Source organism: Coregonus clupeaformis, chromosome 9, assembly GCF_020615455.1.
Source record: "Coregonus clupeaformis isolate EN_2021a chromosome 9, ASM2061545v1, whole genome shotgun sequence".
In the NCBI taxonomy this organism is placed as follows: Eukaryota; Metazoa; Chordata; class Actinopteri; order Salmoniformes; family Salmonidae; genus Coregonus; species Coregonus clupeaformis.
In genome coordinates, this window is record NC_059200.1 from 5593345 (window position 1) to 5654292 (window position 60948).

Consider the following 60948-nt stretch of genomic DNA (forward strand, 5'->3'; position numbering starts at 1 on the left):
GGTTCTTCAGTTCTCAATCTGTAGATGAACCTGGTGTCGATATCTCACCTACCTTCGTGAGTCTAGGACTAAGCATGTTCTGCTCCCTTCTATAATTTTATAGTCCTCAACCTCTCTTTTTTTCTGTCAGGGGAGCCACTGTCTGCACCTCAGATGATGTTGCTATGAGGCATCAACAAAAGTGCCATGGGACATTCTAACAGTGCTAGAAGTTTTTTTTTCTTCTCTGAAGCTAGCTGCTTATGATTGATTGAACAACACCCAGAATCATTGTGAACTAATGGACCCATAATAAAGGCGCTTACACAAGAAGTGAATTTGTCAATAAAAAGACTCTGATGCTCTGCCCAGCAAAACAGGGGACGTCCTAAGGACATTCGGCGACGTACCCATTAGGTCACTTTAAGGGTTTCGGTGAGACGTTATCCCACTGACGTTCTGAGAACGTTCTAGAAACATTAAAACATGAAGTTAACCTCCGGACAATCCCTGCAAATACAAACTAGTCTTTGGACGTCCATGGAACATCACAGAATGGTCGCCTAAAGTGTCCAGGGCCTTGTGTTATGGTCGCCTGGAGGTTTTGTCTATTTCCCGGTTTGTCCCGAGGACGTTTTTAGGACGTTCTTGGGACATTGTGTCATGGTCCCTAGAGAACGTTTCTTTGGGACCATCATGAAACGTCCTGAAGACTAGTAAAATGAAAGTCTTGAGAATGTCTTAAAAAGATCATGACATGGTCCTCAGTGACGTCCTGGTAACTTACAGGGAACTAGAAAAAGGTCCCCCAGAGAATATTCCTTTGGGACCATCATGGGATGTCCTAATGACTAGTAAAATTAAAGTCTTGAGAATGTCTTGAAAAGATCCTTACATGGTCCTCAGTGACGTCTTGGTAACTTAAAGGGAACTAGACAAAGGTCCCCCAGAGAACGTTCACTTGGAAACATCATGCAACGACCCCTTGACCATCATGAAACGTCCCCTTTTGTTCATTGAATGTCCCATGGATAATGTCCTATCAGAACATAAAATGAACCTTTTCATAATGTTCCCTAATGGACATCAAAATACCTTATTATAACGTTATGCTGCAACCAAATCAGGCCGTTCACAAACCTGGAATGACATGAACGAAGCTGTATCACAGAGCGATATATTTTAGCGTGAATGCTGCAGCTGATGCGAACTCTGCAGGGCCCTCTTACCCACCACCTCGTGCAAATACATTGGCTGGGAAACGGCTACACATTGGCTGGTAAACAGCTGTTGGCTCGCAAGGGAAACTCGCTATATGAAGGTTGATATAAAGGCTGAAGGCTGTATTTTTGTTTTATATCAAACCAAAAATAGCCTATACACTACTCTCAGTTTATTAGGTACACCCATCTAGTACTGGGTCAGACCCTTTGCCTCCAGAACAGCCAGAATTATTTCAGGGTATGTAGTTCAATCGTTGCTCAATTGTTATCAAGGGACGTAACGTGTGTCAGGAAAACATTCCCCACACCAGTACACCACCGTCACCAGTCTGTACCGTTGACACCAGGCAGGATGGGTTCATTGACCCAAATCCTGACTCTGCCATCAGTATGACACAACAGGATTCGATGGACCATGCAACGTTTTCTACTCCTCAATTGTCCAATGTTGTCTGTTAGCTTGCACAATTGTTTTTTTTTTGGGGGGTAGAAGGATTACTTTATCCTATCCCAGGTATTCCTTAAAGAGGTGGGGTTTCAAATGTCTCCGGAAGGTGGTGAGTGACTCCGCTGTCCTGGCGTCGTGAGGGAGCTTGTTCCACCATTGGGGTGCCAGAGCAGCGAACAGTTTTGACTGGGCTAAGCGGGAACTATGCTTCCGCAGAGGAAGGGGAGCCAGCAGGCCAGAGGTGGATGAACGCAATGCCCTCGTTTGGGTGTAGGGACTGATCAGAGCCCGAAGGTACAGAGGTGCCGTTCCCCTCACTGCTCCATAGGCAAGCACCATGGTCTTGTAGCGGATGCGAGCTTCAACTGGAAGCCAGTGGAGTGTGCGGAGGAGGGGGTGACGTGAGAGAACTTGGGAAGGTTGAACACCAGACGGGCTGCGGCATTCTGGATGAGTTGTAGGGGTTTAATGGCACAGGCAGGGAGGCCAGCCAACAGCGAGTTGCAGTAGTCCAGACGGGAGATGACAAGTGCCTGGATTAGGACCTGTGCCGCTTCCTGTGTAAGGCAGGGTCGTACTCTCCGAATGTTGTAGAGCATGAACCTGCAGGAGCGGGTCACCGCCTTGATGTTGGCGGAGAACGACAGGGTGTTGTCCAGGGTCACGCCTAGGCTCTTCGCACTCTGGGAGGAGGACACAGTGGAGTTGTCAACCGTGATGGCGAGATCATGGAACGGGCAGTCCTTCCCCGGGAGGAAGAGCAGCTCCGTCTTGCCAGGGTTCAGCTTGAGGTGGTGATCCGTCATCCATACTGATATGTCTGCCAGACATGCAGAGATGCGATTCGCCACCTGGTTATCAGAAGGGGGAAAGGAGAAGATTAGTTGTGTATCGTCAGCGTAGCAATGATAGGAGAGGCCATGTGAGGATATGACAGAGCCAAGTGACTTGGTGTATAGGGAGAAAAGGAGAGGGCCTAGAACTGAGCCCTGGGGGACACCAGTGGTGAGAGCACGTGGTGCGGAGACAGCTTCTCGCCACGCCACTTGGTAGGAGCGACCGGTCAGGTAGGACGCAATCCAGGAGTGAGCCGCGCCGGAGATGCCCAGCTCGGAGAGGGTGGAGAGGATGATCTGATGGTTCACAGTATCAAAGGCAGCAGACAGGTCTAGAAGGACAAGAGCAGAGGAGAGAGAGTTAGCTTTAGCAGTGCGGAGAGTCTCCTTGACACAGAGAAGAGCAGTCTCAGTTGAATGACCAGTCCTGAAACCTGACTGGTTTGGATCAAGAAGGTCATTCTGAGAGAGATAGCAAGAGAGTTGGCTAAAGACGGCACGCTCAATAGTTTTGGAAAGAAAAGAAAGAAGGGATACTGGTCTGTAGTTGTTGACATCAGTGGGATCGAGTGTTGGTTTCTTGAGAAGGGGAGCAACTCTCGCTCTCTTGAAGACGGAAGGGACATGGCCAGCGGTCAAGGATGAGTTGATCAGCGAGGTGAGGTAGGGGAGAAGGTCACCGGAGATGGTCTGGAGAAGAGAGGAGGGGATGGGGTCAAGCGGGCAGGTTGTTGGGCGGCCTGCAGTCACAAGTCGCAGGATTTTATCTGGAGAGAGAGGGGAGAAAGAAGTCAAAGCATAGGGTAGGGCAGTGTGAGTAGGACCAGCAGTGTCATTAGACTTAACAAACGAGGATCGAATGTCGTCAACCTTCTTTTCAAAGTGGCATATGGCATCCCAAAGCCGTTGTTGCCCCATTTTGAGAGTGGCAGAGAGAGTGACTTCGCCCTCCTCCAAATGGTCCTGGACGACATGATAAGCAATCACAGACACGTGAAAGAGCGGTACAAGTATCAAGTGCTCCTTGGACACCTAAAACTACCAAGTGCACTCCAGCTCACTAAGGCCTACATGCATGACCCGAGACCTTGCACTGCGGCCTTGCAGGATAAGTACGCAAGACTTTGATGATTTTGCACGGTCTACCTATGCCTTGATAGGCATCCTTAGATCCCTTGAAGGCCAGAATGGCTGCGAGCTCAGATGCGGATGCCATGTCGACCGGCTCTTAAGTAAGATGCCACAGAACTACAGGAATGCCATCGTAGAGTATTGCTATACTCACAGCATTCTCTAGACAGGCACGGACCAAACATACTCCTTACCTGACCTGGCAGCCTGGTTGCAGAGGAAGTCCCAGGCTAAGTGTATTGCAAGCAGAGCTGCGGAACTCTACAAATGCGACATGCCCAAGGCAGCAAAGAAAAACCAACGTGCCTCTTCTAGACCAAAGGAGAGATACGCTTCGATCTACTTCAACTCTAGTGAAGACCCCAGCTCTTACGAGTCTGCATCATTCAATCCCCCTTCCAAGCCCAAGCCATACTGTCCTCACTGTGACAACGAGGAACACTACCTCACCGCCTGTCCCAAGTTCAAGAAGCTGAACACAGGACAGATCATTGAGTGGATAAAGGATGGACAACAGTTTTGGAAGTGTGGACTATCCCACAAACCAGATGCTTGCCACCTCAAATGACCCTGCAAGAAATGCAACGAGCTACACCTAACGGTGCTTCAAGATTCCATCCAGCAAGACCAGAAGAGTGTTCTCATGGTGAGCGTCCTTACTACAAAGGTGTACCTGGACGGACCAATGTTACGAATATAAAATCAAATGAAATGCCATTAGCCATGAAAAATATTTTTGGTGGTGACAGCTGTTCTTCTCCTTCATCTGAAGAAAATTCAAAATTGCAACGGCTGCTCTGTCAGTTGAAAGTGGGGTTGGGGGCGGGGCTCTTTTCGAAATAAAAATAGCTAATCCTACTATGTTTCGTAAGTGGCAGGTAGGCTATACCTCAATAGCTGCATCATTTATTTTAAACTACAACTCAATTATTTAACTTTTGCATTCAAACCCCACTTTGGGAACCTAATGCTAAGGTACCAGAGGTAAAAAAACATCATAAAAGTATATTCAATTAATATATATATTGACATGTTCTATAATGTGCTCAAGTTATATATTTAATAAATATATTCTGGACATTGTAAGGGATCGGGGGTTGGCTGGGTCTAGACAGAGTCTGACACTTCCCCGATCTACAGAGAGGGGGAGTCATCAGACTCGATCTGGTTCACCTGAGTTCTGAGCACACCTGTCCATAATTAGGGTAGGATATAAGGTGTGCTCAGAAGTTCAGTCGGTGCGAGGTATTGTTCCATTGTGACTTGCTAAGTGTTTTGTTCCGAGAGAGAGAGAGAGAGAGAGAGAGAGAGAGAGATTGTTGTTTTTGATTACCCGTGTATCCGACCTGTGCCTTGTTGTTTGACTCCCCGTATTGCTTAACCCTCTGCTTGTCTATCCCAGTGATTACCGTACTCTGACCCTGTGCCTGTGCCCTCGACTACGACTACGCCCGCTCCCTTGGTACCTCTGCCTGTCTATGCCTGGCCCGGTTTTGACCACAGCCCGCCCGACCACGATTAAGCTATTCCCTTGTCTGTACTCTAATAAAGCATCGCTATTCTGCGATTGGATCTTACCACTCTGTCCGAGTATTCATTACAGAATACCTCGCCCTTACCATGGATCCAGCGGAATTCCAGAGGCGATGGGAGATACAGGAGAAACGGATGGATGAACTCCTGCAGCTACTCAACGCTGGTGCGGCTGAAGGCACCACCCCGAGCACGGTCAGTCCTCGTCATGCACCTCCGATTTCTCTACCAACAAGGTACGACGGGGAACCTGGCAAATGTCAGGGGTTTCTACTCCAGACGTCCCTGTATATGTCGTATAATCGTACTATGTTTCCCGATGACCGTAGCAGGGTGGATTTCATGATTTCTCTGCTAACGGGAAGAGCACTGGATTGGGCTACTGCGCTTTGGGCAGCTGAGGTTCCCGAGTTGAATGCGGAAGTTCAGTTCAAGAGACTGTTCCAAGAGGTGTTCGACCACCCAGTATCTGGGCGTAGTGTGGGAGACCAACTATGCGAACTTCAGCAGGGCCGTCGCACAGTAGCCGACTACGCTTTAGAGTTCCGTACTATAGCAGCCGGTAGCGGATGGAGCGAGACTGCGTTGCTCACCATTTTCCGAAGAGGGCTGCGCAAGGACGTACAGACTGAGTTGGCTTGTCGAGGAGATATCACTGCGCTACATGAGTTTATCAAAATAGCCATCTCTATTGATAATCTGATAGTGCAACACAAGGTATCCACAGTCCGGGAGCCCTCGATCACTGGTCCTAAGCAATCGACAGAGCGGAGGAGAGAATCTGAGGAGGAACCTATGCAACTGGGACGGTCACCTCTACAAGGTTCGGTGAGACAACAACGTCGGCAAGACGGACTATGCCTGTATTGTGGTCAGTCGGGTCATTTCATTCGTCTATGTCCGGTACGACCAAACCGTACCCCAGGATATCGCCTCGGAACTGCCAAACCGGTGAGTGAGTCTCAAGCTTTGAACATTACATCGAAACAAATGTATGTGCCAGTTACCTTATCTGTCGGAGAGAAAGTGCGCAGGTTGGAAGGACTTATTGATTCCGGAGCGGCTGCCAGGTTTCTGGATATGGGTCTTGCTGAGGAGTTGGGAGTTCAACTTATCCCAATTCAACCTCCCCTGCGAGTCAACGCGCTAGACGGTGAGCCCATGGGCACTGGGTTCATTACGCACCGTACAGAGGTAATCAAGTTACAAGTGGGCTCCATACACCATGAGGACATCATTTTTTTTGTTACCCATGATCCGGTCATCTCCTGGAAATCTGGCATTATCACAGCGTGGAGTGAGGTATGTAGGGCAGAGTGTCTCAAGTTACCTTGCAAAGCGTCTACTGTTGTGGATGCGCAGGGTGCGGTGTCTACTGTTGTTCCACCAGAATACCAGGATTACGCGCAGGTGTTCTCCAAGGAGAGGGCTACCGTGTTACCACCTCATCGGGCCTGGGACTGCGTGATTGATCTGCTATCCGGGGCTACACCTCCTCGTGGAAGAATCTACCCGTTGTCACAGCCGGAACGAGAATCGATGAGCAAGTATATTGATGAGGCGCTACAGCAAGGGGCCATTCGCCCATCTACGTCTCCCGCCGCATCCAGTTTTTTCTTCATGAAGAAGAAGGATGGCGGACTGCGTCCTTGTATAGACTATCGAGGGTTGAACGATATTACCATAAAAAATCGTTACCCTCTTCCTTTGATCCCAGCTGCCCTCGAGCAGGTGGGGCAGGCCTCTATCTACAGTAAACTGGACCACAGGAGTGCGTACAATCTGGTGCGCATTAGAGAAGGGGATGAATGGAAGACCGCCTTCATCACACATCGAGGACACTATGAATATTGTGTCATGCCCTATGGACTTACCAACGCGCCCTCAGTATTCCAGGCGTTCATGAATGACATTTTCAGGGACATGATTGATCGCTTTGTTATAGTTTACATTGATGAAATCCTAATCTATTCTAACTCTCTGAGTGAACATGTGTCCCATGTACGACAGGTTCTGGATCGGCTCCTACACCATTCTCTGTTCGTGAAGGCAGAAAAGAGTGAATTCCATGTCACTACGATTTCCTTCCTTGGGGCCATACTCACCCCCGACGGGGTTAAACTGGATGAATCCAAGGTACAAGCGGTACAAGACTGGCCTCAACCCCAGACGGTGAAAGAGCTCCAGAGATTCTTAGGGTTTGCCAATTATTATAGACGGTTCGTGCGTAATTTCAGCACAACCGCAGCGCCCCTGTCGGCGATGACCAGCTACAAGGGTCGCGGTCTGAACTGGACGGAGGGGGCAGTGCGTGCGTTTGAGACGTTGAAGCAACGCTTTACCACCGCTCCTATTTTATGTCAGCCGGACCCTACCTTACCGTTTATCGTGGAAGTGGACGCCTCAGAGGTTGGAGTTGGAGCCGTGTTATCCCAACGCCAAGGTGAGCCACCTAAATCACGACCCTGTGCTTTCTTCTCTAGGAAACTGAATTCGGCCGAGCAGAACTATGACGTGGGTAATCGGGAATTACTGGCGGTAAAGTTAGCACTGGAGGAGTGGAGACATTGGTCGGAGGGAGCAGAGCATCCGTTCCAAGTGCTCACGGACCACCGCAACCTGGAGTATCTTCACAGTGCCAAACGACTGAACTCCCGACAGGCAAGGTGGTCTTTATTCTTCAACCGTTTCCGATTCACTGTCTCTTATATCCCCGGGTCCAAGAATGGTAAGGCGGACGCGCTTTCCCGACGGTTCGAGCGCGCGGAAAGACCTGTGGAGCCAGAACCTATTCTCCCCATGAGTTGCCGTGCTGGTCCGGTGAGGTGGGCTATTGATGACACTATTCAGGAGAGCTTACAAGCGGAACCAGCCCCTCCAGAAACCCCGGTGTCTAAGGTGTTTGTACCAGCTCCACTTCGACCTCAACTGATGGAATGGTGCCACACGTCGCTGGGATCTGGTCATCCCGGAATCACTCGAACTACACGACTCATCAGCCGTAAATACTGGTGGGATTCCCTCACAGATGATGTCAGAGACTATGTCTTATCCTGTCCAGTATGTGCTCAGTCCAAGGTACCTCGTGCACTGCCGGAGGGTAAGCTGATGCCATTGCCAACTCCTCAACGACCCTGGTCGCACATTGCAATGGACTTTGTTACCGACCTACCAGAATCAGAGGGCCATACTGTAATTCTCGTGGTCATCGATCGTTTCTCCAAGATGTGCCGGTTGGTACCCATGACCCGTTTGCCTAACGCCACTCAGATGACTGAGACTATGTTTACCCAGGTGTTCCGGCAGTTTGGTGTCCCGGAGGATATTGTTTCCGACCGGGGACCCCAGTTTGTATCCCGGGTAAACCAAACGCTTGGGCATCTCGGTTAGCCTAACCTCCGGATATCATCCCCAGGCCAATGGGCAGACAGAACGACTCAACCAGGAAATTGGGAAATATCTACGGCAACAATGTTCGCGGCAGCCGCAAGAGTGGAGCCGATTCCTTCCTTGGGTAGAGTATGCTCAGAACTCACTCATTCACACCTCCCTACGCCTAACGCCCTTCCAGTGTGTTCTAGGGTATCAACCACCCCTGTTCCCGTGGGATACCGAATCAGGGATGGTACCGGCGGTGGACGAGTGGTTCCGTCGGAGTGCGCAGGTCTGGGAGACGGCCCATCAACATCTCAGTCAAGCCTCACAACAGCAAAAGACCTACGCCGACCGACGCCGGAGACCTACTCCCACTTATCAACCCGGGCAGCGAGTGTGGCTGTCTACCCGAGACCTGCGGTTCCGACGGAGCTGCAAGAAGCTCCAACCCAGGTACATTGGTCCCTTCAAGATACAGAGACGTATTAACCCTGTCACCTACCGTCTGTTACTCCCTCGACACTACAGGATAAACCCTACGTTCCACGTCTCCCTGTTGAAACCTGTCCATTATAGCCCGATGTACCCACCAATCGCTCAACAACCTACTACACCACCTTTGGAGGATGAACAGGACACCACCTATACAGTCCACGAGATACTGGAGTCAAGACGGAGACGAGGGGGCAACGAATATCTCGTGGACTGGGAGGGATATGGACCTGAGGAACGGTCCTGGGTCCCTGCTAAGGACATACTAGACCCCGCTCTCAAGGCCACTTTCCACGCTGAACACCCAGATCATCCCGGACCCCGACCCAGAGGAAGACCACCCGGTAGCGGTAGAAGGCCGTCAGGAGCCGGCCCTGGGGAGGGGGATACTGTAAGGGATCGGGGTTGGCTGGGTCTAGACAGAGTCTGACACTTCCCCGATCTACAGAGAGGGGGAGTCATCAGACTCGATCTGGTTCACCTGAGTTCTGAGCACACCTGTCCGTAATTAGGGTAGGATAAAAGGTGTGCTCAGAAGTTCAGTCGGTGCGAGGTATTGTTCCATTGTGACTTGCTAAGCGTTTTGTTCCGAGAGAGAGAGAGAGAGTTTGTTGTTTTTGATTACCCGTGTATCCGACCTGTGCCTTGTTGTTTGACTCCCCCGTATTGCTTAACCCTCTGCTTGTCTATCCCAGTGATTACCGTACTCTGACCCTGTGCCTGTGCCCTCGACTACGACTACGCCCGCTCCCTTGGTACCTCTGCCTGTCTATGCCTGGCCCGGTTTTGACCACAGCCCGCCCGACCACGATTAAGCTATTCCCTTGTCTGTACTCTAATAAAGCATCGCTATTCTGCGATTGGATCTTACCACTCTGTCCGAGTATTCATTACAGACATATATGTCAATATATTTTGAATTTCCCCGCAAATACTGTATGTACATACAGTATATTATAATGCTTGAGTTTTCCTAATGGATCTAATAGGAGTTCAATATCCATATCTCTACCTACTCAAACCAGTGTAATAATCTGAGGCTTCAACCTCTTCAACACAGGGAAACTCGAAATATCAAATCAAATCACATTTTCAAATCAAAATGTAAGCAACAGGTATAGACTAAGAGTAAAATACTTACGGGCCTTTCCCAACAATGCAGAGAGAAAAAAAGAGAAATAATAGAAAAATAATAACACGAGGAATAAATATGCAATGAGTAACGATAACTTGGCTATATACACAGAGTACCAGTACCAAGTCGCTCTGCAGGGGTATGAGGTAATTGAGGTAGATATGTACATATAGGTAGAAACCGCGTACTTTGAGTGCACCAGGCGTCTGTGTGTAGTGTAGTACCTTCGCTGACAAGTAGGTACTAAGTGACATCAAGGAGGGATTACACACTGACATCTTATATCTGAGGATTTTTCAGGTATCATACAATATATGCAATGGGAAGAAAAGCACTGGAATTCCCAGTGAATGAGACAGAATCAATCAATTATAATATTTGTACTTCCTGGTGTATTTTATGACATGTAGTGTCTGTCTAAATCCCTCTGTATCTCATTATTGGCACTTGCTGTAGATGTTGTTGATGGGCCATGCAACACAATGTCATCCAGGTTGATTAACACCCTAAGAATGTCTGCGAGAAGAAGCATCATAATCGTCTGGAGACAGCTGGGGGCTGAGTCCAAATGGCACGTGTCCAAATTGAATCTGTACAGCACGCAGAGGTAGAGCATGCGCCCAAAGTTTATTAGCAACATTTTGACCTGTAAGGGTCTTTGTCAGATTTACATCATATCATACAGCATCCCCGACATGAGATCAAAGCCATGGTCTGATGTTACAGTCACTGGACAATGAGTGAGTTTCTGCACAGTGCTGAGTCACCAGTGGCTGTATGGAGGGGGTGAGGAGGCTGTGTCCCTAGAGGCCTCATTAACCCCCTGGTGTTACATGGTGTGATTAGTGGCTCTATAACAGTGACTGGGGTACTCATTAGTCAGACATGGCCTCTCTACTGCATCAACAAGATGCAACCCTGATAAACAAACGTGTTTTGAAACAGCAGAGTCATCTTGATTCCCATCCTTTCCTTTATTTCTTCCTTCCTTCTTTCCTTCCTCATTTCCTTCCTTCTCTCAGATGATCACTGATATGACAAGATCTGGGCCCGAACTCATAAACCATCTCAGAGTAGGAGTGCTGATATAGGATCAGATCCCCTCTGTCCATGTAATCTTATTCATTTTGATCTGAAACTCAAACCTAATCCTAGATCAGCAATCATACTCTGAGATGCTTTGTGAATATGGTCCGTAATAAGTGAAATATTTTTTATTATTGAGTCAAGTTCTCCTCTGTGTTGTGGAGAGACTTACTGTATTTTAAAGAGAGATGGTACATACAGTGCATTCGGAAAGTATTCAGACCCCTTCCTTTTTTCCACATTCTGTTACGTTACAGCCTTATTCTACATTTTTGTCCTCATCTACACACAATACCCCATAATGACAAAGCAAAAGCAGTTTTTTTTTGTGCTAATTTATAAAAAATAAAAATAAAATAAAAACGTATTTACATAAATATTCAGACCCTTTGCTATGAGACTCGAAATTGAGCTCAGGTGCATCCTGTTTTTGCTTTGTCATTATGGGGTATTGTGTGTAGATTGATGATGAAAAAAGACTATCTTAATCAATTTTAGAATAAGGCTGTAACTTAACAAAATGTGGAAAAAGTCAAGGGGTCTGAATACTTTCCGAATGCACTGTGAGTGCCTTGCTCAAGGACACATCGACAAATGTTTCACCTAGTCGGCTTGGGAATTCAAACCAGCTACCTTTCGGCTACTGGCCCAACGCTCTTAACCACTAGGCTACCTGCCACCCTTCATAGTCCCGTCATGCCTTATTTCATGTTTTAATGATGATCCAAGTGATGGTACAAATCAAGAAAATTGGGTCCCAATCAAGGGTATTATATATGTTTACTTAATATTCACATCGAACATTCTGTCATTTGTATTACAATACAAATGTAACAGCTACACAAATTCACAATGGCACAACAAAGTCACGTATCATATTCTAACCACCTTGAAAATTAAACAGCATGAGCTAGAAACACACATCATATCATGCTTGTATTATCTGCTATCTCTTTCTGGGAGCAGAAATGGAATGTAACTTTTAAGTATAATTTTTTCAAACAAATACTGTATCCCTACTACAAGCCCAATACACATTCAATGCTCACTAAGCCATACTGTACATCACTTTGGGGACCCGCTGGAGGCCACTACAGTAAATGCACTTAATTCAGGTTTCTTTTACAGTGCCCAAATAATTGTTTACTGCATCCTTTTAGATGCCCTCTGTTATTATTATTAGCATGTTCTCAATCTGGAATAATAGGTACAGTGGGGATCCTGCCACAGTAAACTGTCAAATATTTTACGGTTTGGGTGCGACCCGTGTTTTCAACAGCTTTATAATGCTTGTGCGTAACTCTTTAGTGACAAATCCATAGATAATAGGGTTAATTAGAGGGGGAACAATGAAGATCAGGATAGTGCAGAGCTTCTTGACGTTCATTGGGACCTGGGGGAAGCGGTTACCGAGGATGATGATGAGGCTGACAATTTCGTAGAGCAAGTAGATGACCAGGTGAGAGGCGCAGGTCTGTAAGGCCTTACTACGACTGCCCTTATCACTCTTCCGCATCAGACAGACTGACAGGATCTTGGCGTAGCAGAAAAAGATGATGAAGAAGGAACTGCTGCTGAGAGTCCAAGTAAGGCACAAACCTGGAATGCGATGAAGAAGTCATAATACAAGTCATGGGAAAGAAAATGTGAATGACAAAACAAGATAAAAAACAACAATGCTACATAACTGCAGTGATATAACGTAAGGGGGGGTCAATCCTCATTTACACTAACTTGCCGTAGATATCGTTAATGGGGGTGGGAACACAGGCCAGGTTCAGGATGGAGCGGTTGCTGCAGTAGACATGCCTGATGTTGGTGCCACATAGTGGAGTACCCACATTCAAAGCAAAGAGCACAGCTATAAGGATGATTGCTACAGCCCAGGCCAGCAAGATCACAAACACCATATGGGCCATGGTCATGATAGTATGGTACCTCAATGGTTCACACACTGCCACATACCTGTAATTAGAGTATAATACATTATTTGACTAGTATTAGTATTATTCCTTCTTAACAATAACATATTCGAATTTTGCACTTGTGGAAACCACTTAATAAATGTGTCCCTGAGAGAACAGTTCACACTCCCACAGACGAGTACAGCTAGGCAGAAGTTTACTTTACTGTGAGACATTTTCATCTACCATGATCTTATTTCAAGCTCCAGTAGATCACAACTGCTGCATACCTGTCATAGGCCATGGCTGACAATATGGTCTGTACAGCTGCACCGTAGGTGTGAACACAGATGGCCTGAGCATAGGCACTGTTGTATGGAATCCTCTTCTCCCCCGTCAGGAAGACTACCATGAGCTGAGTCATCACAGCCGTTCCTCCCAGCAGGTCACAGGCAGCCAGGTTACACACCATCACATACATGGGCCTGTGTAGCGTCTTATCTACTGCAATGACACTCATCACAACCCCGTTCCCCAGCAGTATCAGAAGGTAGGTGGCCAGGACCAGGGCGAACAGGGCATGGCTCCGAGGCAATTCAAAGCCCTCCAGCTCAAACACGATGGGCTGCCTCAGGGCCACGTAGGAAACGTTCTCCATTCGCAAACATCAGAGTCCTGTAAAAAGCACAGCACAGGAGGAGAATCCTCAGAAAACACATACTTTAGAGAGAGAGAGAGCTGTGTACAGTTGCCTAATAAATATTAGAGCTATTCACAATCATTGATCATCTACACAGTATAGTCAATTTAATCTTGTATTATTTGGCAATTTTATTTTGCATTGCCTATAGTAACAATATTAATTGTAAACTACTATCTACCTATCTGAGCAGACGGTTATGAAGTCCTGACTGGGGGAGAGGTGACTGTCCTTTATACTGTTAATGCCCCTGCCCCCAGTAGGAGTTGCTCCATCTTTCTATCCATCCATCATACGACACCCTGAGAACACACTAACAAGTACTGAAGTGACGTGATTCTTAGGTGGGATCTCTGGAGACAGATGACAGCTTAGAACACTTCAAGAAAGTTCCTCTAACCTTTTCACGCGAGTTCCAAATATCTCTAACGATCACCCCAGCGTGAGTTTTTTTATGTGCGTGATATGTCAGAATGCACTCACTGTTCCAATATGTTATTGTTACGCAACAGGACAGTTAACCCACGCTGCCCTCAAACTAAGGCATGCTGCCTTCTTATTATCCATAGGCTATGTTACAACTTGTCAATTTCTAATTATTTTCTTACAAGTTAGATTTTCGAACAACAGTTTGAATTGAGGTGTATTCCGGCTCCTCATTAATTCACATAAGAAGTAGCCCATTTCACTGTTGTGGACAATTTAGTTTTGAGGCTTTACTGAGCCGGACAAACTTCTCTCTTCGATGAGAGCCCAAGCACTTCCCCAGTGTTTCCCAAGATCAAGTATGCAGACATTTGCGCATCTCTAGTCAGAACTGGCCCTGAACAAACTCTTTCCCCTTGGCACATTTTCTGGCTGGCGCCCGCATTGCCTTCATTGTTGTTTTCCTTACAAATAATAACTTTGGACATGTGTGCGTTCCTATCAAAGTAAGTGCCTTATTTTCTGTATATCGTGTTGTCGTTTCTACTGTAGCATACCTTATGTATGTATGGAGCATAATGAATTTACAGTTTTATTCACATTTTCAAGTACTGGTGACAAATCATGCATTCCGATTCTTGCATAGATTGTAATGGATGTGTGTAAAATGCTTTTTTGAAGTTGTACTGATTATGATGAGCTAATGCTAAGCTATTTGCCATCTATGGTTGTCACGTAAGCGTCTGTCAGACCAAATATGTTATAAAAATGAGGTGAAGGGATAGGTCATTCGACTGACTTATGGTGCTTTCAAGACAACTGGGAACTCGGAAACATACAAGGTCAAATCATGACATCAGTGATCTTCAGGTCGGAAAGTCAGAGCTCTAGAAAGAGGCCCGAGTTCCCGAGTTGGAATTCCGAGTTGGATGACTGTTTTTCCCAGTCGGAGCTCGTTTTTTCAGAGTTCCCAGTTGTCTTGAATGTACTGAAGTCGGAAGTCGGAGATTTCCGAGTTCCCAGTTCCCAGTTGTTTTGAATGCAGCATCAGATTGTAACTATCAGGGTTGCCAGCTCAGACCCCCTTTTCAGGGGTTTTATTTTTATTTTGCGTATAAACTTCTCCTGTGTTTGCCCTCCATTTATTGATAAATCCCCCATCATAGTAATATTTTCTGCATCATACCTTCCCCCATTTCTACCCCTCATGGACTTCAAAACCCCCCACAAATGAAATGAACCCCCCACAAACCCCCCTAAAATGGTTTCATCCCTGTTTAGCTTTCATGCTACGGTTAGGCTAGGCAGTAGGTTTGTATTTGGGGTGATGATCTGTGAGGTGATGCCATTTTATTTGCTTTGTGATTTGTCTAAACGGTAAATGACTTGTCAAGTCATGTGCTCCGGTTCTTGTATACACTGTAACAAGTATATCGATGATTTGTAATATAATGAAAAGTGGCCAAACTAAGTTAATATTTTTCAGGCAATGGGCGCAGCCATCTTTCACTTTAACTTTGTTTATTTGCGTTTTATAGTGAATGGCATTCTGGGATTAGGGAGTTTTCATTTGTCAAACATAAACAAACATAGGTGCCATCATAAAGAATTTTGCTGCTGTTAGCTTAGCTGACACGCATCTCTTTTCTAAACAATATTACATTTCTCTCTTGTGCTCACCAGAGATGTGGTACATTGTAAACAAGTCTAGCTGTTAGGTCGCTAACTTATGTTTTCTTTTTTGTCAACTCAACCTGTTATTTAGACTGGTATATGGAATGAGTTTGGCTGTGGATGTGTTCCATGTGATGTTTGGATGATAAAGTTCGCATTTATCTTTTACAATAAAAGGGGAAATTGAGGAATAAAGTTGTGAAGACCTTTATTTCCCATCTGTACAAAACATTGTTTAGATGATTTTCAGACATCAATGCTGTTTAGACGCGTTTGTTGCATCATACGTTCTGTTGCTACTGTTCCAATCACATATTTGTGATGGTACGCTGCAGGGACCACTCAACAATGATCACAAATATGTGATCGTACTCATTAAAGGGTTAATGAGGCCTGTTCTAGCTTTATCCCCTCAAACATTCCCCTTAAAAAGTTATTATTGCCCACCAAACGAAATCAAGGAAGTTCTGTTCGGTAATATGATGGTTACATGTTCTGTTCAGCATTGGATGCTTAGAATGCTAACGTGAGTGTCCATAGGAATCCATTGACCTGATGCTAACGTCCTAAACTGGTCTGAAAACAAATCACTGTGGCTATACTCCAGTAACATGCTAGAAGCTCTACAGCAGGGGTTCCCAAACCTTTTTGGCCCGTGACCCCATTTTTATATATATTTTTAAATCCTGAAACCACCATGTTAAAAAGAAAAATGTAATCAACAGCGAACGTTTACTTTTTATTTGGCTCTATGACAGTCTATTACAAATCAGTCAATCTGAAGGAAGTATGGTTTGAAGTTACTGAAATATAAGGTATTGGGAAGTTTAGAAGATCATCAGGCAATAATTGTGTATGCATGTTGCTTTCAATAGTACTGTTTTTTCTCCCCAGTCTGATTTGGTGCCTGGTCCTGTCCACTTTGGTCAAGTCCACTCTGTATGAGCCCTGCACGGCTTGTAAGCATTGAAGAAACCGAAAAAACGAATCTGTTCCTTAGAGTCTTTGCTTTCAGGAATGGGGTCATAATAGCTTATAGCTCCAACTGTTAAAAGTTAGAGCCACATTTTGTAGGAAGAAAATCAAATCATATTTTATTTGTCACATGCTTCGTAAACAACAGGTGTAGACTAACAGTGAAACGCTTACTTCCCAACAATGCAGAGAGAATAAAAAGAGAAATAATAGAAAAATAATAACACAAGGAATAAATACACAATAAGTAACGATAACTTGGCTTTATACACGGGTTACCAGTACCGAGTCGATGTGCAGGGGTACGAGGTAATTGAGGTAGATATGTACGTATAGGTAGGGGTAAAGTGACTAGGCAACAGGATGGATAGAAACCGCTCTATACCAATCGCATTTAGCGGATATCGGAGGTGACTAACGTAACCGCAGTTCTATGAACCCAAGCTGCAACTTTTTTTCTTCTTCATAGTTTCTCTCGGGACCCGTAGTTTGGAAAACGCTGCTCTACAGATTCAAACCCATGCCATTTGGAATCAGATTTGACCCCAGATTTTTCCAGAAGATGATGATTCTTCTCCTGACAGGGATTCCCAGGGTGTCAATATTTAGATGACATTATTTTACATGGCCTATCACGGACAGAGCATGATTCACACCTGTAGCAGGTTTTCAGATTCCCATCCCTACATTGAACCAAGGACAACACAGACAAGTATTTGCTTGTGTGGTGGCAGAGAATTGCACACTCACAAAACCTACTGGTTATTAATAATGACCTGCATTCATAATAAGAAGAAGCCATGCCACTGCCTTGCACAACTTTGCAGGAGATTCTTTGAAGAAACTGTTTTGCCAGTAAGGTTTTACAGACACCATAAAACAGATATTGGCCTACAGTTGACCTCCATAGAATACACTGTCTACCTATGGACAGAGATCCATCAAGCACAGTCATCTGTGTACCACCCCTAAACATATGAAAAGGTTAAGTGCCTGAAGAGAACCCTGGAGGAAGAAATATGGGCTTGCCTGTCCTACCTACAAGTCTTTTCATGTCGCTTTGTGCCACTCCTCAAAATACCAAAAGACCTCAGCTTACCACTCTTGTGGCTTAAATCTCTTTTCCACTAGAGGCCAAAATCAGAATGGTGTACATCCAGAATGTTTAAAAAAAAGTGATGTATGATACCTTCTGGTACTGCTGGGGAACGGGGTTGTGATGAGTGTCATTGCAGTAGATAAGACGCTACACAGGCCCATGTATGTGATGGTGTGTAACCTGGCTGCCTGTGACCTGCTGGGAGGAACAGCTGTGATGACTCAGCTCATGGTCGACTTCCTGGCTGGGGAGAAGAGAAAAGTGTACACCTGCGCCATTGCTCAGGCCATCTGTGTTCACACCTACGGTGCAGCTGTACAGACCATACTGTCAGCCATGGCCTTTGACAGATATGAGAGGAAAAGTTTTCATAATGTGCTGGTAGTGAGTGGTGTTCACATATCTTCCCCAAAATACAGAGAACAGTGCATACCCACATGAAAAAAATACTACAGTTTACTATACAATACTACAATACTTAGAATTCTGTATGCTGAAGAATATTATACAACACACTGTAGTATCCCTCGATCATGTGTAGTACTTGCTATAGAATACTATACTGCACACTGTAGTATCCCTCGATCATGAGTAGTACTTAACTTTCAGTCATGAATAGTACTTACTATAGAATGTTGTACTACATTGCAATAGAACAGGGGTATTCAACTCTTACCCTATGAGGTCCGGAGCCTGCTGGTTTTCTTTTCTACCCGATGATTAATTGCACACACCTGGTGTGCCAGGTCTAAATAAGTCCCTGATTAGAGGGAAACAATGAAAAAAAGCAGTGGTACTGGCTTCGAGGTCCAGAGATGAGTTTGAGGGCAATAGACTGTCCCATAAGACATTTTACCATAGTGTACTAAAGTATGTACTATAGTTTACCATAGTATACCGTGGTGCATACTATGGTACAAATAAATGTACATTAATATATGGCATTTATTTATCATGTACACCAGTGATGGGCAACTCTAGTCCTCGGGGCCTGATTGTTGTCACACTTTTGCCCCAGCCCAAGCTAACACACCTGACACCAATAATCAACAAACTAATCATGATCTTCAGTTTAGAATGCAATTAGTTTAATCAGCAGTTGTTTGCTAAGGATGGGGAAAGTGTGACACCACTCCGGTCCCCGAGGACTGGAGTTGCCCATCGCTGATGCACATAAATAATGTGTTGTACTGTAAATATTTAGCCATTAGTTTGAAAAACATTATTGTCATTGCACAGTAGAGTTAACATGAATCAGGTGGAAAGATGGAAATAATTCCATGAATAAGAACATTTTATTTATGGGAATAAATAATGGTTCACCCTCATAGACACAATGTCTCTGATAACTAGTCCATCTCAAAGAGAGAAATGTCAGTTGAGAAAAGCAAGTCAAGTGTGAATACTACTAGACGACTACAAGAGGTATCTAATTCCTATTTAAAGGTAAGCGGGTCACCAATAGCCATCAGTGAGAGAGGAACATTTTTGGAGTCTGTAGATATCGTAGCGACAGCCACCTATTAGAAAATTTGGAGGTGTGACTTGATGGAGGCGTGGCTTTTAGTTAGCTAATTTTGGCCACCCGTGAGAGTGTATGTCATGCCAAATTAATGTGTTATGTTGTATGCTAATATTAAAAGCTAAGCTCCATTGCTGCCAGTTCAGTGCCTTCAGAAAGTATTCACACCCCTTGACTTTTTCCACATTTTGTTGTCTTCCAGATGGAATTGAAAATAGATTAAATAGAGATTTTTTTGTCACTGGCCTACACACAATACCGCATAATGTCAAAGTGGAATTATGTTTTTTGAAATGTCTACAAATTAATTAAAATTGAAAAGCTGAAATGTCTTGAGGCAATAAGTATTCCACTCCTTTGTTATGGCAAGCCTAAATAAGTTCAGGAGTAAAGATTTAAAAAATAATATATATATATATATAAAAGGAAAAATAAATACAAAAACTAAAAAACAATATCAATATAAAACAAATGAAAATTTAAAATATACTCTAAAAACAAAAAATAACAAAATTAGAAAAATATAAAATAAATATAAAAGAAAAAAGATTTTAAGAGAAAATAAAATGTAAAGAGATTGTCCCACTAGCTATCATAAGGTGAATGCACCAATTTGTAAGTCACTCTGGATAAGAGCATCTGCTAAATCATGTAAATGTAAGATGTGCTTAACAAGTCACATAATAAGTTGCATGGACTCACTCTGTGTGCAATAATAGTGTTTAACATCCTTTTTCAGTAACTACCTCATCTCTGTACTCCACACATACAATTATCTGTAAGGTCCCTCAGTTGAAAAGTGAATTTCAAACACAGATTCAACCACAAAGACCAGGGAGGTTTTCCAGTGTCTTGCAAAGAAGGGCACCTATTGGTTAGATGGTAAAAAAAAGAAAAAAGAAGCAGACATTGAATATCCCTTTGAGCATGTTGAAGTTATTAATGACACTGGATGGTGTATCAATACACCCAGTCACTACAAAGATACAGGTGTTCTTCCTTCTTAACGAAACCACTAAGGGATTTCAACATGAGGAAAATGGCGACTTTAAAACAGTTACAGAGCTGTGTAATTGGTATGCTGACTGCAGGAATGTCCACCAGACCAGTTGCCAGAGAATTTAATGGTAACTCTACCATAAGCCGCCTCCTATGTCGTTTTAGAGAATTTGGCAGTACGTCCAACCGGCCTCACAACCGCAGATCACGTGTATGCGTCATGTGGGCAAGGTGGTGGTGGGGTTATGGTATGGGCAGGCATAAGCTACGGTCAATGAACACAATTGCATTTTATCGATGGCAATTTGAATGCACAGAGATACCGTGACGAGATCCTGAGGGTCCATTGTCGTGCCATTCATCTGCCGCCATCACCACGTTTCAGCATGATAATGCACTGCCCCATGTTGCAAGGATCTGTACACAATTCCTGGAAGCTGAAAATGTTCTTCCCTGGCATGCATACTCACCAGACATGTCACCCATTGAGCATGTTTGGGATGCTCTGGATATACGTGTACAACAGCATGTTCAAGATCCCTTCACTATCCAATAACTTCGCACAGCCATTGAAGCGGAGTGGGACAACATTCCACAGGCCACAATCAACAGCCTGATCAACTCTATGCGAAGGAGTGTCGCGCTGCATGAGGCAAATGGTGGTCACACCAGATACTGACTGGTTTTCTGATCCACACCCCTACTTTTTTTTTAAAGGTATCTGTGACCAACAGATGCATATATGTATTCCCAGTGGGGAAATCTATAGATTAGGGCCTAATGAATTTATTTTCAATTTCCTGATTTCCTTATATGAACTGTAACTCAGTAATATCTTTATATTTTTGTTCAGTGGTTACTCCACAATACTAACCTAATCTTATATTTCTCAAAACATGTTTTCACTTTGTCATTATGGGGTATTGTTTGTAGATGGGTGAGAAAAACATATAAATGTAATCCATTTTGAATTCAAGCTGTAACACAACAAAATGTGGAATAAATCAAGGGGTATGAATATTTTCTGAAGGCACTGTAAGTGCACGTGTTACTAAAGGGCTTTATAGTTATCCATTGTGAGGTTCACCATTTCACATTATTATTATGTTGTAGTGAAATACTATAGTAAATCTGTAAGATACTTCGGTCTGCACAAACACTATAGAAAGAACTATTGTACATTACACTACAGTAATATCCGGAAAAATATAGTAAATACTAAAGTATACTACAGTAATATCTTCAAAAACACTACAGTAAATCCTACAGTATACTACGGTAATAACCGCAAAAACACTACAGTAAACACTATAGTATATACTATAGTATTTCAACTATAGTAATACTATAGTATTGATACTATAGTAAACAATAGTATTTTTTTATGTGGGTAGCCGTTAGCTAACTATTTTATGCTATTCTAACTGCAGGTACAGTATGTGGCGGTTGACCACTGTGGCGGTGAACCACTGAGGTACCATGCTATCATGACCACGGCCCACATTGTGTTTGTAATCGTGCTGGCCTGGGCCATCAGCCTTATAGCTGTGCACTTCACTTTGAATATGGGTACTTCCCTATGTGGCACGAACATCAGGCATGTCTACTGCAGCAACCGCTCCATCCTGAACCTGGCCTGCTTACCAACCTCCATCAACAACATTTACGGCAAGTAAGTGTATTCTTCATGTCATTCCAGGTTTGTGCATGACTTGTCTTGGACTCTCAGCAGCAGCTCCTTCTTTATTGTCAGTTTCTGCTGCACCAAGATCCTGTCAGCCTGTCTGATGAGGAAGAGTGACAAAGGCAGTCAAAATAAGACCTTACAGACCTGCACCTCCCACCTGGTCATCTATGTGATCTATGAGATTGTCAGTCTTATGATCATCATCAGCTACCACTAAATTAGAAAGGGATTTTTTTTTTTAAAGCATTTTTATTAGTGCCTTCCATCAAGTCCCAAAACACTTTACATTGTACAACTTGTAGGCTAAGCATTGGGTGTGTCGCTGGCTAGCAGGGATATTGGTCAGAAAAAAAACTGTTTCAAATAAAAAATTTAAGGGGCAATCCGGAGTTGAAACAATAACAAAAAGCTGAGAGATTGGCCTGAAGAAATGTAACCACTCTTAAATTCATAGACATAGCTATTGATGCAAGGACTGACCATCCAAGTTATCCAATTTAGTGTTTTAAGCATATTTTGAGTGTTTGTTTACATTTACAATGTTTACAAACATTGGAGTAAAACAATCTTATATTTTGAGTTCTGATGGGGTACCAGTTGAACTAAGCTCATTGAGCTTTTATAAGTTATATTTTAAAGGAATCAATGAGGATATATAATTGATATCATATATCATTATTTATAAGTCAAAAGAAATGATGTAGCAATTGATTTGCAAATACATAACAGAAATGTGTTGGTGTGTGCATCTGCATGTATGTGTTTCTTATTGTGCTTTTTGTTTGAAGCAGGGTTAGGGTCAATTCAAATTAAATTAACTCAATTCAGGAAGTGATTTTAATTTTAAAAGACATAACTTGAAATAAATAGCTTCTCCTTTTCAGTCTATTGAGAAGTAATTGAAAAATAGATTATGGAATCATAATAGTGGTCCTCTGTAGCTCAATTGGTAGAGCACGGCGCTTGTAACGCCAGGGTAGTGGGTTCAATCCCCGGGACCACCCATACGTTGAAATGTATGCACGCATGATTGTAAGTCCCTTTGGATAAAAGTGTCTGCTAAATGGCATATTATATTAGTATTAGTGCCAACAGAAATTTGAATTTCAGTTTACTTCCTGAATTGACTGATTATATCCGAATTGACCCCAACCCTGGTGTGTAGGAATATCTGTGTGTAAGATTAACTCTGCTGTTTCATCACACATGTTTGTTTGTCAGTGTTGCAACTTGTTGTGCAGTATAGAAGCCATGTCTGACTAATGAGTTCCCCAGTCACTGTCATAGAGCCACTAATCACACCATGTAACACCAGGGGGTTAATGAGGCCTCTATAGGGACAGCCTCCTCACCCCCTCCATACAGCCACTGGTGAGACAGCACTTTGAAGACTCACTCAATGTCCAGTCAACTATCTAAAGTTTTACGTCAGAAGATCAGAGTTGACTCCACTGTACTCATTTAGGGACTATGGTTGATGTGGTCAGTGTGAGTGTGTGTGCTTCTGTATGTATGTGTGTGAAAGAGGTGGTGTGTGTGGTCTTGCAGGAAGTGAGCGGTCCCTCTGGCCTCAGAGGTGTTGCTGATGACCCAGAGATAATTGAATTAGAGGAGGAGAAGTGATGCACCCTGAGATGGCCCTCCAGGGCAGAAGACAGGGAATAGTTTGGCCACTTAGGATGGCCTGATCAGTTTGGTCTGTCCCTCTCCTCATCTCTCATTCTTCCCCCCCTTTCTCTCCCTTTCTCAGCTGGGTTATCCACTGGACACAGCAGGGTTATAGAGCATACTTTAGTGAGGAGTGAGGACACAGACAATAGTGTCACACAGACACCTACAGACAAAAAACGGAAAGCAGGAAATTCAGGTCAGCTTACATAATGTAACTTCACGTAGGCCTATTATTGTCGGAAATAGGAGTGGGATTCATTATGAACACATACTGTATTATATTATAAAAATTCAAAGTTTGAACTTTTGTCTAAACTATATCAGCCTAGTAGACAATACAGAAAAACCCAAAGCCCAAAAGCCAAACATCAATCAGTCTTGAGACTATGAGGTGGAGATGTTGGGCCTCAAATACCAGGAGACAACATTATGGCCTTATCTCATTAGTATTAATGTAGCTGTCTGATAAACACAATCTCTGGCTCCCAAAGCACTAATTACTATCAGACACTGTTAATAGGTGTTTGTTGATGTCATCCCACAATGGAGCTTGTTAATGACAGTGCAACAGTTCCACTCATCCCTATGGATATTAGGCAGAGCCATTAGGTTAGCGTTCATTATGGATCCTCCAGTCGCTCGGAGGTCTATGCTATTCTAATGAGGGGCGTGGTGACTGGGGGCAGGGGTGATGAAACAGCAGGCATTAGGGGAGCCAACTTTTCCCTTGAACGCCTTGTTAATAACAGAGTGTTCCATGGTGCTTGGAGGGGAAAGATACAAACAGAACTTTAGTTGTCATAGAAACTCAAGGACATGAGAATAAGAACTTGCCCTAACTCAAGAATTTAACCATCTGAAAAGAAGTCCATAATGTTGTCAATTCAGCTGGGAATCTGTGCTGTCCTGTTACTCTCTCACCAAATATGTTCCCTTTCACTAGTAGGCTACCCTTGGTCCTTGACACGTTTAATTGCAATTAATCGATCATTGAACAGGCGTCCACTAAGACAGCAGAGATGATGATGATGATGATGACTTTATTGTATCCATTAGGCATTTCTTTGAACAGGTGTTTCACTTCTGAAACAAGAGTTGGAAACACATCCAAGGCCTTTTATGGTATAAGAAAATGACTGCCAAGGTCAGACTCAGAAACCTATTACTCTGCTCTGGAAAGATTCACAGTATTTGAGAGACTGTAGTTATTCTTGCACAATAAAAAATCAGTCTAAGCAACATTAAATGAAAAGTAATATAATAGATATGGACCCTGTACTGTTGTGTCCACTGCAGGGACGACAGCAAACGTGTGGCGAGCAGGCATTTGCCCCTGCACTTTTCAATTAGGTGGGGCAGCACCCCACCACTTTTGATTTGGTATGTTAAATTGATGCAAAAGCGTTGAAAACAGCGACTAAGTAGGCCTACTGTTTTTTAGACTCTTGCCTCATAAATCGTCAACTCACACACTATGTCCTTCTTATCAGAGTGCTGCTGTGTGTGTGTGTGTGTGTGTGTGTGTGTGTGTGTGTGTGTGTGTGTGTGTGTGTGTGTGTGTGTGTGTGTGTGTGTGTGTGTGTGTGTGTGTGTGTGTGTGTGTGTGTGTGTGTGTGTGTGTGTGTGTGTGTGTGTGTGTGTGTGTGTGTGTGGACGTGTTTAACTGTACTTGTGAGGACCAGAATTCCCCACAAGAATAGTAAACCAAGAAAAATTTGACCAACTGGGGACATTTTGTTGGTCCCCACAAGGTCAAATGCTATTTCTAGGGGGTTTAGGGTTAAGGGTAGAATTAGTGTTAGGGTTAGAATTAGGTTTAGGGTTAGGGTCAGGAGATAGGCTTAGGGTTAGGAGCTAGGGTTAGGTTTAGGGTTAGGGTTAAGGTTAGGTTTTTGGGTTAGGGTTAAGGTTAGGGTTAGGGTTATGTTTGGGGTTAGGGGTTAGGGAAGATAGGATTTTGAATGGGACTGAATTGTATGTCCCCACAAGGTTAGCTGCGCAAGACTGTGTGTGTGTGTTTGTGTCTTGACCAATCAGATTCACTGAAATCACAGGTTGCGTGGGTCAAGCATGGCCCACATCTGTAGAAAGCAGTGCACACTCCACTTTCCTCCGGTATTATTTAGCAAACTGAAAAGAACTCACTCCCAATAGACACAAGCAAAAACTCTTTACAGAAATGTTGTAGCAGCCTACACATTTGCGATCTGACATGCTGTATCAGGCTGATCAACTGTCAGCCTCTATGTGCCATGTCCTATCTGCCCATGGGAAACAAAGCAGTAAACAAGGAGCACTGCTCAAACCCAAAACCTTCTCCATATCTACGCTTATAAACCAGGGTCGCTACCGTATTTATAGCCTAAGCCAATTTATTTATGTTAAGAGAAAATGTGAACGTGATCAAATTTTGTTTGTATTCAAACCTTGGTTGGCTACGCTACCTAGGCCTTTTTAAATCCAAAATGTATTAAATCAACAAATAGTGATGACATAGGCTAGACTGTGTTAATGCACCTGTAACGGAAACCCCCCCATTAGTCTAGTTTTAAAATATAATTAATATGAACAGGTACAAGGTTGCTGCAGTTTGACAGGGTTTTCATCCTCCCTATAGGGCCAGGTGTTTTTCCAGTTTAAAACTATGTGACCTAATTAGAAAAACTCTGTTCTCATCATAGCCCATATATAACCGTTTTGCAACGGATTAATCACTATGTCAAGCGTTACACAGAGATTAATTTTAAGGTCTGAAAGCACTTTGCCATCGACCAAGTCAGCAGTATTTCTGGATTGCCCGAAGAATATGGTCACTTGCCGGAAAATGGGAAAATAGTTGTTTACACACAGAAATACCATAACTTGTCGGTCTCTTAATTAAACAAAACAATCTGTTTTACTGGCCCGCTATATCGGACGCGTTGGCCTAACTTTTGCAGATCGTTAGATGCTCCTTTTAATTTCAATGAAACCTGGGCGTGAGCCGCCGGCTACACGAAAGGTTTGCATTGCTTGAGCGTACAATTACTGTTGCAAACTAGGACAACATTTTGCCGGGAAGCCCAATTCCCCAATCACTGGCGAATCCTCTCACAATGATCTCAAACTGTGTTTTTAATACACAATGAAATTAAACACAGAATAGCAAAAATAATTTTGAAAATGTATTTCCTTTTGTTCTGTAAAGTTCATTGAGAACCAAATTATGTAGTATTATAAAGTAAACATTTCATCTCATCTGTCTTCTGCCTTCAGGCAGGCGGAGGCATAGGGAAATCATTTTGGCATGCAAAAATGTGCACTTTACAATGGATTCAAGGAGTAAAATAATTTTGAATAATTTTAAAAATGGCATGTGTAAATAATATGAAATTTATAGTGTAAATTTACTTTTATATAATGACATTACCTATGAAGTGTAATCAAGAAAACTATAAGCCTCTAAGCACTATAGAGTTGTTCTAGCTGATAGTGATATTTCACAATTTTGTGTCTGTGTGTCTGGGCTAAACTGCTGACTGTTTAGGTGCGTGTCTGCCGTTTCTCTCTGTAGTCTGTCTCTGTTTCAGCACAAGTGAAAATCACTTATTTACATGAAAATACATTTGACTATTTAATAAAGAAAAAGAAGAACCAACAGGACAGGACATTATACAATCAAAATAGGGAGGAACTCCACAACCATACAACACAGAATTTAAAATATTGTTAAAAGACATTTCCATTCATACAGATCTACATGCATACACTCTCTCTGCCAAATGCCACTAGGCCCCAATGTCTGATAACAAAATCCCACAGTATGGAGGAGTCCACCAGGGAGTTTCTCTGTCTGTACTGCCCAAGGACACCAAGATGATGCATAATCATTCAGGTTCTGTCTAACTACTGATACTTGAAAAGCAGAATGTTGTACATCAGGAGGGGGCTGAACGAGAAATTAAACAATGTTGACAAGTTTGGATTTTGCAGTAAGGACTTTCTGAAAGGAGTTAGCTTGGATAGTCCATCTGTAGATGCTCTACAGACTATCAGTAACATTTCAACTAACTATCTACTAACCCTAACCCTAGCATTAACCCTTATCCTAAACCTACATGTAACCCTTACCCTAACCCTAACCTTAACCCTTACACTAACCCTTATTTTAAACCTAACCCTAACCGTAACCTTAGGAAGCAGTTGCTTATCAACATATAGTTTGTTGATAGTATGACCATCTGTAGAGCATCTGCCGATGGACAATCTGGACTATCCAAATAAAGTGTGAGCAGGAGATAAGTATACTAAGGTTATGTAAAGTAACTCAAGTACTAAATAGATGGCAGTGCAGTCTGGCGAGGGTGTCATTAGAGCAGTAGGCCTGTGATTCAGACCAAGAGTATCCTTTTTGCTTCTCAAAATCTGAAATGGCACATTTGAAGACTGCTGACAAATAAGTTTTGTCTTGCAGTTGGTTGTATAGTACAGGTTCTCTGTGATTTTCTGTAGTTTGAGCTTTCCGGAAATATTCAATGCAAAACACTGTATCACCACCTCCTGGTGATACGATGCCATTGCAGTTTAATCAGAGTCCTGAGGACATCCAATAAAACCACCAGAGGCAAATATCAGAATAGTGTTATTACACTGAACAAAAATATGAAGGCAACATGTAATGTGTTGGTCCCGTGTTTCATGAGCTGAAATAAAAGATCCCAGAAATGCTCCATACGCACAAAAAGCTTATTTCTCTCAAATGTTGTGCTCAAATTTGTTTACATCCCTGTTAGTGAGCATTTCTCATTTGTCAAGATAATCCATCCACCTGACAGGTGTGGCATATCAAGAAGCTAATTAAACAGTATGATCATTACATTGGGGTACCTTGTGCTGGGGACAATAAAAGGCCACTCTAAAATGTGAGGTTTGTCACAGAACACAATGCCACAGATGTCTCACGTTTTGAGGGAGCGTGCAATTGGCATGCTGACAGCAGGAATGTCCACCAGAGCTGTTGCCAGAGAATGTAATGGTCATTTTTCTACCATAAGCCGCCTCCAACATAGTTTTAGAAAATTTGGCACTACGTCCAACCGGCCTCAAAAGGGCAAACCACATGTATGGCGTTTTGTGGGTGAGCAGTTTGTTGATGTCAACGTTGTGAACAGAGAGCTCCATGATATGGCGGTGGGGTTATGGTATGGGCAGCCATAAGCTACGGTCAACGAACACAATTGCATTTTATCGATGGCAATTTGAATGCACAGAGATACCTTCACGAAATCCTGAGGCCCATTGTCGTGCCATTAATACGCCGCCATCACCTCATGTTACAGCGTGATAATGCACTGCCCCATGTCGCAAGGATGTGCACACTATTCCTGAAAGCTGAAAATGTCCCAGTTCTTCCATGGCCTGCATATTCACCAGACATGTCACCCATTGAGCACATTTGGGATGCTCTGGATCAACGTGTACAACAGCGTGTTCCAGTTCCTACCAATATCCAGCAACTTCGCACAGCCATTGAAGAGGAGTGGGACAACATTCCACAGGCCACAATCAACAGCCTGATCAACTATTTTAATTTTTTAATTGTACCTTTATTTAGTAAGTCAGTTAAGAACAAATTCTTATTTACAATGACGGCCTACACCGGCCGACGCTGGGCCAGTTGTGCGCCACCCTATGGGACTCACAAAAACGGCCGGTTGTGATACAGCCTGGAATTGAACCAGGGGGTCTGTAGTGACGCCTCAAGCACTGAGATGCAGTGCCTTAGACCACTGCGCCACTTGGGAGCCCAACTCTGTGCGAAGGAGATGTAGGGCTGCATGAGGAAAATTGTGGTCACACCAGATACTGACTGGTTTTCTGATCCATGCCCCTACCTTTTTATACAGACGCGTATCTGTATTCCCAGTCATGTAAAATCCCTAGATTAGGCCCTAATACATTTGTTTCAATCAACTGATTTCCTTATATGAACTGTAACTCAGTAAAATCTTTGAAATTGTTGCATGTTGCGTTCATATTTTTGTTCAGTATAATTAAAAGGACTATTAGCGCTTAACAAGGTAACATATCACACCAAATTAACCATCTAATTTAGATCTATTGTGCTCAGTCTTTACTGTAAGCCAGATAAACAATGTGCATAGCTGTCTAACAACCAGTACAGTATGTTATGTTCAGACATTCTACCCACATGATACTTGAATTTCTCTCCTTTCTCTTATCCTGTATTCTCTTATACTGTTAACCTACCTCCTTTTTCCTCATTCACATCCACACCCCCACTCCCACTCCCACCTCCACTCTCCTCCCCCTCTCTGTTCAGTCACTTGCTGTGACTACCGCCCAGCTCATGGAATTCCTCAAAGTTGAGCACGCCTATTTCATTGAGTGAGAGCTACCTCCTGGGGTTCCAACTAAGCTCACTTTTCTGTGTGAGTGGACATCTGAGGAGTGAATACAGAACACACTACTACACCTCAGCTTCATCTACAGAGTAAGTGGCCAACTGTACTGTTCTGTACTTCTGCTTTTAACTGTGATCCACTAACTCTAGTAGCTATAATTCAGTAATGTAGTGTGTAGTGAGTAGAGAGTATGTGTGAGAGGACAGGTTGCTGTGTGCAGCATGTATGTGGTTGAAACTGGCCTTTTGGCATTTAGTTCATGCACCTAACAATGAACACCAAGGTGTTAGCACTAAAATTAAAAAGGTATTGGTTTTGTGTGTATGAATTTGAGGAGTCTGAATTAGACGTTGTTATTTCTATGACCGCCGTAATGCCAGTCCCACTGGTGTGGTATTTCATGGTGCAGTGTTTGTTTTTGTTGACATTCCACAACTGATTGGTGGTTGTCTCCTGCCTATCTTATATCTGTTGACTGCAGCTGCACCAAATCCCATGTTAAACAAACATGTTTGGGGGGGAAAACGTGGAAAAACACCACACAAAAACACTACAGTGCCTTCAGAAAGTATTCATATCCCTTGACTTATTCCACATTTTGTTGTGTTACAGCCTGAATTCAAAATTGATTCAATATATTTTTTCTCTCTCACCCATCTACACACAATACCCCATAATGACAAAGTGAAAACAAGTTTTTAGAAGTTTTTGCAAATGTATTGAAAATGAAATAGAGAAATATCTCATTTACATACGTATTCACACCCCTGAGTCAATACTTTGTCGAAGCACCTTTGACATCATGGGGTATTGTGTGTAGGCCAATGAAAAAAAAAATCTAAATGTAATACATTTTCCATTCAGGCTTTAACACAACAAAATGTGGAAAAAGTCAAGGGGTGTGAATACTTTCTGAAGACACTGTATATGGCAGCATAAGTGCATTGGCCCTTTTTTACTGCTTTACAGTAAGAACACACAGTAAGTATATACTGCATGTGAAAATGCTTTGTAGTATCTAAACCAGGGGTGTCAAACTCATTTTAGCTCAGGGGCCACATGGAGGAAAATCTATTCCCAAGTGGGCCGGACCGGAAAAATCATGGTATATATAACTTAAAAACAACAACTTCAGATTATTTTCTTTGTTTTAATACGATCAACATACAACATAAAGCTGGAGCCTGAGGACAGTGTGTCCAAAATAGTACAAGCACAACATCACTATTAATCATAAAACACGTCAAGTTTATTTGAAAATTCTAAAGAAAAAGAACACACAAACACACAATGCCTCAGTGATTAACAGAACTGTTTCGCAGATCACAGAACTATATCAGGGTGTCATTTCTCAGGCAGAAATGTAGATAAAAATAATGAAATCCTGTTCCCCAAACAAGTGCAAGAACCACAGAGTCAAGAATAGGTTAAATATACAAATAAAATAAAATCAATTAAAAACAATAGCACATCAACATAAAAACATATAAACATAAAGCTGGAGCCTGAGGACAGTGTGTCCAAAAGCACAACATCACTATTAATCATAAAACACCTCAAGTTATGTGAAAGTTCTGAGGACAAAGAACACACAAACACACAATGCCTCACTGATTCACAGAAGTATATCACAGATCACAGAACTATATCAGGGTGTCTCATGCAGCACTTTAAGTGGGGTTGCATAGTTTATTTGACTCCTGATACCTGGCATCTTTTAGCTTTCACCAGCGCATCAATATCAGGCATCACATCCTGAGTGGCAGCCAACTTCAGGATGTGATTCAAGTGCTTGTGCGTGAGCCTTGAGCGCAGCTTTGTTTTATTTATGCTCATTACAGAGAAAACTTGCTCACAAAGATATGTGGTTCCAAACATGCACAACAGTTTTGCAGCGAGGGCTGTCAAGTTGGGGTAACCTGGCAAGAGATTCTGATAAAATGTGTCCAAGCCAGCTGCGGCAAATTTGCCCTTCAAATCCGAGTCACACTGCAAGTCTATTATTTCAAGTTGGATGCTGACGGGCAGATCAGAGGGATTCACGGTGAATGGCGAGCAAAAAACGTTCAAGTCTTTCTCCAGTTCACCAAAAATCTGAAAGCGTTGCTCAAACTCCCGTAACAGTCCCGTTATTTTATCTTTGAACCGCTTCATGTCTGCCACATGTTGGGTCGCGCACACATTTTTCAGACAGGGGAAGTGAGCTGCATCACCACCGGCAAGTTGCGTCTCCCACAATGACAGCTTCAACTTGAAAGAACGTATGCTGTCATAATACTGCGTGACAACTTTGTTGCGCCCTTGCAGTTGTTTGTTCAAGTTATTCAGGTGCTCTGTAACATCCACCATAAATGCAAGGTCCTGCATCCATTCTGCGGAATGAAATTCTAACACTGGTTTGCCCTTTTCTTCCATGAACTGTTCAATTTCTTCTCGTAAATCAAAGAAACGCCTCAGCACAGCACCTCGGCTTAACCATCTTACCTCAGTGTGGTATGGCAGGCCATAGATGTGGTCTTTCTCTCTGAGAAGGCTGTCAAACTGACGGTGATTTAGGCTTCTGGATCGGATGAAATTAACAGTTTGGATGACCACCTTCATGACGTTATCCATCTTTAATGACTTGCAACACAAAGCCTCCTGGTGCAAAATACAGTGAAAAGTCAAAAATCATGTCCTCCATTTGCAGATTGCACTTTCTCTCTGAACTTTGTCACAACGCCTGCTTTTTTCCCGATCATTGAGGGCGCACCATCTGTAGCCAGGCTGACAGCGCGGGACCAGTCCACTCCGACCCTGTCCAGCGCGCCGACGAGTGCGGTAAAAATATCAGGTGCTGTCGTTGTATCTGTCATCGGCACCAACTCCACGAACTCCTCGGTGACGGTCAATGTGTCATCAACTCCGCGGATGAAAATGACCAGTTGTGCAACATCTGTAATGTCCGTGCTTTCATCAATTGCAACCGAAAACGCAATAAATGACTTTACTTTTTGCTTCAACTGGCTGTCCAAATCCACTGAAAGATCGGAAATCCTGTCTGCAACTGTGTTTCTTGTCAGGCTGATATTTACAAAAGCCTGACGCTTTCAGGGCACACAATCTCCGCTGCCTTCATCATGCATGTTTTTACAAATTCACCCTCACTAAATGGTTTTGAAGCCACTGCGATTTCATTAGCAATGAGGTAGCTAGCTTTCACTGCAGCATCACTGATGTCTCGGCTGTGAGTAAACACAGACTGCTGTTTCTTCAGACCCGCCAACAGTTCATTCACCTTCTCTCTTCTCCGCTGTCCTTGAAAGTTGTCATATTTGTCGGCATGAAGACTCACATAGTGGCGACGAAGTTTATATTCTTTCAGCACTGCAACATGCTGTGAACACACCAAACATACAGCTTTCCCATTCAATTCCGTGAATAAATAGGAGGATGACAATTTTTCTTGGAACACTCTGCACTCTGCGTCCACTTTTCTCTTTTGACAGAGACATATTGGGGCAATGAGGGTGCCAAAGCACATAATGTTAAAAGTAAAAGCCGTAATAAATATCGCGGGCAAAACAAAGTAGCTCATTGGCTGCACGTGCTTGACCTACTTGCTCTGCCCCGGTATAAACAGTTTACTTGCTTAACACAATTGCTATTGCGCCATCCAGTGGACGCAATTGGAACAGCAGTTTATTTTATTGAAAAATTGCAGCGCATTTTTATACTTTACAAAATCATCTCGCGGGCCGGATTAAACCCGTTTGCGGGCCTGATCCGGCCCGCGGGCCGGACGTTTGACACCCCTGATCTAAACAGTTTATGATTTTGCTGACGTTTGCAAATGGTGTGTTAGAGGAACTTGGCTCTGCTTGTGGAAACATCTGGAAAGCATTACTACATAGGTTTCTTGGAATAGAGGAGAGTCTTTATTGGGAGTCTTTATTGGGAGTAATGGAGCAATGCTCACTGACATTCACATTCACTTTGTAATGAGAAATGGTGGACAACTTGAACCCAGGCATATTCCCCAAAATTTTTCTCCCTACCTCTGTATCTTTCTCTCTTAATCGCTCTCTCTCTCTCTCTCTCTCTCTCTCTCTCTCTCTCTCTCTCTCTCTCTCTCTCTCTCTCTCTCTCTCTCTCTCTCTCTCTCTCTTTCTCTCTCTTTCTCTCTCTCTCTCTCACCATTCTGATGTAAATGCTGATAATTTCTCTTCAAACTGAATATAAACTCAGAGCACCACGTCTCAATATGATTTAAATGAATAGCACATCTCCTCTATCTGATTTAAACTAGGGCAGTAGATACAGAACACCAGTAGAGATTGAAGTAAGCAGAAGTGTAATTGGAGTCCAAAGTATAGAGACACAAAGTGAGAATAAAGATTGAAGATACACAGTATCCAGAGTACAAGGAAAAGAGCTTGACTGGAAATCTTGTGTCATTTACAGATTTTCTACTTCCTGGGTTGGATCACTGAGTCGGACAGGTGTGACAGGTATGACGGCCAACGACCTCCAGCTGAACTCTGAACCCTTGAGGTCGGAGCCTCCCGCCAGATGCAGGAGCCCTTTCAACAGCATCAAGGTAGGCTGCGTCACCTCAAAGCTACATGTAACATTTCCACCTGCAACTAGCGCCAAATGTCAATTACAAACCAGTAGTAGCAAAGGAATAGAAATCCATGACAGTAGCATACTTTTTAGAACGCCACACAACAGTGCTGATTACCATAATAGCATTTTACTATCCGGCTGTTGCTGTTGTGTGCACAATTTCCAAAATTATTGGTTCTCGTTTATTACATGTTACTCCCAGTGGTGTAAAATACTTAAGTAAAAATATTTTGAAGTACTACTTAAGTAGTTTTTGGGGGTATCTGTACTTTGCTATATATATTTTTGACTACTTTTACTTTTACTACACTACATTCCTAAAGACAATAATGTACTTTTTACTCCATACATTTTCCCTGACACCCAAAAGTACTCATTACATTTCAAATGCTCAGGCATGACAGCAATATGGTCCAATTGAAGCACCAATCAATATAACGCATTGTCATCCCTACTGCCTCTGATCTGGCGGACTCACTAAACACAGATACTGCATTTGTAAATTATTGGTGTGTGGGAGAGTGTCCCTGTCTGTCCGTAAATGTAAAAAAACAAGAAATTGCGGTGTCTGGTTTGCTTAATATAAGGAATTTGATGTATATAATTTACTTTGTACTTTTACTCAAGTATGACAACTGAATACTTTTTCTACCACTGCACTTAAGTACATTTGAAACCAGATACTTTTAGACTTCTACACAAGTAGTATTTTACTGGGTGACTTTCACTTTTACTTGAGTCATTTTCTATTAAGGTATCTTTACTTTTACTGAAGTATGACAATTTCATATTTTTTCCACCACTGGTTACTCCTGTCTCTTACCTCTCACATCATTACTCTCAACTTTCTCAGTGAATGTCAATGTTCGAGAGGGTAAATTGACTGATTTACTAATAATAATTAGTAGTTATTTATGATGCAAGCTGATTTGTAGATAATCTGCAATGTCGAAAAAGCACAATTCATGTATTGGTCTGCTTTGTGTGTTGTGTTGTCACAGAACTGAGACAATACCAGGAAGTGAGGTCAAAGGTCAAATCTATGTCTACAGACTGCTGTTCAGGAGTCCAGAAGATTTAGACTAGGATTCTGTGATGTTAGGGTCACAGAGACAGCCAGCGTGCTAACATTAAGGAGTTTAACCTACATGCATTGACAGGATATCCTCATGTTGTGGGATTGGAGCGAAAAAATCTCAAGTCCATCGTCAGAGAGGAAAGGGAGTGAATCTTCCTTGTTTTGCGTTCTGAAATGTAGTTTATTTCTTATTGTAGTGAAAACATTGATGTGCGTCCTGTAGCCTACTGTGATTTTCCTCTGTAGCCCCAGGAGGGGTTGTGTTTCCTGGTGTTTTCAGCACATCCTTGTAGTGTTCCCATGAGTTAGAAACACATAAACTTGGCTTCTGTGTGTCTCTTTTTAACTACAATGTTTTATGAGCCTACGTTCTCGTGAATTCACTTGTAAAACGTTATCTACAGTAGAGTTAAGATAAGAAACTCTGCAAATAAAGAATTACTTTAAAAAGATCAGGGTTAGGCCAGGGTTCTTCAATTCCGGTCCTGGAGGGCCGAAACACCTCTGTTTTTCATCCTCTCCTTCTAATCAGGGGCTAATTCAGACCTGGGACACCAGGTGAGTGCAATTAACTACCAGGTAGAAATAAAAAACAGAAGTGTTTCAGCCCTCCAGGACCGGAATTGAAGAACCCTGGGTTAGGCAGTTTGTATTATATGTAACACATTTTGCTCTGGGAGTGAAAATCCTCATAAAGTTTCTCATAGGCCTATAGAGTGGCCATTCTAAAGAGAGAAAACCAGACCCTCTTTAGCCCTCCAGGTAACTACAGTAGCGGTATGTTTTGTTACATTACATAATTTATTTACATAAAGGTGAAACATGACGTGATTCCACATAAAGTTCTCCTGAATACTTGAATCAGACTTTTGAGCTTTCTGTAGACCATTGATCAGATCTGTCATATTAATTATTACTATAGTAAGCTGGAAACAGTACTTATTTTTCCTACTACACGTATCTATAGTCTGTCAGCCTCTCTCTCCTCTAGTTCTTTGTGCTATGCCATGGTATGCTCCAGCTGGCCCAGCTGTTGGTGTCTGGTTATCTGAAGAGCTCCATCTCCACTATAGAGAGACGCTACGGCTTCTCCAGCCAGAAGTCTGGCATCCTGGCCTCATTCAATGAGGTGAGCGTGTCATGCACCCCGCCACTCTACTGGGCTGGTTCAGATAACAGGGCGATTTGTTCCAAATTCATGCAGGTTCAGATGATTCTTTTCAGAAGGTGTACTTTTAATTTTCACATGTGAGAGGGTGCACATGAGTGTGTTAAGGTGTGTGTGTATGTGTGTGCATGTGTGTGTGTGTGTGTGTGTGTGTGTGTGTGTGTGTGTGTGTGTAGGTGGGGAACACGGTCCTGATAGTGTTTGTAAGTTTCTTTGGTAGCCGTGTTCACAGGCCGCGGTTCATCGGTGGAGGGGCACTGGTGGCCAGTCTGGCTGCTTTGATGATGGCCCTGCCTCATTTCATCAGTGGCCCCTATGAGTACACAGTCCACATCAGCCGTAGGTCACACACACACAAATGCACACACGTACACACATTTGTTTGAATCTCAAAACAGAAATAGTAGTTATCACCTAACTTCTAACTCCTTCCTACCTCTACCTTTTTTCCATAGAATCCAAGGATGACATATCTGGCCTCTGCCAATTAGAGAGCTCCTTCCAAACACCCTTGTCCAATCACAGCTGCATGCAGCAGGAGAGTCATGCTCAGCAGGGCGTATTCCCCCTCCTGCTCCTAGGACAGCTACTCCTGGGAATCGGCGGCGTTCCCATCCAACCCTTCGGAATCTCCTACATTGATGACTATGCCAGCAAGAGGAACTCTCCCCTCTACCTCGGTACAATCACTGGGAATGACTGGGAAACACAGGGAATTCTTGGAATACTGGGAATACACATTCTGTTCCAGGTCTTTGGGGCCAAAACGTCAATGTTTTTAACTACAAATCTTTAAGAAGGAGAGTTCCACCATTCTTCTGTAACGTTCCTGCAGCTTTTGGCTGCACTCAATCACCTCCAATACTGGGAATACTTGCAGGAACATTAGAGGGAGTGTTAGATTAAACATTTCACACATAACACTGGTGCAGGATGTGACAAAAATAGCAATGAAACAAAAGTGAATGTATTGTATCCACTCATTGTTTGCTGCTCTCAAGGCTGTGTCATGTTTAGTCTTTATGATAAAAATTACAAACGATGAGCACTTTCATTTTCTTTTTATCAACTTTGAAGTATGATCTGGGGAGAAGCAAATCATGAGCAATCTCACTTTATTTTCTGTTCAACTGTATTGACCGCACAACAGGAGTGTCTGACTGTGGTTCTCCCCCGCAGGTATTCTCCTGGCTGTCACGTCTATCGGTCCTGCATTTGGTTTCATGATGGGCTCCTTCATGCTGCGCTTTTATGTCGACATCAACAAGATGTCCAAAGGTTAGCACACACACTCACACACACACACACACACACACACATACACACACACACATACACACACACAGTCCAGGCGCTCCGCAGATGTTCACAGCATGTCTCATCTGGAGTTGATATTGGGAAGGAACATCCTTACCACACTACTGAAAATGAGTTTCACCAAAACATTATTAGGATTAGGGTTAACGGTTAGGGTTGAACCAGAATGTGGACATAAAGCTAGGGTTAGGGCTGAACCGGGATGTGGACATAAAGCTAGGGTTAGGGTTGAACTGGGATGTGGACATAAAGCTAGGGTTAGGGTTGAACCAGGAGGTGTCTCTGAGGGGTCTTTGGCTTGGTTTGGCTTGGTTTGCTAACGACCTCTCTCAAAGAGTGCAGTGAATAAAGTCAGAACATCTGCTGTCTCAGCCACTGCCTGTCATCAAGGGAGTACCCCAAGGCTCGATCCTAGGACCCACGCTCTTCTCAATTTACATCAACAACATAGCTCAGGCAGTAGGAAGCTCTCTCATCCATGTATATGCAGATGATACAGTCTTATACTCAACTGGCCCCTCCCCGGATTTTGTGTTAAACGCTCTACAACAAAGCTTTCTTAGTGTCCAACAAGCTTTCTCTGCCCTAAACCTTGTTCTGAACACCTCCAAAACAAAGGTCATGTTGTTTGGTAAGAAGAATGCCCCTCTCCCCACCAGTGTGATTACTACCTCTGAGGGTTTAGAGCTTGAGGTAGTCACCTCATACAAGTACTTGGGAGTATGGCTAGACAGTACACTGTCCTTCTCTCAGCACATATCAAAACTGCAGACTAAGGTTCAATCTAGACTTGGTTTCCTCTATCGTAATCGCTCCTCTTTCACTCAAGCTGACAAACTAACCTTGATTCAGATGACTATCCTACCCATGCTAGATTACGGAGATGTAATGTATATATCGGCAGGTAAGGGTGCTCTCGAGCGGCTAGATGTTCTTTACCATTCGGCCATCAGATTTGCCACCAATGCTCCTTATAGGACACATCACTGCACTCTATACTCCTCTGTAAACTGTCATCTCTGTATACCCGTCGCAAGACCCACTGGTTGATGCTCATTTATAAAACCTCGTAGGCCTCACTCCCCCCTATCTGAGATACCTTCTGCAGCCCTCATCCTCCACATACAACACCCATTCTGCCAGTCACAGTCTGTTAAATGTCCCCAAAACACACACATCCCTGGGTCGCTCCTCTTTTCAGTTCGCTGCATTCAAAGACTCAATCATGGACACTCTTACTGACAGTTGTGGCTGCTTCGCGTGATGTATTGTTGTCTCTACCTTCTTGCCTTTTGTGCTGATGTCTGTGCCCAGTCATGTTTGTACCATGTTATGCTGCTACCATGTTGTGCTGCTGCCATGTTGTGTTGCTACCATGTTGTTGTCATGTCGTGTTGCTACCATGCTGTGTTGTCATGTGTTGCTGCCATGCTATGTTGTTGTCTTAGGTCTCTCTTTATGTAATGTTGTGGTGTCTCTCTTGTCTTGATGTGTGTTTTGTCCTATATATTTCTTTTTAACCCCTGTCCCCGCAGGAGGCCTTTTGCCTTTTGGTGGGCCGGGATGTGGACATAAAGCTAGGGTTAGGGTTGAACTGGGATGTGGACATAAAGCTAGGGTTAGGGTTAGAATACAATATAGGGTGGGTTATGTACTAAACGTTGTGTTAGGGTGTTCTCTTTACATGCCTGAGTTTGAAGCCCTGAATAAAATCAGGGGTTAATGAAGACTAGCTGGAATAATATTCATGATTTTACATTTACATTTACGTCATTTAGCAGACGCTCTTATCCAGAGCGACTTACAAATTGGTGCATTCACCTTATAGCCAGTGGGATAACCACTTTACAATATGTTTTTTAAATGTTTTTTTTGTTTTTTGGGGTGGGGTAAGGGGGGCGGGAGGGTAGAAGGATTACTTTATCCTATCCCAGGTATTCCTTAAAGAGGTGGGGTTTCAAGTGTCTCCGGAAGGTGGTGAGTGACTCTGCTGTCCTGGCGTCGTGAGGGAGCTTGTTCCACCATTGGGGTGCCAGAGCAGCGAACAGTTTTGACTTGGCTGAGCGGGAACTGTGCTTCCGCAGAAGTAGGGGGGCCAGCAGGCCAGAGGTGGATGAACACAATGTCCTCGTTTGGGTGTAGGGACTGATCAGAGCCTGAAGGTACGGAGGTGCCGTTCCCCTCACAGCTCCGTAGGCAAGCACCATGGTCTTGTAGCAGATGCGAGCTTCAACTGGAAGCCAGTGGAGTGTGCGGAGGAGCGGGGTGACGTGAGAGAACTTGGGAAGGTTGAACACCAGACGGGCTGCGGCATTCTGGATGAGTTATAGGGGTTTAATGGCAATCCCCCATTGTTAGAGTTCAATATATGCCCAGGACTATATTGAGGTTCAGGCTGTTGTAATGTCCAGTTGATTATGTAAATAGTATTGTAGAACTCTGGTATTGAAGGTCCATTTGAGGGTGAGTCATTGCTATGAATGCTCATGATAACGACGACGTTATCTTCACTCCACTGTGAATTCTAACAAGCAAATATTATTTTAAGATTGACCTCATTCTGTGTGAACCAAAGCCACTACAACAGACATGCTCTCTCCCTGCAATGCTTCAGATACCTTAGAAACAGGATTTACCACAGTCATGGACCAGTGTCCTGTATTTCCAGTCTGCTCTCATTGATCTCAGCTTTCCAGTTTGATGCATCTCATTTATCAAGATGTGAGAGCGTTGTCTATGACTGGATAAATGTTCAAACTGTTCAAACGCCTGCTGAAGTCAAACTAGGTAATATTAGATTATTCCCCATTGTTTTGAGGTGTGTGTGTGTTTGTGTGTGTGTGTGTGTGTTGTGTGTGTGTGTGTGTGTGTGTGTGTGTGTGTGTGTGTGTGTGTGTGTGTGTGTGTGTGTGTGTGTGTGTGTGTGTGTGTGTGTGTGTGTGTGTGTGTGTGTGTGCCCGTGTGTGTGTGTGTGTGTGTGTGTGCCCGTGTGTGTGTGTATTTCCTCAAGCCTGAACTAGCGCCTTTTGCAAGGCACACACAGTTCAGCTTAATGGAATATTACTTTGTCCTTGCAAGAGCAAATATTTAGATATACAGTGGGGAGAACAAGTATTTGATACACTGCCAATTTTGCAGGTTTTCCTACTTACAAAGCATGTAGAGGTCTGTAATTTTTATCATAGGTACACTTCAACTGTGAGAGACGGAATCTAAAACAAAAATCCAGAAAATCACATTGTATGATTTTTAAGTAATTAATTTGCATTTTATTGCATGACATAAGTATTTGATACATCAGAAAAGCAGAACTTAATATTTGGTACAGAAACCTTTGTTTGCAATTACAGAGATCATATGTTTCCTGTAGGTCTTGACCAGGTTTGCACACACTGCAGCAGGGATTTTGGCCCACTCCTCCATACAGACCTTTTCCAGATCCTTCAGGTTTCGGGGCTGTCGCTGGGCAATACGGACTTTCAGCTCCCTCCAAAGATGTTCTATTGGGTTCAGGTCTGGAGACTGGCTAGGCCACTCCAGGACCTTGAGATGCTTCTTACGGAGCCACTCCTTAGTTGCCCTGGCTGTGTGTTTCAGGTCGTTGTCATGCTGGAAGACCCAGCCACGACCCATCTTCAATGCTCTTACTGAGGGAAGGGGGTTGTTGGCCAAGATCTCGTGATACATGGCCCCATCCATCCTCCCCTCAATACGGTGCAGTCGTCCTGTCCCCTTTGCAGAAAAGCATCCCCAAAGAATGATGTTTCCACCTCCATGCTTCACGGTTGGGATGGTGTTCTTGGGGTTGTACTCATCCTTCTTCTTCCTCCAAACACGGCGAGTGGAGTTTAGACCAAAAAGCTCTATTTTTGTCTCATCAGACCACATGACCTTCTCCCATTCCTCCTCTGGATCATCCAGATGGTCATTGGCAAACTTCAGACGGGCCTGGACATGCACTGGCTTGAGCAGGGGGACCTTGCGTGCGCTGCAGGATTTTAATCCATGACGGCGTAGTGTGTTACTAATGGTTTTCTTTGAGACTGTGGTCCCAGCTCTCTTCAGGTCATTGACCAGGTCCTGCCGTGTAGTTCTGGGCTGATCCCTCACCTTCCTCATGATCATTGATGCCCCACGAGGTGAAATCTTGCATGGAGCCCCAGACTGAGGGTGATTGACCGTCATCTTGAACTTCTTCCATTTTCTAATAATTGCGCCAACAGTTGTTGCCTTCTCACCAAGCTGCTTGCCTATTGTCCTGTAGCCCATCCCAGCCTTGTGCAGGTCTACAATTTTATCCCTGATGTCCTTACACAGCTCTCTGGTCTTGGCCATTGTGGAGAGGTTGGAGTCTGTTTGATTGAGTGTGTGGACAGGTGTCTTTTATACAGGTAACGAGTTCAAACAGGTGCAGTTAATACAGGTAATGAGTGGAGAACAGGAGGGCTTCTTAAAGAAAAACTAACAGGTCTATGAGAGCCGGAATTCTTACTGGTTGGTAGGTGATCAAATACTTATGTCATGCAATAAAATGCAAATTATTTACTTAAAAATCATACAATGTGATTTTCTGGATTTTTGTTTTAGATTCCGTCTCTCACAGTTGAAGTGTAGCTATGATAAAAATTACAGACCTCTACATGCTTTGTAAGTAGGAAAACCTGCTAAATCGGCAGTGTATCAAATACTTGTTCTCCCCACTGTAACAAATATGGAAGTCATACACTATATATAATAAATATCTTAAGTTATTTACTTCTTTAAAACGGTGCATGATATGAGATTAATTTCTATGAGAGAAATCTGCTTTATTCCCTTTTTGGAGTAAAATAGGTTCTTATCTGGAATTTGGGTTCCTACAGCTAGTGTGACCTCATTCTTTCAGTCATTCACTTCAGTCATTCAGAATGAATGTGGAGCTTCTCCCAGTGAAAGAGAGTGGTTTCTTCCTGGAAACTGCTATCAGTTTGACGGAGATTCAATGTTCTGTTGCATGATACTAAGGGAAAAAACAACTCTTTCTCTTAACACTGTCTAAAATTGCTCAAAAGGTTATAACATTTTGAAACCAGGAACTGTGCTCAGGGAACACTTCCATACATACAGTACATTTGATTCAATTGATTATTTAATTTAATCATTTATTGAACATTTTTATTGTATTATTTATAAATAATGTACTTTGCCACTAGTACAGTAACATGTCTCTCTCCTGTCTCCTGTCTGCAGATGAGATAGGTCTGGAGCAAGGGGACCCTCGCTGGGTGGGAGCCTGGTGGTTGGGCTTTGTCGTGGCAGCCTCCTTCCTCTTCCTCACCTCCCTGCCCTACCTCTTCTTCCCCCGACAGATGCCCAAAGAGGTGATGGGATACCAGCTGAGTCCTTGTCACGGTCATGAAATATATTTATGATTGATTGACTCTAATGAAAGTTGCACAATCTTCTCTTATAGAAAATGTGTGGTTCAGAGCAAGTAAGAGTGATGTGGTTTGACCTTGTTGAATAAGGTCTTGGCTCATATCCATCATTCTGAAAGAGAAATGTTTAGAAGAAGAATACTCGTGCCAGGTCTTGCTCAATAGTGAAAGTGGCTGTAAATCACATTAACATGCCAGAGCATAGCCGGGCGCGCACACACACACAAACACAAACACAGACGCACAGACACACAGACACACACACACACACAGAGAGAGAGAGAGACTGTCTCTTGAATGCTGGAGCTTTAAAAGCTCTAAAGCTTGGCGTGTAACTTGAGTGCACTGCATTGCACCATACACTTTACATTTAATCATTTCGCAATCAGACAAACTATCTCTTTGCTGCATCATGTACCCCAGGTCTGTCAAAGGCTATTAGAGAGAGATAATGCAATACAGGCAGGATTACATGTTTACTGTACCGTATTCACACTCCAATCTGCTGTAACAAGAGTAAAGTGCATCATTGTGGTTCTTCCTCTCCCCTGGTTAGGAAGCTGCAGGCGGTGCCACAGAACCCAGAGCCGAGGAGGAAAAGAAACCACTGCCAGACCCCGTCCAGGAACTCACCCTCCCACAGTTCCTCAAAAGTTAGACTCTTTTATAAGACCGCATCCGTCTGTTTCCTTTCCATTTCCCTTCATTGTGTCTGTGGGTGACTACATGGCGTTGAGGATGACGGTCACAGATGTCATGATACTGATAGTATATGAAAAGTAGTTGTGGTGGTCTCTCTCTTCCTCTATTGTTGCCTCTCATCCATTGTTAAGTATTGTCTGAAGCAGTTAGGTCATTGGCCGGCATTTCGGAGAGGAAAACAAACACCTTTCTCGCTTCGCTCGCCTCTTCCATCTCCCTCTCGTCTCCCTCTCTTTCCCCTCCCCTTCTTTCTCCCAGGCTTCCCCCGTATCGCTCTACGGACCCTGCGGAACCCCATCTACCTGTTGGTGGTGCTGGCACAGGTCCACCTGGCAGCTATGATAGCCGGCCTTGCCACCTTCATGGCCAAGTTCATAGAGCGCCAGTTCACCCAGACCGCCTCCTTCTCCAACATGATGATCGGTGAGAGACACCATTCGTTATCTCTGTGGAACATCCTGGTTTAGATGAAGGTTAGGGTTTGTCTAATAAATTAGAAATAGAACCAATGGACCAAATTAAAATTCCACTCCATGGAGAGTGATTGCTTCAGTCAAATCTGTGTTTGACATATACACACTTAGTACTAGCTGATAATAATTATGCTTCAGCTCTCCATGGGTCTATGAGAAGCACAGAGCGCATAGAAAACTCCCACATAAACACTGTGTTCGCGCCCCGTGGAAATCTAATTAGCATAGTACACAAATACCCATAAAACTCTGTCAGTTTAATGATCAACTGGAGGTAATCATTCACAGAAGCTGCCCAGACAATAAAGACTCCATTGTATGTGCAGAGCACCCATGCCACTCATGTTTATAGCCTTGGAATACAGTGTGTTCTCTTTGATGAACAGGGGCAAATCTGGATGGGATTTACTTGCCCTTTACTCCAGTGTTGTAGCCATTTCTTTGGTGGGGAGCAGAATCTCCAGCATTAGCACCTGAAGCTGCCAATATATCAACATTTTCTATGACAACCAAATAAGGCCGACCATTTTTAGGAGGGGGTTAACAGAGCTAGGCAGAGGGGAACCACCCTGCCTAAGTAAGGGGAAACACTGGTTGCGTTCCAGGTTGTCTTTCTCAAAGTCGGGATGCGCACATCTCACAGTGTTTAATGTCTCCGGGAACCATATTAACATAGCTATCTTCTGAGATGTGCAGGGTGACTGCAATAAACATGATCTGGAACGTGTCTACTGCTTTAATCTGAGTGACCCTTACTCTTTGATCTCTGTGTGCCTGTAGGTGGGGTGAACATCCCTCTGGCGGTGCTGGGCATCGTGCTGGGTGGGGCTCTGATGAGGAGGCTGAATATCTCTACTAGAGGCTCTGCCCTCATGTGCACGTCAGCCATCTTGATGTGTATACTCACCGCTCTACCTCTCCTCCTCCTCGGCTGCTCCACACAGAGGGTCACCGGCATCTACCCCACCAAGTAGGTTGCCGTCTCAAAAGGTTACCCTCACCTCACCACTCTCCTTAAAACAACACTTAAGCCATAAGTTGCCATTTTGTACTCTATCAGGTACCATTTCTCTTACTTCTTCTTCTGTGCTCAGACAGAACAGGTCATTGGAGTGTAGCTCTGGGTGCTCCTGTCCGACCGAGGCCTTTAACCCAGTGTGTGGCTCAGACGGGGTGGAGTTCAGATCGCCCTGTCATGCAGGCTGCATGACCAAAGTACTGGACAACAGCACCAGCAAAATCCTGGTAAACCACTACACCTGCCTATCCATAAATGGGCCGAATCCTAACTTCTCCTGGCCAACCATTCCCATTCAATGAATCTTCCATGTATTATATTTGCACATGAACTTAAAAAAGAAAGCAGAGAGAAAACAAAATCCCATTCGCGAAAAAGTGAAAGCATGAACCACCACATTTAACCATGGCAAGGTGACGGGGAATATGGCAGAATGCAAACAGAGTGGTCGTTCCCTCCACAAGGTAATCAAACAGGTAAAACATAAATATCGAGACAAAGTGGAGTCACAATTCAACGGCTCAGACACAAGACGTATGTGGCAGGGTTTACAGACAATCACGGACTACAATAGGAAAGCCAGCCACGTCGCGGACACCAACGTCTTGCTGCCCGACAAGCTAAACAAGCTCTTTGCCCGCTTTGAGGATAACACAGTGCCACCCGACCCGGCCAGCTACCAAGAACTGTGGGCTCTCCTTCTCCGTGGCCGACGTGAGTAAGACATTTAAACGTGTTAACCCTCGCAAGGCTGCCGGCCCAGACGGCATTCCTAGCCGCGTCCTCAGAGCATGCGCAGACCAGCTAGCTGGTGTGTTTACAGACATATTCAATCTCTCCCTATCCCAGTCTGCTGTCCCCACATGCTTCAAGATGGTCACCATTGTTCCTGTACCCAAGAATGCAAAGGTAACTGAACTAAATGACTATCGCCCCGTAGCACTCACTTCTGTCATCATGAAGTGCTTTGAGAGACTAGTCAAGGATCATATCACCTCCACCTTACCTGTCACCCTAGACCCACTTCAATTTGCTTACCACCCCAATAGGTCCACAGACGATGCAACTGCCATCACACTGCACACTGCCCTATCCCATCTGGACAAGAGGAATACCTATGTAAGAATGCTGTTCATTGACTATAGCTTAGCATTCAACACCATAGTACCGTCCAAGCTCATCATTAAGCTTGAGGCCCTGGGTCTCAACCCCGCCCTGTGCAATTGGGTCCTGGACTTCCTGACGGGCCACCCCCAGGTGGTGAAGGTAGGAAACAACATCTCCACTTCACTGATCCTCAACACTGGGGCCCCACAAGGGTGTGTGCTCAGCCCCTCCTGTACTCCCTGTTCACCCATGACTGCATAGCCATGCACGCCTCCAACTCAATCATCAAGATTGCAGACAACACAACAGTAGTAGGCTTGATTACCAACAACGATGAGACAGCCTACAGGGAGGAGGTGAGGGCTCTCAGAGTGTGGTGTCAGGAAAATAACCTCTCACTCAACGTCAACAAAACAACAGAGATGATAGTGGACTTCAGGAAACAGCAAGATGGAGTAACCCCCTATCCACATCGATGGGACAGCAGTGGAGAAGGTAGAAAGTTTTAACTTCCTCGACATACATATCACTGACAAACTGAAATGGTCAACCCACACAGACAGTGTGGTGAAGAAGGCACAACAGCGGGAGGCTGAAGAAATTTGGCCTGTCACCTAAAACCCTCACAAACTTTTACAGATGCACAATTGAGAGCATCCTATCAGGCTGTATCACCGCCTAGTACGGCAACTGCACCGCCCATAACCGCAGGGCTCTCCAGAGGGTGGTGCGGTCTGCACAACGCATCACCGGGGGCAAACTACCTACCCTCCAGGACACCTACAGCACCAGATGTCACAGGAAGGCCAAAAAGATCATCAAGGACAACTACCACCCGAGCCACTGCCTGTTCACCCCGCTATCATCCAGAAGGCGAGGTCAGTACAGGTGCATCAAAGCTGGGCCCGAGAGACTGAAAAACAGCTTATATCTCAAGGCCATCAGACTGTTAAACAGCCATCACTAGCACAGAGAGGCTACTGCCTACATACAGACTTGAAAATCACTGGCCACTTTAATAAATGGAACACTAGTCACTTTAATAATGCCACTTTAATAATGATTACATATCTTGCATTACTCGTCTCATATGTATAAACTGTAATCTATACTATCGTAATAATGTTTACATATCTTGCATTACCCATCTCATATGTATATACTGTATTCTATGCTATCTATTGCATCTTAGCCTATGCCGCTCTGACAATGACATTGCTCATCCATATATTTATATATTCTTATTCCATTCCTTTACTTCAATTTGTGTGTATTAGATATTTGTTGTGGAACTGTTAGATATTACTTGCTAGATATTACTGCACTGTCGGAACTAGAAGCACAAGCATTTCGCTACACTCACGATAACATCTGCTAACCATGTGTATGTGACCAATACATTTGATTTGATTTGAAATCATATAACATGCAGAATGGGTGAATAAATCCTAGATGATGAGTTTCCAGGAAGTAGACATGTCAGACAGACTCTAAAGGGGCCTCACTTCTGCTTTACTGTCACAGCCGATGTCTGCTGCATGGAAAACAGGGTTTAAAGCCAGACTCAGCATTCTTGAACCATCACACACACACTTACACTCACATGCACGCACACACACACCACCACCACCATCACCATCACCACCACACAAAGCCTGGGAGAAGAATATTACCTTTGCTTGAAGCCAGAGAGATTGTTTCTTGATAATGTCTTTTCATTGTCTTTATGAGATTCTCATTCATACCTACTAATGCCAACAGTTACTGCCAGATGTAATGGTGTGAGTCTGATTGACCGGTGGTTAACGTCATGTGACTCTCTCTGTCTCTCTGACAGAACTACACAGACTGTGGCTGCATAGGGGTCAGCGGATCCTATGGTTATGCGTTGCCAGGGACATGCGGTAGTGGCTGTAAACACCTTCTCCTGCCCTTCATGGTTCTCTCTGCCCTCACCTGCTTCATTGCATCATTCTCACAGACCCCATCCTACATGATGATACTGAGGTAGAACACGCACACGCCATTCACACACAGGCCTAACATGATACTAACATACTGAACACACACACTAATGAGACAGAGAGAGAGAGAGAGAGAGAGAGAGAGAGAGAGAGAGAGAGAGAGAGAGAGAGAGAGAGAGAGAGAGAGAGAGAGAGAGAGAGAGAGAGAGAGAGAGAGAGAGAGAGAGAGAGAGAGAGAGAGAGAAAGTTTATTGGTCAGGGACACAGATCTGCAGATGTTATTGCAGTCTCTCTCTGTTTCAAGCTCCAATACCTAGAAAACAATACGCACATGATCTAAAAGTGAAAAGAAAGAAATTAAGAAATATCAGAACGAGCAGTGTCAGAGTTCGGAATATAAATATATATAATAGTGTGTATGGACAGTATATGAGTAGAAAAGGTGTGTACAGTAGTAGTTATATAGGTTGAGCCATGACTACAATACACTATATTCATACAGTACCAGTCAAACGTTTGGACACACCTACTCATTCAAGGGTTTTTCTTAATTTGTTACTATTTTCTACATTGTAGAATAATAATGAAGACATCAAAACTATGAAATAACACATATGGAATCATGTAGTAAGCAAAAAAGTGTTAAACAAATCAAAATATATTTTATATTTGAGATTCTTCAAATAGCCACCCTTTGCCTTGATGACAGCTTTGCACACTCTTGGAATTCTCTCAACCAGCTTCACCTGGAATGCTTTTCCAACGGTCTTGAAGGAGTTCCCACACATGCTGAGCACTTGTTGGCTGCTTTTCCTTCACTCTGCCGTCCGACTCATCCCAAACCATCTCAATTGGTTGGAGGTCGGGGGATTGTGGAGGCCAGGTCATATGATGCAGGATCCATCACTCTCCTTCTTGTTAAAATAGCCCTTACACAGCCTGGAGTTGTGTGGGTCATTGTCCTGTTGAAAAACAAATGATAGTCCCACTAAGCCCAAACCAAATGGAATGGCGTATCACTGCAGAATGCTGTGGTAGTCATGCTGGGTAAGTGTGCCATGAATTCTAAATAAATCACTGACAGTGTTACCAGCAAAGCACCCCCACACCATAACACCTCCTCCTCCATGCTTTACGGTGGGAAATACACATACGGAGATCATCCGTTCAACCACACCGCGTCTCACAAAGACACGGCAGTTGGAACCAAAAATCTCACATTTGGTCTCCAGACCAAAGGACAAATTTCCACCGGTCTAATGTCCATTGCTCGTGTTTCGTGGCCCACGGAAGCCTCTTCTTCTTATTGGTGTCCTTTAGTAGTGGTTTCTTTGCAGCAATTTGACCATGAAGGCCTGATTCACACAGTCTCCTCTGAACAGTTGATGTTGAGATGTGTCTGCTACTTGAAGTCTGTGAAGCATTTATTTGGGCTGCAATTTCTGAGGCTGGTAACACATGAAGGTCTGTCAATACGGAACATTTCAAGAACTGTTCCGTATTGACAGACCTTCATGTGTTAAAGTAATAATGGACTGTTGTTTCTCTTTGCTTATTTGAGCTGTTCTTGCCATAATATGGACTTGGTCTTTTACCAAATAGGGCTATCTTCTGTATACCCCCCTTACCTTGTCACAACACAACTGATTGGCTCAAACGCATTAAGAAGGAAAGAAATTCCACAAATTAACTTTTAAGAAGGGACACCTTTTAATTGAAATGCATTCCAGGTGACTATCTCATGAAGCTGGTTGAGAGAATGCCAAGAGTGTGCAAAGCTGTCAAGGCAAGAGGTGGCTATTTCTGCTTACTACATGATTCCATATGTGTTATTTCATAATTTTTATGTCTTCACTATTATTCTACAATGTAAAAAAAATAGTAAAAATAAAGAAAAAACCCTTGAATGAGTAAGTGTCCAAACTTTTGACTGGTAGTGCATAAAGTGGGTAAAACAGTATGTAAACATAATTAAAGTGACCAGTGTTCAGTGATTCTACGTACATAGGGAAAGCAGTCTCTAAGGTGCAGGGTGCACATGCAACAACAAAGATTTCAAGATAAAGTGGATGGGGGTAGTGTTGCATGTTGATATTTGAGCAGTGCAAAGTGTGTGTGTGTGTGTGCGATTGTGCATGCGTGTGTATGATGTGTGTATGATAAGTCTGACATGGTTTCCTGCATCCGTTCAGCTGTTGTGTTTCCCTCTGACCTAAACGCAGGTCCATCCAGCTGGTCAGTAGCTTCTTCACACCAGCACTGATTATGTTACTGTGAGTGATGTTACCCCTCACCCATCCTTTATCTCTCCGTCCCCTCTACCCTATCCATCACCTTTTCCTTCTCTCTCTCGTGCTCTCTCCCGCTCTCCTCTGCAGGACAGTGAGACCAGAGGATAAGTCTTTTGCTGTGGGGGTTCAGTACATGCTCTTCAGAGTGCTGGGTGAGTTACAGTGTTACAGCCTGAATTTAAAATTGATTACATATAGATTTTGTGTCACTGGCCTACACACAATACCCCATAACGTCAAAGTAGAATTATGATTTTAGAAATGGTTACAAATTAATAAAAAATGTTTTGAGTCAATAAGTATTCAACCCCTTTGTTATGGCAAGCCTAAATAACTTCAGGAGTAACAAGTCACATAATAAGTTGCATGGACTCTGTGTGCATGGACTCCAACCACAAAGACCAGGGAGGTTTTCCAATGCCTCGCAAAGAAGGGCACCTATTGGTAAGGGTAAAAAAAAAAGCAGACATTGAATATCCCATTGAGCACGGTGATGTTATTAATTACACTTTGGATGGTGTATCAATACACCCAGTCACTACAACTATACAGTTGCCGGAGAGGAAGGAAACCGTTCAGTGATTTCACCATGAGGCCAATGTTGATTTTAAAACAGTTAGAGTTTAATGGCTGTGATAGGAAAAAACTGAGGATGGATCAACAACATTGAAGTTACTCCACAATACTAACCTAAATGACAGAGTGAAAAGAAGGAAGCCTGCACAGTATAAAAATATTCAAAAACATGCATCCTGTTTGCAATAAGGCACTAAAGTAATACTGGGAAAATGTGGCAAAGAAATGAACTTTATGTCCTGAATACAAAGCGTTATGTTTTGGGCAAATCCAACACAACACATCACTGGTTCAGTCTGCTTTCCAACAGGCACTGGGAGACAAATTCACCTTTCAGCAGGACAACAACCTAAAACACAAGGCCAAATTCAGTATACACTGCACTGGAGTTGCTTACCAAGATGACATTGAATGTTCCTGAGTGGCCTAGTTACAGTTTTGACTTAATTGGCTTGAAAATATATGGCAAGACTTGAAAATGACTATCTAGCAATGATCAACAACCAACTTGACAGAGCTTGAAGAATTAGAAAATATATAATGTGCAAATATTGTACAATCCAGGTGTGCAAAGCTCTTAGAGACTTACCCAGAAAGACTCACAGCTGTAATCGCTGCCAAAGGTGATTCTAACATGTATTGACTCAGGGGGTTGAATACTTATGTAATCAAGATAGTGTTTTATTTTTCATACTTGTATTTTTTACAAATGTTCATATTTTTCTTCTACTTTGACATTACAGAATATTTTGTGTAGATCGTTGACAAATAAGGACAATTACAGTACATTCGGAAAGTATTCAGACCCCTTGACTTTATCCACATTTTGTTACGTTACAGCCTTATTCTAAAATTGATTAAATTGTTTATTTTCCTCAAACTACACACAATACCCCATAATGACAAAGCAACTACTGTTTTGTTCAGTTTTTTTGCAAATGTATTAAAAATAAAAAAACGGAAATATCACATTTACTTATTTATTCAGACCATTTACTCAATACTTTGTTGAAGCACCTTTGACAGCGATTACAGCCTCAAGTCTTCTTGGGCATGATGCTACAAGCTTGGCACACCTGTAATTGGAGAGTTTTCTCTGCAGATCCTCTCAAGCTCTGTCAGGTTGAATGGGGAGCGTTGCTGCACAGCTATTTTCAGGTCTCTCCAGAGATGTTCGATCGGGTTCAAGTCCGGGCTCTCACTGGGCCACTCAAGGACAGTCAGAGACTTGTCCTGAAGCCACTCCTGCGTTGTCTTTGCTGTGTGCTTAGGGTCGTTGTCCTGTTAGAAGGTGAACCTTTGCCCCAGTCTGAGGTCCTGAGCACTCTGGAGCAGGTTTTCATCAAAGATCTCTCTGTACTTTGCTCCATTCATATTTTCCTCGATCCTGACTAGTCTCCCAGTCCCTGCCACTGAAAAACAAACCCCACAGCATGATGCTGCCACCACCATGCTTCACCGTAGGGATGATGCCAGGTTTCCTCCAGACGTGAAGCTTGGCATTCAGGCCAAAGAGTTCAATCTTGGTTTCATCAGACCAGAGAGTCTTCTTTCTCATGGTCTGAGAGTCTTTAGGTGCCTTTTGGCAAACTCCAAGTGGGCTGTCATGTGCCTTTTACTGAGGAGTGGCTTCCGTCTGGCCACTCTACTATAAAGGCCTGATTGGGGGAGTGCTGCAGAGATGGTTGTCCTTCTGGAAGGTTCTCCCATCTTCACAGAGGAACTCTGGAGCTCTGTCAGAGTGACCACTGGGTTCTTGTTCACCTCCCTGACCAAGGCCCTTCTCCCCCGATTGCTCAGTTTGGCCGGGTGGCCAGCTCTAGGAAGAGTCTTAGTGGTTCCAAACTTCTTCCATTTAAGAATGATTGAGGCCACTGTGTTCTTGGGGACCTTCAATGCTGCAGAAATGTTTTGGTTCCCTTCCCCAGATCTGTGCATCGACACAATCCTGTCTCGGAGCTCTACGGACAATTCCTTCGACCTCATGGCTTGGTTTTTGCTCTGACATGCACTGTCAACTGTGGGACCTTATATAGACAGGTGTGTGCCTTTCCAAATCATTTCCAATCAATTTAATTTACCACAGGTGGACTCCAATCAAGTTGTAGAAACATCTCAAGGATGATCAATGGAAACAGGATGCACCTGAGCTCAATTTCGAGTCTCATAGCAAAGGTTCTGAATACTTATGTAAATAAGGTATTTCTGTTTTGTATTTTTTATAAATTTGCAAAAGATTCTATAAACCTTTTTTTACTTTGTCAGTATGGGGTATTGTGTGTAGATTGCTGAGGATTTTTATTTATTTAATCCATTTTAGAATTAGGCTGTAAATCCATTTTAATCCCACCTTTTAACACAACAAAATGTGGAAAAAGTCAAGGTGTGTGAATAATATCTGAAGGAACTGAATATCAGCATTCCACATGTTAGGTTCTGTTAATTACTGATGTCCCCTTTAAGAATGGAACGCCCTTGGTCATGCGCAGTGTTGCTCTATGTTATTCTTGCACTAACTTGCTTTAGTAAATGTGAAGCTCCAGTTCACTTCCTTGTATTCGGAGTCTTTCTTATTATTATATTAGTAATAAGAGCTAAGACACTACAATGGTGACGAGGATGATTACCTACAGTGTGCATCACGAATGCCGATGGAGCTCGTAGAAAGAGAGGAAGATTTTGACCCTGTAGCACAGCAGCTAGCAAGCAGTGACGACGAGGGGAGTGCTGACGAGAACGAGGCGGCAGACCGGAGGTAAAGAGAATGGCTAGCATCGGGAAAATAGAGGTGTTTGATGATACGCAAGAAAACTGGGAAACTTACATTGAATGACTGGAACAGTACTTTATTGCAAACGACATTGCTGATAACAAGAGAGTACCAGCGTTGTTGAGTTTGATTGGCCCAAAAATGTACAGTTTGCTAATAGATCTGACTGCTCCTCTGAAGCCCTCCAATAAAACATTCACGGAGATTGTGGAGATATTACAAAATCACCTATCACCTAGACCACTCCTCATCACGGAATGTTTTCGTTTCCACAAGAGAGACCAGAATGAGGGGGAGGGTGTTAGAACATATGTAGCAGAGTTGAAGAAACTGTCTGAGCATTGCCAGTTTGGAGAGAACCTAAATGACACATTAAGGGATAGATTTGTTTGTGGACTGAAACATTAACACATTCAGAAACGTTTGCTCACAAAATCAGATCAAATTTTCTGCAAAGGCTGTTGAAATTGCTGTAGCTATGGACATCTCGACCAAAGATGCAATTGAGATGCAAAGTAAAATAAATACTGACCTCCTATCACAAACTTCCCTGCACAAGTTTTCACGCAGCCAACAGCACCCCCGTGTAGCCGAAAAATGCAACAGGTGTGACAGAGATGGTCACAGAGCAGAGGACTGCCGTTTCAAAGACGAAATTTGTCACAAATGCAATAGAAGGGGGCACATTCAAAGAGCATGCAGAGCAAAATACAGTCACAACAGGAAAACTGAGAAAATAAAAGGGTCTGTGAATGTACTAGCAGAGAACAGTGGCAGTGATTCAGATGAACAATTAATTGGTACAATGGAGTTAAACACAGTGACTTCTCCCAGCAGTAGCATAATATGGGTGACACCAGAAATCGACAGCAAACCCCTCAAAATGGAGCTGGACACAGATTCTGCAGTGTCTATAATTTCGACAACTGTTTACAATGAGCACTTCAACGCTATGAAGCTGAAGAAAACAAATGTGTTGCTGAAGACACACTCAGGAGAGCGATTGAGCCCAATGGGGGTGTTGCAGGTCAGAGTGAGTTATGGGGAGCAAACACAGCCGTTACAGCTGTATGTGGTGCCGGGAACTGCCCCTCCCCCCCGTCCAAAATAAAGCTGAACTGGTGTGACTTGAAAATGCTCCACACGTCCCAGCCTAAAGAGAAAGGCACAGACCAAACACTGGAACACTTGCTGAAGAAATACGACACCGTTTTCAGTGATCAGATGGGAACAGTAAAAGGCTTCACAGCCAAACTCATACTGAGAGATGATGCAACCCCAAAATTCTGCAAAGCCAGATCTGTTCCATACTCCCTGAGACCAAAGGTGGAAGCGGAAATCGATCGCTTGCAGGATACAGGGATCCTGACGAAAGTGGACAGAAGCGAATGGGCCACACCCATTGTTCCTATTGTAAAGAAAGACGGGTTTGTCAGAATGTGTGGGGACTTCAAGTTACTGTGAATTCAATGTTGCATGTGGACCAATACCCCCTGCCACGTCTGGATGATATCTTTGCTGCACTAGCTGGTGGGAAACACTTCAGTAAAATCAACCTGAAACAGGCTTACCTGCAGCTACCGTTGAAGAGAGCTCCGTACAGTACCTCACAATAAACACACACATAGGTCTATACAGGTATAACCGCCTGGTTTTTGGCATTGCTTCAGCCCCAGCCATTTGGCAACAAACTATTGACCAGATTTTGCAAGGAATCCCAGGAACCCCAGTGTGTCGTGGATGATATGATCATAACAGGACACACAGACAAAGAGCACCTGACTAACCTGAAAGAGGTCCTGAGAAGATTGAAAGAGTATGGACTACAGGCAAACTTACAGAAGTGTGAGTTCTTCAAAGATAAGATTGTCTTCTGTGGACATGAAATCGACCAAAATGGATTGCACAAAACACAGGACAAAATCGATGCAGTGGTACAGGCACCACGACCCAAAATGTGACAGAAGTGAGATCTTTCACTTAACTGATCAAATACTACAGAAGATTCCTCCCAAACCTTTCAGCAGTACTCCAGCCTCTCAATCAGCTCCCTTATGGCTTAGGGGCCGTCCTTTCACACACACTGAAAGATGGGTCAGAGATGCCAGTGGCCTTTGTGTCACGAACATTGAATGATGCAGAAAAGAACTACTCACAAATCGACAAAGAAGCACTGGCGCTAGTGTGGGGCCACAAGAAATTCCATGCATACCTATATGGCAAGCGTTTCACACTGGTTACGGATCACCAGCCAATGCTTTCCATTTTCAGTCCAAAAAAAGGCTTTCCGGCAATGACAGCGGCCAGGTTACAGCGATATGCCTTGTTCCTTGCCGGTCATATGTATGACATTGAGTTTAAGCCATCGTCCCTCAACACAAATGCAGATGGATTATCCAGACTGCCCTGTACAAGAGAAAGACAAAGGAGTGTGGATGCAGTGGACATTTTCCATACCTCTCAGCTCGAGGCATTACCTGTCACAAGCACTGTTATCAAACGGGAGACAAGGAAAGATGTGACATTGTCAAAAGTATACACCTACACCATGTCAGGATGGCCAGCTACAGGCAGAAAGGAGCTGACACCGTATTTCCAGCGGTGAAACAAAATTACAACGTACCAAGGATGTTTGATGTGGGGAATGAGAGTCATGATACCACAGAAATGCCAACATCAGGATTTGCAGCAACTACATGAAGGGCATGTTGGAATTGTCAAAATGAAGCTGCTCACGAGGAGCCACTTCTGGTGGCCCGGTCTGGATCCATAGATTGAAAACATGGCAATGAACTGTAGCGGATGTTTGGAAACCCTTCACATGCCTGCTCCTGCCCCAGTCCACCCATGGGAATTGCCCACAGAGCCATGGCAGAGAATTCATGTGGACTACGCCGGCCCCTTTGAAAAGCACATGTTTCTGGTTATAGTTTATGCCCATTCCAAATGGCCAGAGGTGTTTTGCACTGACTCCTCCACCTACGCTCAGACTATAAAGTGTCTCAGAACAACGTTTGCACGCTTCGGATTGCCTCTGCAGCTGGTAAGCGACAACGCGCAAGCTTTCGTAAGTGATGAGTTTACAAGATTCATGTCAGTAAACGGAATCAAACACTCAACCTCAGCTCCGTACCACCCTGCCACCAATGGGCTGGCGAAACGCTTTGTGCAAACCCTAAAGCAAGGACTCCGTGCAGCAAAACGAGACGAAGGGACTTTGCAAACAAAACTGGCCAAGTTCCTGGGCTCCTACCGAAACACCCCACATGCCACGACAAATGAAAGCCCAGCTGCACTGATGTTCAGGCGGCCTCTCCGCACACAGCTGGACATCATGAAGCCAAACAGGCGTAATTAAGTACTGAACAAACAAGCCAAGATGCTCTCCGGCGGCCGGGAGTGCCATCTCCGAACAGGACAGGAAGTAATGGTGCGAGACTACAGAAGGGGAGGGAAATGGACAAGAGGGACCGTACACGCACAAACGGGACCCAGAACTTACCAGGTTCAAGTGAGCCCAGACATAATGTGGCGGCGTCACATTAACCAAATGCATTCCGCGGAAAACAGCCCACCAATCGAGAAAGAACAGGCACAGAGAGCTCCTGGGAGTGACACACAGGGAACTGTAGAGGACAGTGGGGCAGTACAGAGACCCCAGGCTGAAAGAAGGGAACGTGTGGACGAAGGTGCTGCTATAGCAGAAATTATTATGGAGCAAGCACACACACTGAGGATGTGCAGGAGCCTCCAGACATTCCAAGGCGCTATCCGGAACGACTCCACCGTCCACCAGACAGACTTAGAAACAAACAAAAACAAACAAAAGAACTAAGACTGTTCAAGTTCAAATCAAAGATGCAAAATAACTACAACAAGTTCTGGGAAATGTTTCGGTTGTGGTTTGGTAAAAGTAACTGATTGTATAAGAGAAGGAATGTTATGTTCTGTTAATTACTGATGTCCCCTTTAAGAACGGCGCGCCCTTGGTTATGCGCAGTGTTGCTCTATGTTATTCTTGTACTAACTTGCTTTAGTAAATGTGAAGCTCCAGTTCACTTCCTTGTATTCTGAGTCTTTCTTATTATATCAATTAGTAATAAGAGCTAAGACACTACATCACACTCTCATATCTTTTCCCGGGATTCCAAGAAATCTAGATAAATTACCTACAGTGATCGATTTTTCTGGTCGAGCCGACATCCACAGTTTTAACAGCAAACGTCTGGCAAACTGCCTTTCAAAAATCCATCCCTGAATTTTCCTCTCTGTCCATCCTGTTAGGTGACATTAAAGGTAGAGTCAGCAACATGACCTAGATTAACAAAGCAAACAGCATAGTGGGTCAATTTTCGCAACACCTAAGAGCATTGGAGCGCGATGCCAAACTTCTCTGCTGTTTTGGTCCGTTGTAAGTGTGAAGCGAACTTGTGAGCATGCGCAGATACTGTGTGAGAGCAAAGTCTTGCATCTCGCCCAACTGCTCGTGCAATGTCATTTAGCTTACTCTACCTTTAAGCAGGACCATGTACACTATGGAAACAAGGCTCTACAGGGATAATTTTTACATTTAAGTCATTTAGCAGACGCTCTTATCCAGAGCGACTTACAGTTAGTGAGTGTATACATTATTATTATTTGTATTTATTTTTTCATACTGGCCCCCCGTGGGAATCGAACCCACAACCCTGGCGTTGCAAACACCATGCTCTACCAACTGAGCTACATCCCTGCCGGCCATTCCCTCCCATACCCTGGACGACGCTGGGCCAATTGTGCGCCACCCCATGGGTCTCCCGGTCACAGCCTGCTACGACAGAGCCTGGATTCGAAACAGGATCTCTAGTGACACAGCTAGCACTGCGATGCAGTGCCTTAGACCACTGCGCCACTCAGGAGATAATTAACATAAAAACACTGCCACTCAAGAAGAATCACCTCGCAGGCGCTCATCCAAATGTCTGTTTACACAGTGTGTGCATGCATGTCTGTGTGCGTGCGTGCATGGATGTGTGTTTATAATTGTGTGTATGTGTGTCTCCAGCGTTCCTGCCAGCCCCAGTCCTGTATGGTACTGCCATAGACACCACCTGTATCATCTGGGGAAATAAATGTGGGAGGAACACGTCGTGTCACTACTACAACATGGACCTCTTCAGACAGAGGCAAGAACCAACAGATATACCTGCTTCCCGCACTGACTCACGCCGCCATGTCAGCCATATCAGCCATATCAGCCATATCAGCCATACTAGAAAGTATTTGAGATGCGCTTGATTTAGCATAGAGCACTAATGGACCATTTTACCAGGCAAACTAAATCAAACACAGTTCAAGTATTTAAAAGTATTTCCAATACTGTATTTCTTAGACCCAGGCCTGTTATAGAGTATAGAGAATGTCTGATATTGACAAGTCCCACTCTCTTCTGTGTGCAGGTTCCTGGGTCTGCAGGTATTGTTTGTCTGCGGAGCGTTTGTCTGCTTCCTGCTCTCCCTCCTGGTCCTGAGACATAGGGCAGGAAAAAAAGGCCAGCAGGCAGGACAGAGATACACTATGATTAACAGAGAGCAGAGTCCAGACAAGAACACCGCCTCAAAAGAACAGCAGAGCATGGCAGCATGAGAGAGGCCTGATAGAGAAAGAAAGAAAGAAAGAAAGAAAGAAAGAAAGAAAGAAAGAAAGAAAGAAAGAAAGAAAGAAAGAAAGAAAGAAAGAAAGAAAGAAAGAAAGAAAGAAAGAAAGAAAGAAAGAAAGAAAGAAAGAAAGAAAGAAAGAGGAACCGAGAAATAACTGAATTGTGAGCTGAGTATACTGAGGGAAATAATGTATCAGTCTAGTTCTATCCCTCAGAGGGTCATGATGAAGACTACAGAAATGAGAGCTGCTCCTTAGCATTCTCTCTCATTGAGAGTCCATCTCTTACTGTGTGTGTCCTGTTGGCCAATGAGCAGTGCTTAGAAAGTGTTGGGGAAGCTACTCTGAAAATATAGTTTGGAAGCTACCAATTACTTCACACTGGAAGAAGTTACGCTATACTAAAGCTACCCTTAAGAAAAATATAGTTTTATTAAACTAAAGTTACTTTACAAAAGGAGTTCACAATATCCAAACTACTTCGTGAAAATTATCATATGTAAATCTCGCAATGTCATAGACT

The 60948-nt window shown here is 43.7% G+C and overlaps 2 protein-coding genes across 2 annotated transcripts; one reads left to right on the top strand and one right to left on the bottom strand.

Annotated features, from left to right (window-relative positions):
- Window positions 1-12076: 12076 nt before the first annotated feature.
- On the bottom strand, window positions 12077-13802 carry LOC121574545 (olfactory receptor 10A6-like). The gene is made up of 3 exons (XM_045222741.1): window positions 13433-13802; window positions 12977-13203; window positions 12077-12837 (listed from the first exon to the last, which is right to left on the bottom strand). The coding sequence occupies exons 1-3, from the start codon at window positions 13798-13800 to the stop codon at window positions 12485-12487; spliced, it is 948 nt and encodes a 315-aa protein (XP_045078676.1). The 5' UTR covers window positions 13801-13802; the 3' UTR covers window positions 12077-12484.
- Window positions 13803-30301: 16499 nt separating this feature from the next.
- LOC121573606 (solute carrier organic anion transporter family member 2B1) lies at window positions 30302-60469 on the top strand. The gene is made up of 15 exons (XM_041885710.2): window positions 30302-30388; window positions 34743-34878; window positions 36977-37114; window positions 37330-37492; window positions 37609-37833; window positions 38333-38431; window positions 43700-43830; window positions 44444-44540; window positions 44848-45012; window positions 45843-46032; window positions 46157-46307; window positions 49025-49194; window positions 51530-51594; window positions 59833-59953; window positions 60227-60469. The coding sequence occupies exons 2-15, from the start codon at window positions 34792-34794 to the stop codon at window positions 60411-60413; spliced, it is 1989 nt and encodes a 662-aa protein (XP_041741644.1). The 5' UTR covers window positions 30302-30388; window positions 34743-34791; the 3' UTR covers window positions 60414-60469.
- The last annotated feature ends 479 nt before the right edge of the window (window positions 60470-60948 follow it).

Coding starts and splice junctions, on each gene's coding strand:
- LOC121574545 (XM_045222741.1), bottom strand. CDS start 13,800: ATGGAGAACGTTTCCTACGTGGCCCTGAGGCAGCCCATCGTGTTTGAG. Junction 13,204..13,432: donor TCAGCCATGGCCTATGACAG/GTATGCAGCAGT, acceptor CTCTAATTACAG/GTATGTGGCAGTGTGTGAAC. Junction 12,838..12,976: donor CCCCATTAACGATATCTACG/GCAAGTTAGTGT, acceptor ATCGCATTCCAG/GTTTGTGCCTTACTTGGACT.
- LOC121573606 (XM_041885710.2), top strand. CDS start 34,792: ATGACGGCCAACGACCTCCAGCTGAACTCTGAACCCTTGAGGTCGGAG. Junction 37,493..37,608: donor GTACACAGTCCACATCAGCC/GTAGGTCACACA, acceptor TTTTTTCCATAG/AATCCAAGGATGACATATCT. Junction 43,831..44,443: donor CCCGACAGATGCCCAAAGAG/GTGATGGGATAC, acceptor TCCCCTGGTTAG/GAAGCTGCAGGCGGTGCCAC.